Source organism: Capsicum annuum, chromosome 10 (genome assembly GCF_002878395.1).
Source record: "Capsicum annuum cultivar UCD-10X-F1 chromosome 10, UCD10Xv1.1, whole genome shotgun sequence".
Classification (NCBI taxonomy): domain Eukaryota; kingdom Viridiplantae; phylum Streptophyta; class Magnoliopsida; order Solanales; family Solanaceae; genus Capsicum; species Capsicum annuum.
This window is the reverse complement of record NC_061120.1, coordinates 188,797,782-188,869,870: the sequence shown is the minus strand read 5'-3', so window position 1 is coordinate 188,869,870 and position 72,089 is coordinate 188,797,782. Positions and strand designations below refer to the sequence as shown.

Genomic DNA, 72,089 nt, shown 5'->3' with positions numbered 1-72,089 from the left:
TACGGGCACATAATAATAAAATAATCTCAAAATATAATCTCCATAGTTATCCTTCCCAACTCATAACATGCTTTACTTATTTTATTCAGATTAATCTGAAAGAAGTTAAGACATAACCTACCTCAACACAACAACATCCAAGTCTAATGTGCTTCAGCATAGATCCTTTCCTTTATGAACGACCTCATAATTAATTACAATATTCAAATATAGCATCTAAGAATTAAATGAAAGCTAATGATACTAAGATTTCTTATATTTGGCTCGGGTCCAAAACAGACTTAAAAAAGAAAGGAGTAAAATTGAAATTTTATTTTTAGAAATACGTTCTCTAAGGTTATAGGAGTCTATAAAAGGAAACTCATGAAAAAATAGATTAAAAATGAGGTCCAAATCGAAGAAAAAGTATTTTTAAACTTTACCAGAAAAAATCTCAATTTTCTATTTTGAAATCTCCAAAGCTCAAAGGTCCAAAAAATGAAGAAAAACATATAAAAATGGATTTTTATATCAATCTAGCTTTAACACTTCAGCGGTCTGACCTAATTAGCTAGGTCACTTAAGCGGTTTCTTTCACTAAAGCGGTCAAGTGCCCACTTAAGCGGTAGGTGGATGGTCAGCTAAGATCACTAAAGCAGTACTTTACCACTTAAGCAGCCAATGCTAAAGCGGTTTCACCAACAACTTTGCTAAGTTGTAAGTTATCGGCCGACCCCTCAAAATTTATTCGAAATCTCATGAATGCAAATAAATAATGCTACTAGGCTAATTTTAATGTTTTGAGCTCAACAGTAGCGTCATATTTTGTAAAAAAAAAAAAATTTTACTGATTTGACCCCCTCCCCATGACCCCTTTTCACTATTTTTCAAATGATGAATCAAAATATGATGTAAAGGTCTCAAACCCGAACTAACCATGCTATTAACCTAACTTCGACATTCTGGATCGGCTAGAACAGTCCAAATTATCATCTGACACTCATAACAATAAATATTGGTCAAAGTCAACTATATGGCTTCTCAAACCTCTAAAAATCATAAATCCACCCAAAATATTTTCGATCGCATCGGAAACCATGACAATTATCTCCAAACTCTCAAAACAACATGTAGTAACTATGGAGAAGGGTAAAATAGCTCAAACACATAAAAATAAAAATTTACAAATTCAGATTATTACAATTTGATACATGGACTGAGCTCGTACCCAGGTCATGACCAGTGGACAGCCATAAGACCCTTAGCATGTGTGCCCACGGTACTGGTGAGTTTGAAGGTTCCTTGAGTGGACCGAGTTATAGTTTATTGATCATTATATTATGATTTCTTGTGTGAACCAATTAGGTTGATGAGGTGTTCTATGGTTCCTTGAGTGAATCAGGTTATATTATTGTTTCACTATATTTGGATTCTTATCTGGTCCAATTACTTGGCATTATATTTGAATCTTTGTGTGATCCAATTCATTGATTTTGCACGTGAAATGAGTTACTATTTGTTGTTTATGAGAATTGTCGTATTGGATTAAATTAAATATTGTTTACTTGAAGATTATTTATCTATCTACTTGACTTGATTGCATTAAGATAGTATATTGTTTGATTCCATAAGTTTGAGATGATATTCTACCTAATTTGAGTATGAAATATGTATAAAGGTGAATCTGTGAGATGTTCCTAATTTTTGGGCATAGCAATTAAGATGTAAGTAAATCGATTGACTAATAATAACAAGTGGAGTTAAACAAGCTAGAGTTATGATGGATGATATTTAATGTGAAGAGTGACATATAATTAGAGAGGTTAAATACAAATGGTACAAGAAGAATGTTAGTAGTACAAATTGCCTACTGGTAATGAATTGGGTACAACTAAATTAACGAGGATAAGAATGAAACTACTATTAGGTAATATGAGCGAGGAAGACAACATAAGTGGGTGAAAGTGATGTTGTGGATTAAATTGTTATATAAGTTGTCATGCTTTCTTTTTGTGATTTCTATATGATGTTTACGTGATTTAACCCTGATTGATTGATAATACCTATCAATACATGATGTGTTGTAGTGATACTACTTTTGTTATACCTTTTTTGGGGGCATAGCCTGGTTGTAAGATAAGTTGATGTTTCTTAAATTTTATGAATAGTGATATCTAGCAGCTTCAACTCATTTCATTTCTACAGTGAAAATTGTGTCATTTATTTTGTCTTTTACTAGATTAGAAGTTTTTGTAACTATCTAAACCGGGTTCTCAAAAAATATATTTTTATTTTTTGTATTTTGACAATACAAGTTGTAATATTTATTAGGTTTTGAGATTTTTAATAAAATAATTTATAACTTCCACAGTTGTTTTGAAAGGATGGTAAAATTTCTCCTATTTAAATAGATTAAAATAAATATCCACACGATCCGATTAGTTGTATCGTGATATAAGGACGAAGGATCCATGACAATCCCACCACAACCATTGGCGGTCTATCAATATTTTATACAACACATAAAACACAGAGTGGAGATATTCTATAATTTGTAAGCAATATTGCCACACAGTTGGAGGTGCAATGCCATTTTTCTGTCCATTACCTGAAATTCTGATTTGTCTTTTAAACAAAAAACTTTATATTGTTCTATGTGTTCATCTTTAGTTATTTTACTATATTAAAAATGCATGTGTTTATTTTACTATATTAAAAATGGATGTACTCAATTAAGAGGGAGAAAAAAAGAGTTGCACTCAATTTTAGTTTTGTACAATAATTCGATCTTCTATCTCCAATAAAATGGTTACATTAATTAATTGATTTAAACAGCTTTAAGATGGTAGTAATCAATATTTTCTATAAGAAGTGATTTTAAATTTCCACACACTTATTAAGAAAATTATTTAACAATATAAAGTAAGCAAGCTATTTAACTAAATTTCCTAATCTACTCGTAGATATGACAACATTATCTACCTTGTACAATTGAATTTAGAGACATGGTTTAAGCACATGCAAATAAAAATAATCAAATAATAATATTTTTTGCACTAATCTGACTCACTTCTGGTCACACAATTCTAAAACTAGTCGTGTCGCTGTTAACTACGGGTCCTTGAAACCTCAACTCTAGATTTTAGCAAATAAACCAATATATTCCTCGATCATGTCTAAGCATTAAGTCAGATGTCGCCTCTAATGAGTAACATTTGATCTGTCGCACTTGCCACACATCACCGCCTGACTTTAGACTCAAACTGAGGGTCTCGTCATCTTGACCTAGAACCTGATCATAACTCCATCCTCGATTTGTGACTCGACTCGTAATTTCAATTGCAACCCCTAACCCAAAACCCAAATCTATCCTTGCCTTAGGATCTGACAGTCGACCATAATCCATAACACAAGAACCGACTAATAACCCCGACCCAGGACCCAACTCGATCCGAATTCAAGACCTAACTTTTGATAACGGTGTAGGAATTAATCAAGACCTGACTTGCAATCTCATTCTGACTCTATCCCCCCCCCCCCTCCCCTCCCCTTCCACCTAAGATATAGAACCCAACAATCGACTTCAAACCTGTCCTTGACCATGAAATGGATCCCCAAATAAGATCTTAACCCCAACCTTAAACTGAGAACTAATGTGACACCTGATTCACGACCCGGATCCCAACACCGACTTGGGTCCCAAAACTCAACCTTGACCTTAGGCCCAAAATTTGATCCTGACCCCAAAATATTGGAAAATATCAGGAATAGAACTAACCCCAGGAAGTAAAATATTTACAGCAAGATATAAAAATCTATATGTATTAACAACAAAACATAAAATAATAGGAAAAAATAAAATTAATAAAATATAAATAGAAAGACCTTTTGAACAATTTGTAAAAATAATTGATAATAATGATTATAGTTACAAAGAGATAGATATAGAAGAAGATTTAGAAATAATAAATGATAGAATAAGCACAACAAAAAGAATAGCTCATGAAAAACCAGAATCATCAAGCTCATCAAAAAGAACAAGTTATGAAACAACTTCAATAGTTAATTTAAATCAATATTATATAACAGGAACAATAAATGAAAAAGAATATTTAATACCCCTAAACACAGGACAAGAAGAAAATTATATAGCAAAATATCTAGTAAAAATTGAAGAAATAAAATCTAATAGTAATATATGCCCAGACCTACCAAGGAGTCTAATAAACATTAAAGATACGGCAGAAAAGGAAATAATAATAGGAGTCAGAAAAATAAAAATAGAATTTGAAATAAAGGAAGAAATGATAAAAGCAGACATAATATTAGGAATAAAATAGTTAGAACAAGTAAAACCATACAATATAGAACATACACAATTATCTATAACATATAATAACGAAAGATTATTCATAAATCAATTTAAAGAAAAATTAAAAATTAAAAATAAACAACTAGAAACCAGTGAATTAGAAATAAATGCAATAGATGAGAAAGAAACAGATAACTATGAATTACAAAATCAAAAATCAATCTTGGTCATGACCTCAACCTGGGACCCTATTCTCAATTTGTGACCCAACATTCGACCTAACTCTCGACCCGTTCCTATAGTCGTGGTTGGTTCTTTGGTCGAAGTCAGGTTTGATCTTGTTGATTGTACTTATACTTCGAACTTATTGCAGATAAATAATAATGTAGAATACTTCTTGCAAATTGGTTACTAGATTATTGGAGTTCTATCTTATATTGAATATTAAAGGAGGGTATCATTTACTTAGATTATAGATATAGATATAGATTATAGATTATAGAATTATAGATATACACATAGATAGATAGATAGATAGATAGATTACAGATAACGATAAGTGTATTTTTTAGCCAAAAACATAGTGGTAAGAAATTTTTTGTGCAAGAGGTATAACGATAAGAATATTTTTGAGCAAAAACCGAAAAGTAAAACCAACTCATTTGAATAGTATAAGATTATATTTAGCCTTTTTCTCTTTTTTTTTTTTAGAAAAAAGGACAGATAATTCGAGACAGTCGCCGTAACATACAATTTCACTAATCTATCCTTATTACCAAAACAAAAATTAAAAATAAAAAGCTCAGTACATGAGCAAAGTGCATAGATATCATTTTCTTGGGTCAATGGTCAACTCAATTGATTAACCTTGTGGTACAAGTGTTCTTTTTTCTTTTCGAAAGCTTATTATGATGCTAATTAAACCCAAAAAAGAAGAACAATTAGACTGTCATTACCAACAAGTCTTTTGCTTATGAGATACGCTAACATATCTTGAATTTTAAAAATTGAAATCATAATCTCTTTTATGTGCTAATTCTTAAGGAATTGTAATTACTTCTTCCGTCCATCTTTATTTGTCTATATTTAATTTGATATATTCATTAAGAACAATAAATAAAATAGTAATTTTATTATATCACCTCTATTAATTATAAGTCATCTAATATTGTGAAATGAATATTTAATAATAAAAATAAAATAAATACAAAATAATAAATCATCTCTTGATTTTTAAATTAAACTAGTAAAATTAAATAATTATTTTTAACATATTAAATACGTAAACATGCACGAAGAAAGTACTTAGTTGATAAAACAATAAATATATTTAAGAAAATATAAATTTATAATATCAGTATTCAGTATCACAATCTAATAAAAAAATTGTCAGTGAAAGAAAAGTCCAAAATCCATGCGCTTTTTTTTAAAAAGAGATTTTTTTATTATTATATTTTTTATGTCTTTGGACATTGTATGGTTGCATGTTATACCAGGATCTAATTACCTTTAGGCTTAAGTATCGATAACTTTCTAAAATTGTTTCAAAATTTTACTTACACATCTCAACTCAGTTTTATACGTATTGAATACTTAAACTACTCAAAATATGTATCAATCAGACACTATTTTAATAATCAGCTACAAATATAAAATATATGTATCACACTTGCATGACGTGGTAAAAAGGATCAATTAAAAAAGCATATGTGGTAGCAAGGCCGGCTTCAAGGTGAAGCCATCGAAGCAAGCGGTTTAGGCCTCCAATTTTTGGAGGCCTCATTTTTTTTTTTTTAAGCATTATAGGTTTGTAGTTTTCTTTAGATATTTTTCTTTAGAAAATATCAAATATTTCTTAATATTTTCGTCACCACATTTTAATTTCTCTTAAGTTCAAATAAAAATATCACTTTAGAAATTCAAGATTATAGTTGACAAATGACAATCAACATTAAAAAAATTTCTTTTAATACTCTCAAATCTAAAAAGAATATCTAATAAATAAAGGTAACTCAGAAAACCATTCTTTCTATTTATTCTTTTGATTAATGGGGCGAAAAGAATCAAAGCAACAATTACAGTTGAATCAAAGAAATTGAAAGATAAAATGTATTTCGGTCAAATAAAAAGATTTTACTATTTTATGAATGCATATTTTTTTTGATCCTATGTAATTGTCTCAGTTGAAAGAAATTTTTTTAAAAATAAAATTTCAAAAATATTACTTAAGCTTTAAAAAAAATATTTCAAGAAATATCAAATGAACTAAGCATACTATTAATTGAAAAGGAATTTTTTCGGATAAATCAATTATAAAACAGTTTTAGTTATAATTTTACACCTAAAAAAACTATAAATATAAATTTGTAAACAGAAAAATTCAAAGCTTCATTTTAAAATTTCGCTTTAGGCCACCAATTATGTTGAGCCGCCCCATGTGGTAGATGAATTTTAAGAAATTAAAAAGAAATATGAGTCAAAAAAGATACTTGACACTAAATAACAAAACAACTTTTTATTCATTTTTAAAAGTAAACTTTTTAATTTTTTAATTAAATTTTCTTAAGAGATTCCATAGTCGTCTTCTTCGCATTATCTGTAGAATCTCTTTTGTTGTTCCTTTTCTTGAAATGCTCCTAAGCCGCTTCGAGATAATCTCAGAGAATATTCATCAATTCTAATTTACTGAAGTGATTATTCTATCATTCATCAAAATCTTCACTACATTTTATGTCAGTATATAAGAAGACACTAAAACTTTATAACAATAGTTGGAGCATCGAAATTTTAACGAAGTAACAAGAATTTTTCTAATAGTTTCTAACAGCTCTTTGCCGAAAAAAATGAAATCGTCCTGATTATCATTTCTCTCTCTCCTTTTTCAATCACTTATATCAAAATCGAATTCAAACATAAATTCAAAACTAAGAATAAAAAAAATTCAGAAAAAGAAAAAAAGTAGAAAAAATGGAAGAGAAATTAAGTTAAAAAAATATGAGGAAGAAGACGCGGAAAACAAGATGAAGAGGCGGGGTTAGGCATGGGTGTGGGAGCAGAGGTATTTAGGTTGGATTTTAAAAAAAAAAAAAAATTATGTTACTTATAATTTTTTGTGGCCCTCAATGCCATTGTCATCTTTTTATTTATAATTTGGCAAAAAAATCATCTCTAATGCAATCATTTTTAGTGATTACCATACAATGTGCCATGTAGACAAAAAACATTTAGGTGGATCAAATTTTGAATGGTTTAGCCTGTTTAAAATACTATCGATGACTTAACTCTTACCTTTACTACAAGCTAATACGACAGTAAATAAATAAGCGTCTGTTGGAATAATTATTTAGAATGTCCCAATCAATATTTTATATTTTGCTTAAGATGAAGAAGCTGGCTATATTCCTCACTATTAGACAAGTTTAACCACTTTGTATAAAATGTTTGCAAAAAGAGAACATACTACATACATAGCTTCTTCTTCTCTCTCTTTTTCATTTTTTTTTACTATTTAATTAAAAACATCTTTGTCGTTATATTTTTAACTTAAATATTCCTTATACTTCAGCAAAAAAAAACTCATAGATTTGATTTTTACTAACGGTAATTTCAAAATAAGGATAATTGATTTTGCGTTTAAACTGTTAGAAATAGAATTAAAACGAAATTCTCTAGACAATATATATATATATGCACGGCTTGTGCTAGTACGGGCTCAATATATATATTTTTTTAAGAAAAATTACAGAAAGTAGCATATTTAAGACTATAATTATAATAAATAGTAACGTTTTTGTAAAATTACAGTTTATAGCAAGAATAATATTTTTTGGCACATTAACTAGAAAAGCACTCCTACTACTTTACCTTTTCCTATTTTCACTCTACTATTTCACGTCCCCCCAATATAGTAGTATCTTCTATTTTTTTTTCATCTTATTTTTTTTATCATTTTATATTTATATTTTAATTTTTTTTCATTTTTGTCTTTCCACTTTATTTTATCTCTTCTATTTCTCTTTTTTTCGTTTTTTTCTTTTTCATTATTTTTCCTTTCTCATATTTGAAGATAATTATCTTCATGATCTTCAAAATTTTGAAATAAAACATCATTACTGCTTTTTTTTCTCTTTCACTCTCTTATATCTCTAACTTTTTTTCATCTTATTTTTAATTATTTTTTTATTTTAATTTCTTTTTTTTTTTTTCTTTATTTTTTTTTTTTTTCATTTTTTTACTCTTTTATTGCTAACTTTTATTTTGAAAAAACAAATATGTATATCACATACACATATTTAAAAAATATACAAAATACATAGTCATACAAATTTGGATATGTATTTACAGTATAAAACATGCATATGTATCTGCATATGTATTTACAGAAATACATATCTCACTCATATGTATATATTAGTTTAGTGTACGTATTTTGTGCGTGTGAGTGACCCTTAAAATAATTTAATTTTAATATATAGCTATGTTATTCTCATGTTTTTTCATTTTTCTATTACTATATATTCGTTTGTGACGAAATAACAACAAAATGGACCATTTTTCTATTACTATATATTTGTTTGAAGGATAAGCGAGTGAGAATTAAGATATTCATGTCTCCCATTAATGGCGATGCTTTCTGAACCCCAAAAAGAAAAAAGATATCACAAACTTAAGGTGATTGATGTCACTCCTTATATCTTAATACATTGGACATCGGACACTATGAAGATCTCTTTGAAAGTTTAATGCCTAAAATAAGTGTAAGAAACAACAGATAATAACAAAAATAACATATAGCAACAAAACATAAACTATACCAAGACAATACGATAATCGAGATCAGAACAATACAATTATAACAAACATTTTAAACAAAAATTTCTTAAAGCCCGATCGAGCACGCACTCATCTACCACCTGTAAAGTACAATAAACAATACGGTAATCGAGATATTAGAATAATATGATTACACCTAACCTTTACAAAATAATTCCTCAAAGCCCGATCGAGTATTCATCCACCAACTGTAAACTACAATAAAATAATATTACAATCGAGATATCATAACAATATGATCGATATCATAACAATACGATCAAACTTAATCTTAACACACTAATTTGGAAGAATGCTTGGTATAAGAATCAGATTCTATATATAATATATGAAAAAAAAAGAAAGAAAAACTTTACTCTCTCCATCCAATTTATGAGGTACCTTTCGGATTTTAAGATTCGAAAAGTTAAATTCTACCTTTACACAAAAAAATTCTCAAAGTCCGTTCAAACATTCTACCTACCACTTGCATTGTGTAGAAAAAAAAAAATCAGATGATAACATAACAAAAACTATAATAAAATAATATAATCACATTATTAGAACAATACAATTAAACATAACCTTTACAACACAAGCAAATTACAAAATTGTATGCAACATACATACATTAATAACACCCCCCAAAAATACAAATCAAACCTAGATAATATGGTGCAAAAGATTGTGAAACGGACATATAAATCGTATCATGGAGTCAATTGCAAATTAGAATACCACAACTGAGAGTTGGTTACAAAAATAAAGGAGCATATTCATATTAAAATATGAAAGGTAAAAATTAAATAAGTAAAAGATTCAACCCTAAAAAAACTTAGCTAATACCACCTGCAGAAAAACAAAAATAATGCCCGTTACCTTTTATGAAACAAATAACCACAACACATCCTTATTAAAATAGGAAAGGGAAATTAATTTACGTTAATTGAAAAATATTACACTATTTTATACCTAAATTAATTCCACTTCTAATAAATTCTACATTTAAAAAGATTCTGCATTTTAAATATGGAATGAAAATTAAATTAATTAGCCTAGTAAAATTAAATAATGATTTGAGAAAATTAGTGAGAAAATGATTTTGTCTATTGAGAAGACTTTTAATAAAGGGTGGATATTCACATTTTTAATATACTAGAATAGAGTACGTGCGTTGCACGTGTATCATACATTTTATATTTAAAAAAAAAAAAGAAATATGACATATCTCTCCTACAATAAAAAAAAAAAATACAATTATTTATTTTATTTGTATTATAAAATTATTTGATAAGCAACATTAAACAAAAATGTATAAAATCATTCTTAAAAGTTTTTGTAAAATTTATTAATAAAATAATTTTCAATTTTTTTTTCTCAAATGATAAAGATCCAATAATATATTTTGCGTATCATTTCATACTATTTAGTTTTTTTTCTATATTGTGACGACTTGATTAATGACAATGATATTTTAATACATTTTACATACTTTCAATAAATTGAGCAAATATATATATATATAGAAAACTATATCTTTTCTCAGCCTTCGCAGATTAATCATTGTGATTTGTGATATTTCCTTCATTTATTTTTAGCTGACATATTTTATTTTGAAAAAATTAAGTTAGATTCATTTTCAAAACTAAATTAGATTCAATTTATTTAATATTATTTTAAAATTTAAATTTTGATAATCATAAACTCTATGAAAATTTTTATAAAATATATACTTTTTTATAATTTGAGATTTTGTGTCAAATGAAAATATTTAAAGACAAACCCGTTATATATATTTTTCTGACATAATTAATTTTTTTTTAATTTTAATGATATTCGTATATATGTGGGTGTGTCACATAAATTAAGATGGATTGAGATGATAATCATATGATACCCAATAAATATTTTGTATAAATAACATAAATACCAACTCATTTAGAAGTAATTACACTCTCTCCTACTTTTTAAATTACTTTACTCTCTCTTCCTATTAATATGCATAACATAACCGATATATACATAGCATTCTGTGTATATGTTGAGATTTTTGTAATATGTTTAGAGAGTTGAAATTTTTTATAATATTAAAAACATAAGTTGTGTATATGTGTAATTTTTTGAAATATTTTTGGTTAAAGTATATTAAATCATACAAAGAAAACAAAGATAGCCCAAAGTAATTGATTTTTTAGGCCCAATAATTTTACAAACCCAATTCAGACAATAACAAAAATCTATTGGATAATTTTGCTTTTGAAAAGCAAAAAGCTCAATCTTACTTTCCAAAAAGCTCTATCTTGTTAAGTCCCCGGTCCAGAAACATAAAAAACCAGATGAAAGTACACCTACCAAATATTCTAGAAACATTAAATAAAAAAAAAGGAAGTGAAGCATGAAGCAAAATCCAATTGTCTTTCTCAGTTTCAATCCTGATTCTTGTAGATGTATCTACATAACCTTGAGCTGAGACTGGTGCTACCATCTTCAGGGCTGAGTATATGATGTTGATCTAAATTTCTTTCTCTTTGCCATTTCAGTAACAAGCTCATCTAAGAAAGTTAAGTACCAATCTATACTCTTTTTTTTTCCAATCGATAGGCTAGCCATCGTATTTAGAGATTTGAGCTCGATTATTTCTTCTTTCCGTGTTTGAGATGAATGTCACTGTGTTATTTCTGTTATTTGTACTATTCTACTTCTTAATCCTTTTCACCACTAAATTTGCAAGTGAATCTGCCAATAGGTTGTTGATCCTTTACAATTTTACTTCTTGTTCTTTTCAGCGAGCTAGCTGGACTACACACTTTAGAGAAAAAGAGGTGTGATTTTAGTGAGTTAAAACATCAATTTTACAGATCCGTATGTAAAAAAGTGAGATTATATATGTTATACCAGAAATTGAACAGTTGATGCATGTTAGTTTGAGGCTTTTGGCCGAAGGAAAGGTGAATAAGGAAGTTTGGTTTAGATTTTTTTGAAACTCATGTTTTGATTATGATAGATAATTTTAAAGTTTCACATATAATTTGTGTCATGCATGTTAATTTTACCAATTTTTAACGTCTTGAGGTTCGCATGCCAGCTCAAATACATAATTTTAGTTTTTGAATCGAAGCAGGTGCCATGCATGTGTTCTATGTGCATTTCCATGGTATTTGTTATTTCTAATTGTTGGTTGTTTCATTTGAGTTGTTTATGGTGGGACTTTGACATCAAAACAATTAGGAGTAATTTTTCTATCAAAATTGAGATGGTAACTTTCCTTCTTTTCATTCAGATCCCTTATTCGTAATATTGATGAGAATATTCAGAAATTCAAATTACCAAAACTTAGCAAGTGTAAGGGCTTTTAATTATACCTTAATAGGTAATGTGGTATGTTTGGTGATTTATCCATTAATACAGGAAGATGGTGTCGATATCAAGTAGACGATGTTCTTCTTGTGTTGTTCATGGCAAAGGCAATATTGTTTGCTTTATTATATAACTAAGAAAATGCCACCAAGGCCTTGCCACTATCACTTTCTCTCATCCTCTTGACGTTGTTCGTACCAGGTTCCAAGGTAGTGCTATAGCAAAATGAATATGATGTCGTGTTGTTGGTTTGTAGCGGAGCTTGATTTGTTATAAATATTGATTGTAGTTTATGATGGAAAAATCTTTAATGTCCCTGCTTATAGGAATACTCCTCACTCTTTATTTGTCATTGCTCGAAGTGAGGTTTGTTTTTCTGAAACTTTTTGGTTTCTGCAAATATTATTGAAGCTTGTTCAAAAAACAAGTTGTTTTTCAATTCATATAGGTGGTAGCTCTGGTGAAAGACAACTCGTATGCATGATAACGCTCAACTTACATGTCAATTTAGTGCAAGGCGGTCGTCGTCAATATATTTACCCAATTTTTAGAGTCGGGGTCGAATCCACAGGGAATAATGTGAGTGGCGATTAAACTAATTTGAGACTATAGCTACAAGTTGAATTCAAATAGATGATACGAAAAGATAAAATAGGGGTTTTTGATGATCAGCAAATAATTGTTTGTCACTTTAATTTCGATGTTTGTAATCAAAATTTTCTGAAATAACCAGAATTATGTTCACTAGGGCTTACGGTACATGACAGATGCTAAAGGTGACTCAAGATTCTCACGGTGGTTAGGATAACAAGCTATCTTTATCGATGATATGCTCAAATGTCTCTCGACCTATTTAAGCGTCTAATTTCCTAATCCTCTCGGACTTAGGAAATCGCTATTCACTGCCCAAATTTTACCTCAGGTTAATCAACCTTGTTACAATGTTGATTATTAAACTAAGTATTTCCTAGTCCCTGTTGATAATTCACTTCCTACTATATATGATTTCTTTCTCAAGCAAATCAAAGTAGGTATGTCTACTATTTGCAACCAACAGACGTTAATTAAAATCTCAGAATTATCAAGAAATCCTAACACCTATTGAATCTTGAGTGTTTAGCACATCATCATAACCTAACCCTAGATCCCATAATTCAGATTAACGGAGTTTAGCCATTCATGATGCAAAGAATGAAACACATAATTGAATTCATAATTGAGAAGATTAACTTACAGAGATGAATAATAATTAGTGAATCATAGATTAGATCACAAAGGAAAATCCCCAAAATAGTTGTATTGTTCAAATCCAAAAAGATAGAGACAGAAATATTGGAAAATATTCTCCAAGACTCAAAGTATCGAACTCTCTTTAGAATAATGATGATAATGAATGAATGCCCCCAGAAAACCCTAAAACATAGCTTTAAATAGTTCAACCTAAATAAGGAAATAAAATTAAAGTTGCAGCTTTTTCTCAGAAGAGACGACGACATCCGTGACAGCTTATCAGGAGTTTGATGGCTTATCACAGATATCGTTAGCTCCTCTGCAATTTTGGCTTTTGCTGTCTAAGGCTGACGACGACATTGACGCCTTATCACTAACTTGACGGCTTATCATAAACATCGTCATAAAAATATCTTCAACTCTCATTCCATGTTTAAGGATGACGACATTCATGATGACGTATCACACTTTTGACGTCATATCACCAGATGTCGTTACAGGCTTTAACTCATGCTTAAGTCTGACGACAACTGTGCTAGCCTATCACAGGGTTGATGACTTATCACAAATGTCATCAGCCACACTTCTCTTCAGATTCTTCCAGATTTCACTTCTTTGCTTTCATTCTTGTTAGTTCTCTATCCCATCAGCTTAAATTGTAAAATCATACATAAACAAATCAAAAATAACAAAAGTTTCTTAAGACTTCGCAATTATTCTTGGTTAAAGGTCTTAAATATGTTAGCAATTGCTCACACATCAATGCGAATATGTTTTATGAATCTTGAGTCTGTTTAGTTCATATAATAAGTCTATTATATGCAGTCTTACCTTGCATCTTTGTAAGAGGTTGTTTTTACGGCTTGAACTGTGACCTCATTGTCCCATGCAGCAACTTTACTTCTTCATAGGCTACAATGTTGAACAAATAAAATCTATTTTCTATCGGGAAAGATTGCATCTTGTCAAATAATGTCGAGTAAATAGGAGGCTTGAGCAATATCTCTTTGGCATGTCCTATAATCTATAAGTCCTTAGTGGAGTAGTAGGTTAAGAAGAGATATGTAGCATGCACATGGTCAAGATACTAATAAATTTACCACAACCAATATAAGTTTTTTTTGGGTAAGAACAAAGCTAATATAAATTTATACATGAACACTTATGCTCTATCAGGAAAGAACCATAATTTTTGTTGACTAAATGTGCATCTATGAGCTAATGCAGTCAAACACAGTTGCATATGATGAAGGCAGGGATCTTGAGTTAAATAAAGAACTGTTTCTTGGTGATGCTCTTTCTGATCTCCCTTCGGTATGTATGAGATATTTAAGATATTTACAGGCACTTCCAATACAAAATACTGTAGCCTTATTTATCCATTAATACAGGAAGGTGGTGTCGATATCAAATAGACGTTATTCTTCTTGTGCTGTTCATGGCAAAGGGCAGTAGTGTTTGCTTTATTATATAACTGAGGAAAATGTCGCCGCGGCCTCGCCACTGTCACTTTCTCTCATCCTCTTAACATTGTCCGTACCAGGTTCTAAGGTAGTGCTATAGCAAAATGAATATGATGTCATATTGTTGGTTTGTAGCGGAGCTTAATTTGTTGTAAATGTTGATTGTAGTTTATGATGGAAGAATCTCCAATGTCCCTGCTTATAGGAATACTCCTCACGCTTTATTTATCATTGCTCGAAGTGAGGTTTGTTTTTCTGAAGCTTTTCAGTTTCTGCAAATATTATTGAAGCTTGTTCGAAAAAGAAGTTTCTTTTCAATTCATATAAGTGGTAGCTCTGGTAAAAGACAATTCGTATTCAAATATGTTTTATGAATCTTGAGTCTGTTTAGTTCATATAATAAGTCTATTATATGCAGTCTTACCTTGCATCTTTGTAAGAGGTTGTTTTTACGGCTTGAACTGTGATCTCATTGTCACATGCAACAAATTTACTTCTGCATAGGTTACAATGTTGAACAAATAGGATCTATTTTCTATCGGGGAAGATTGCACCTTGTTAAATAATGTCGAGTAAATAGAAGGCTTGAGCAATATCTTTTTGGCATGTCCTATAATCTGTAAGTCCTTAGTGGAGTAGTAGGTTAAGAAGAGATATGTAGAATCTGTAAGTCCTTACTGGAGTATTAGGTTAAGAAGAGATATGTAGCATGCACATGGTCAAGATGCTGATAAATTTACCACAACCAATATAAGTTTTTTTTGGGTAAGAACAAAGCTAATATAAATTTATGCATAAACACTTATGCTCTATAAGGAAAGAACCATAATTTTTGTTGACTAAATGTGCATCTATGAACTAATGCAGTCAAACACAGTTGCATATGATGAAGGCAGGGATCTTGAGTTAAAGAAAGAACTGTTTCTTGGTGATGCTCTTTCTGATCTCCCTTCGGTATGTATGAGATATTTAAGATGTTTGCAGGCACTTCCAATACAAAATAATGTAGCCTTATTTATCCATTAATACGGGAAAGTGGTGTCGATATTAAGTAGACTATGTTCTTCTTGTGCTATTCATGGAAAAAGGCAGTAGTGTTTGCTTTATTATATAACTGGGGAAAATGCCACCGCGGCCTCGCCACTATCACTTTCTTTTATCCTCTTGACGTTGTCCGTACTAGGTTCCAAGGTAGTGGTATAGTAAAATGAATATGATGTCGTGTTGTTGGTTTGTAGCAAAGCTTGATTTGTTGTAAATGTTGATTATAGTTTATGATGGAAGAATCTCCAATGTCCCCGCTTATAGGAATACTCCTCATGCTTTATTTTCCATTGCTTGAAGTAAGGTTTGTTTTTCTAAAACTTTTCGATTTCTGCAAATATTATTGAAGCTTGTTCAAAAAAGAAGTTGCTTTTCAATTCATATAGGTGGTAGCTCTGGTGAAAGACAACTCGTATACGAATATGTTTTATGAATCTTGAGTCTGTTTAGTTCATTTAATAAGTCTATTATACGTAGTCTTACCATGCATCTTTGTAAGAGGTAGTTTTTATGGCTTGAACTGTGATCTCATTGTCCCATGCAACAACTTTACTTCTGCATAGGTTACAATGTTGAACAAATAGAATCTATCTTCTATCGAGGAAGGACACATGGTTTAATGTGGATAGCGACTGCCCAAAGAAAATAAAAGAGTTTGTGGCCAAAGGATTTAAAGAAAATATTTTGCTGTTACTGGTAAGTTTTAGCTCTCTTTTTTGATCTTACTGTTTTAGGGTATAATAGTTGAACTACTTCTGGGTTATCAACTTGCTAATGCTTTGTGATGCTAACCCAATTTAGTTGAATTCTCTATTGGTTATTTTTTTAGGGTGATGTCGATGTTGTATGTAGTGAACCACCTTGCCAAGGAATCGGTGGTTTCAACCAATTTAGGACAAGGAAAATCCAATGCAAGATAGTACTTTTTTAGGTTTGTATTGATGGAGAATGTGGTTGACCTTATCAAATTTTCCAATGGTTTCCTTGGGAGATATGCATTGAGCAGACTTGTAGGAATGAACTACCAAGCACGCATGGGAATGATGGCAGCTGGTGCATATGATCTTCCTCAATTTCGTATGCATGTCTTCATATTTGGTGCTCTTTCGTCTGTGGTAATATTTCTTTTGTATTTTAAGTTATTTAATTGATTTTCAATAATGATCCAATGCACCTATCTACCATCCTCACCTTGCTTAAATCTCGTGTTACTGCAGAAGCTGCCATAATATCCATTATCCACACATAAAGTTATTGTAAGAGGTATTATTCGCACAGAATTTGAGGTAATTTTTTATTATTTTAAAATACCATGAATGCTGTAGCATTTGATATTGACCAAATGTGCATCTATGAGCTAATGCAGTAAACACAGTTGTATATGATGAAGGCAGGGATCTTGAGTTAAAGAAAGAACTGTTTCTTGGTGATGCTCTTTCTGATCTCCCTTCGGTATGTATGAGATATTTAAGATGTTTGCAGGCATTTCCATCACAAACTACTGTAGCCTTATTTCCCCATCTTTTATGTGTATGATTTTCCTTTTAGGTGAAGAACAATGAGGTAAGAAACGAAATGCCTTACACTAATGATCCCAAAACTGATTTCCAGCGTTTTATAATATTGGGGAGGGATAGTGAGTTCACATACTGTGTGTAGGTGTAATATAATTGTGTCAATTAGTTCCATGTTTTTTAATGTGTTGCACCTCATGGTTTAATGTTGTGGTCACCTGAGAAGTGTCTTTAAAAACAATATTTAGTTCTTATTTTGAGAGGTTTCTTGTTGTAACTAATGTTGAGCTTGAAATGTTCACTGCATTAATGAGTTTTGCTAATGCAGTCTGGTCATTGTTGTAGGGGTGTTGGGAAGTGTTTTATATGACCATCATCCTCTTCAGTTGAATGACGATGACCATCAACGTGTATGCCAAATTTCCAAGCGGAAGGTATAAATTTTTTTTGTCATGTCATTGGTGGTACTTAAGTGATGAGCTCCTTGTGGTGCAGAATTCTTGACCTTTTTGATAGTAGGGTGCAAACTTCAGGGACTTGACTGGAGTTCATGTTCGGCCAGATAAAAAAGTTGAATGGGACCCAGATGTGGAGAGAGTATTGCTACCTTCAGGAAAGCCTTTGGTATATTTTCTTAATTAATGTGTAATGGAATGACATAGTTATTGTGTTATTTGGTTTTTGGATCTTATGATGCTTAAAATCAACAGGTCCCTGACTATGCCATGAGCTTCGTTGGTGGTAGTTCCTCAAAGTAATGATATATCTCTTTTTTTTTTTATTTGATATCCATTTTGCATTTTTACCTGCCTTTCCATCTTGCTAAATAATATTTTTAATTGTGTGACATGTTATATATGTAGACCGTTTGGTCATTTGTGGTGGGATGAAACTGTCCCAATAGTTGTCATCTTTTTATCTTTGCCGTCTTATTCAATCCATAGAATTAGCTTATATCATCTTAAAACCTTGTATTTTATTCTTATACTCCTTCTAGACCATAATACATCCACTATGAGATAGAGTTCTCACTATTTGTGAAAATGCAAGGCTCCAAGGTTTTCCGCACTATTACAAGTTAGTAGGTCCAATAAAAGAAAGGTATAGCATCGACTAACATCTAACTGTTGGTTGAAGATCTGATTTTTGTGTAATTTCATTTGTTAAAATCTCTGCTTTGCTCTATATTTTTACCTATAAGGCTGATGAATGATGACTGAAGAACATAACAAAGTTTCAACTTGCCAGCTCAAATATTATTTGATTGCTGCAGGTTCCCAAACATATGGGCATTGCGATTAGTACGTGAATTATTACAAAAGTGGTCAGCAAGTTATCTCTAAAGGTGCATACTTCTTAGGAAAAATGGTTTGGGCAAAAGCTATAGGGAAAAGTGACTTTGATGGTTTTAATATAGACGTGTTTGGCAATGGGGAAGATGCTCATGAAGTGTAGACAATAGCTAGGACGTTAAATTTGAATGTCAACTTCATGAAAGGCAGAGACCATGCCAATGATTCTCTTCATAGGTATGAACCCTTCAGTTGAATCCCTTTTAATGCAAAAATGCTAGTATATGAAAATACTTAAAGCTGCTTTAAAAGGTCTAAGTTTGGATAGAACATAGGGGCCACCGATACTTTACACACGCATACATAGTCTATTTCTTCGATGCTATCTACATGATTATAGTAATAAAAATACTAATATTAATACTAATAAACATGTGCAAAATTGTGGAGGGGAACCAATAATCTGTTTTCTACTGAAATCATAAGGAAAAAACTAAAATCAAGTGACTACAGGCTTGTTTGAATTCAATTCTCAGTAACACGCTGATTCTAAATTAGTTCTCGTTTGATTTAAGATCTTTCAAAGTGCAAGTGTGTTCCTATCAACACTGTGTATTTTCTGAACCTGCAAAAAAGAATAATTGACGTGAGTTATAGTATATTTGAAAGTGTATAAAAAAATTTGTAACATGCATTTTCATGTATTGTAACTAACCTAATATCTCTTTATAGACGATGTTTTTGGTGTATGTCCCTTTTCTTCTCTTAGGCTATTCCGTCATGACCAAAATCTTTTGTTGCCTTTTGTGAACAATTTAGAACTGATGAAGATGTCAAATATATCTGAAAAAAATATTAAGTATGTATGAGTAGATAAATAATAGTAAATTGTTGAATTTACGACAATGGTAATTACTTGATGAAAGTTAAAGGAATTACCTACTATTGTTTCTTCGGTATGTAATTTTTCATCTTCGAATGAAATAAACTTCTTAGAAAAAAGAAAATGTAGAAAAAGGGCCGTGACATTCTTGAACTATAGTGGATGTTAAGAATCCAAGTTCAATGTCCTTATTAATGGATTGAAAATTAGGATTGACCCCAATAATGCAACCATTTATGATATAGCAAACTTTGAATTACTGTAAAGAATGTCCAAACATTTCAATATGTTCATTGAAAGTGTACCATTAATTTTTGTACCCTGAAAAAAAAAATATAATATGAAATTGATAGATATAAGAGTAAAACAGAAAGTGAGAAATATGTATTTGTTGATGTGTGTGAAGCTATCATGAGGTTACTTTTAGTTACTAGTAAATAGCTACAGAACGACCAACTACTAAAGGCAAAAAGAATAACATGTATTTGTTTCATTAAATCTGACGTTATTTTGTTCCGCTTTTTAAGTGGGATAAATTAATTCAAGAGTAATAAAAAGAATAACGTGTATTTGTTTCATTAAATCTGACATTATTTTATTCCGCTTTTCAAGTGGGATAAATTAATTCAAGAGTAATATAATTAGGATTTTAGTTACCAGGAAACAGCTACATATAATGAGAGAATATAGAACAACCAACTACTAAAGGCAAAAAAAATAAATTGCTTAGGTTTATTAAATACGCGAGGTATGAAAGAATAATATTACCTCCTCATCAACTAATATCACCATTTTTTGAGAACCACCTCCATTCTTAAACGAATTCGTTGGGCCGCTTCCGATGACCAAGATTTTGATCATCAGATATAATCCCTTGGCTTCAAAGTGTTGATACTCACAACTTTGGTGATAGGATCCATTAAATAATCTTTAAGAAAATAAAAGTTAGAACGATATGAACGTAAAATTTTCATAATAGAGGTAAATTTGTGAGATGAGAAGAATGATACCTGAATATGTGAACCTTTTTGGTAGGCGGGTAGATAAAGGAATTAGTTATGAGCAACAGAAATTATAATATATTCTATTAAAACAACACATACTAAAACGACACCGAGAACAATAACAACGTAGAATTCATAATCTATTGAATTAGAATTTCACATTAAGCTACACACTAAACTAAATTAAACTAAGCAATTTAAGTTGGCATAGCAAGTAATATTGTGTTTAAATTAACAATGTAAAAAGGAAGAGATGATATAAAGATAAAAAACTTGGAAATAAAATTGTTGAAACTGTGATGAGACGAAAAACAATGAAAGATGGCAGTTGTTTATTATGATGAACAATGAAAAAAGCTCGCGCAGTTGTTTATGACAATGAACAATGAAAAAAGGTTAAGCGTCTATATAGAAGGCTGGAAAAGTGGTATGTTGTTTGATTGAAAGAAACCAAGTAAAAATCAAACAGGATTAAAAAATCTATAGCTAAATTTGGAAAGGATTTAATTGTAAACCAAGTAGGATTTTTAATACCCTAAATCTAGAAAGGCAAATTTAAAAAAAAAAAAAAAGGTGGAAAAAAAAAAAAAGCGTGGAAGGCAAATTTTACAAAAAAAAAAAAGGTGGATTTAACTGTAAACCAAGTAGGAATCAAAGTAGCTAAATTTGGTAAGGAAAATTTAAAAAAAAAGGGTGTTTGCAAAAAAAAAAATGTGGAAGGAAAATTTTACAAAAAAAGGGTGGATTTAATTGCAAACCAACTAGGAACCAAAGTAGCTAAATTTGGTAAGGAAAATTTTACAAAAAAAAAATGGATGTTTGCAGAAAAATTTAGTATATTTATTTTATAGAATTTAATTAGAGGGAAAAGGGTAAAAGACGATTTTGTCTAAAGCAAAATATTTTAGTGAGGGACAAAAAGTTCAATTCACTTTTCAAAGGCCTTTCAGGCTTTTAATATATTATGGATATAGATAGAGATTATAGATATAGATTAGAGATATAGAAAGTCCTTAACCGACAAAACTTTGAACACAAGTTTGATATATATTAGGATTCAGATAAGAAAAGATTTGATAACTTAAATATTTGAACACGTAAATCATGTTTGTGTGTAATGAAAGAAAAAATAATTGTTCTTCCAGTTTATTTTAGGAGTTTTCTTTTTAATTCTTTCTTTTTCTAAATTTTTTACCATATATTTTGGCGGTCTACATGAATTCTCCTATTATTTTCTTCAGTTACATATGAAAAAAAATACATTAATTCTCTTTTTCATATATTTAGGATTTTTACCATATATTGTAGGACTCCTTAAATATTAATTTTTCTAATATTTCTTACCATATTAAATTATAATTGAAGAAAATATCTGAAAAGACAGTTAATAATTGAAGAAAATATTTTAAAAGATAATTTTGTCTATTACAATATTTTTTAATAAAGGGCAAAAAGTTCAAATCACTTTTCTAAGGGTCTTCACACTTTTAATCTATTATAGATTATAGATTATAGATAAACATATAGGACACAAAATCTCTATAACAAAAAGAACAACTATATACATATAGATAATCAAAAAATATATGATACATATCTTAAACAGTAAAAAAATACAAATAAATACATGTGTTATCATCTAGAATGACATAGACCAGTCCGAAGACAAATCCAACACCAAAAATATATACAAAATAAAAATACAAATACATGCACATGCCCTCAAAAAAATTATAATACATTTGTGACATAATATATCTGCCTAATTGCGCTTGAACTACATATTTCCTCTTTTTCATGTAGAAACCACAAATATTCTTATGACAAAAAATCGTATACTGCTCCTTTAATAAGATTGCCTTAATACGTTCTTCAATATCATTGACTGTGTGGCATTTCATATGTGGTGCAAACCTTGAAAGTATTTTTTCCATGAATATATGATCACGCAACACCTATAGAACAATATAATGACATAAATCTATATTGCATGTACTTTTTAAAAAAACACAATACAAAATATATATGTAAGACCCCGCAAAATTCTAAGCTTAACTCAGTCTGTTAAAGCTTGAAAAAAGGTCTCAGACTTAAAAATTTCAGCTAAGTGTTTATACTTAGAAGTATTTTAGCCTTCATAAGTTGGAGATCCTATTCTACGATCCATATGACCTTAAACTATCAATTTTTAGGTTTATTCATGATCAGGAATGTCAGTAGGTCACTTGGGGTGAGTTTTGGATTTTTCGGACCTCGTTTGAACCATGTTCAGGTGACCAAAATAGTGGGACGATACAATCTCAACGCATCGCGTCGATAGATAATTTCCCCCAGCTTCCAGTGCAATTCCAATGAACCCATGCAAACTCGACGCGATGTGTTGGTCATCGCGTTGATGCCATCGACGTGGTGTGTCGATCTGTGTGTCACTGGGCACGCTTTCAATCATTAAAACCCGACGTCCAGAGGGGTATTTGAGTTATTTTTCCACCTGTATTCAGCCCCAAAAACACGAGACTAATTCATTCTTAGGGCTAAAACACTCATTATTCTCAAAATTACTCAAGAAACAAAGGGCTTCCAATTCAAGATTCAAGCTTCAAGAAATTCTCCACAACTTTCAGAGAATTAACAACCAAGGTATGTTAGGTGTTAATCCAAGGGTTTCCTTCCACCCTTAGAGTTCAAGAACCTCTTTTAAAACTTCAAGTTTATTGAATTCATGAATTCCATGTTCGGCTTGAATATATTCATGATTATGATGTTAATTGGATTTCTAATTCATGATTTACTATAAGATTCATGTAAATTTATTGAACATGTGTGTAGTATTATGTGAATTCTAGTTAAAGTCCTTGAATTTGTAAGTTCGAATTGGAAATCATGATGCCTACATGATGATTAGTATTATGTGCATAGATTATGTTCCCTAAGTGTTTGATAAATTGCTCATTTGGATTAAATGGGGAAATCATGCCATTCTAGCATATGTACAAGCTTATATCTTACAAGTGTTTTATAAAATGTCTCTATGAATGAGTTTTGAACATTGTAATGCTTTTCAAGATCATGCTATGCTTTACTTTTCATGTTATCGAATCCTGAAGGTATCTAATACCCGACAATTTAGCTGTTTACCTAGAATTATAGTAACTTTAGAATAGTCTCAGTAATGTCACGTACAATAGCATTCAGTCAGTATAGAACTCAGTATATCCAGTCAGCAAATAAAACTCAGAACACTCAATCAGTTACAGTACTCAGTGGACTCAGTCTAGTTCAGTCAGTTAACACTATCAGTAATAGTTTAGTCTAGCCTAGAATAGTTTAGAAATCAGCTCAGTGTCGATTCAGTTGGGAGTAAGATTCAGCACTGAGTGAACCCAAGGATGGGGACTCACCTGCCAGTAGAGGGTGTGATCCTTAGAAGCAGTCCCGGCATTCCAGAACTACGTAGCCAGCATAGGTTGAGACATCAACCTGTCAGTTGAGGGTTAATAAGGTGTCCTACCTGCTAGTTGAGGGTACCACCATTCTCGTTCAGAGCACCTTCCAGATGAGGGTGACTCAGCACTTGTCTTTACCCGTGGCACGATACTGATACCCTTCTAGCTGGGGCTACATGTTAGACCCCAATCAATTTAGAGAAGGGCATGTCGGTTAGATGATTACCTCCCACAGTTTCAGTCTCAGTATAAAACTCTGTTCAGCTCTACAGAATAAGGACTGTCAGACATAGTTACCTAGCTCAGTATAAAACTCAGTTTAGTTCTACAAAATCAAGACTGTCATAAGTAGTCACCCAGCTATCAATCATTAAGTTATCGAAACTTAGTATCCAGTGTTACTATGATCTCAGACACAACGTATGTAGATATGTGCACAGTATTCCATAAACTATGTTTTATTAGTTTTCGTTATACATGTACTCTTATTTAGTTGTATTCATGTTATTTAGTCAGTTATTGTTCATGCATATAAAACCTTACATATCATCCTACCTCACTTAGCATACCAATATATTCAAAGTACTGCCGCATACGTTTTCTTTTGTGCTATGATGTTTTATATCATAGGTTCAGATGTACGGGCCCCTAACCAAACTTAGCAGCCCAGACTATAAACGCAGACCTAGTGGTGAGTCCTCATAGTTCGAGGATAAAGTTATCATATCATTTTATTATTTAAGTATTCCATTTATTTTAGTAGTCAGAGTTAGTTGGGGACTTGTCCCATCAACTACATATTCAGACAGATAGAGGCTTTCAGACTAGACTTTCAGATAGTATTTAGTTGTACAAATTATTATTACAGTTGATATTCTTTATCAGTATTTCAGGTTTTGAACCTTATGGTATTTCAGCCTATTATTCTGTATTTATTATCGTATTATTACTCAGTGCTCACAGCAGATATCAGTCATGGATTAGTCTGTGGTCCTTTAGGGTCGTAAGCACCATGTGGCATCGGGAGTGCAGACTCGGGGCATTACAGACTTGGTATCAGAGCCTAAGGTTCAACAGAGTCCTAGGAAGTCTGAAAGCTGCGTCTAGTAGAGTCTAGTGCATGGGTGTAAAGCACGCCACACTTATGGACAAGAGGCTATGAGGTGTTTTTAGGAAAAGTTTTCCTTCTTTCAGTATTCATATCATGCGAGTGAGCATGAGCTCAAGTTACACTCTCAGTCTAATCCTTTTCTTACTTTTGTTTACAGAACATACCTCTCAAAAAGAATAATGGAAGGAGAACAGGAAATTAGCCAACACCTTCGTCCGTTCAGGCAGATCCCTTGGATAAGCATGTCTTCCATGCAAAATTCAGAGTAGCTTTCACCACTCTAGCTCATTTTATGGCAGCCCAAAATGAATGCCCAACTACCGCTCTGACCAATCCAGTAGCCAACACTACTGCAGCTAGAATTCGGGACTTCACCCAAATGAACCCTCCAGCCTTTACCGGGTTTAAATCAGATGAGGACCCACATAAATTCCTTGATAAGGTGCAGAAAGTTACAAATATTATAGGGGTGACAGCTATTGAGAATGTTGAGTTGGCCGCATATCAATTACAGGATGTGGCTCACTCATGATACAAGTAGTGGAAGGCAGAGAGGGCCGTAGATGCAGGGCCTATAGAATGGAAGGAGTTTGCCACTGTTTTTCTAGATAGGTGCTTCCCACTGGAGTTGAAGAAAGCAAAGGTTTTGGAGTTTATTAATCTGAAGTAGGATAATATGACAGTGAAAGAGTATTATCTCAAGTTTACTCAACTATCCAGATACGCTCCTCATGTAGTAAAAGATAGCAGATCTAAGATGAGTAGGTTTGTGTTTGGAGTTTCTAACAGTGTGGTCAAAGAGTGTAGGACCGCAATGCTGATTAAGGAGATGAATATATCCAGGCTCATGGTCCATGCTCAACAGATAGAGGAGGCTAAGAATAGGGAAAAGGAGAGGGAGAACAAGAGAGCTAGAACAGGTAGCTTCAACTTCGCTCAGCCTAAGTTAGAAAGTGGAATTATTCTCAGTTCCACCCAAAATCCTTAATTCCAGCTTCGTCCTCAATCAGTTCTCTAGTGCCAAAATTTAGAGACGACAATAGAGATAGGGCACCAGGCCCTAAACCTCAGGGTAGTGTTAGCAGTACCCGAACATAACCTCTTTGCCTGAAATATGGCAGAAACCACCAGAGTATCTGTAGGGATGGCAGTGATGTATGTTTTGGATGTGGCAAGCCAGGCCATAGGGTTAGAGATTGTCCTTAGTCAGGTTCTCAAGGTCAGTATAATCATCCTTCAGCTCAGTCCGATCGTCCAAATCAGTAGGGTGCCGCTTCCAGTGCCACCAGTAGGCAGCGCCCAAACAGACTCTATGCACTCCAGTCCTGACAGAATTAGGAAAGTTCTCCTGATATGGTCACTGGTATGTTACAAATTTATCATTTATACGTTTATGCTTTGTTAGATACAGGAGCTTCTCTGTCTTTAATGACTCCTTACATAGCAGTCGACTTCGAAGTCAGTCCTAAAATCCTAGCAGAGCCCTTCTCAGTCTCTACCTCATTGGGTAAATTTATCATAGCCCGACGATTATACAGGAACTATCCAGTTATGATATCTCAAAAAGTCACTTTAGCAGACTTAGTAGAATTAGAGATGACAGATTTTGATGTCATTCTCTGCATGGATTGGATTCATTCATGCTATGCTTCAGTTGACTGCAGAAATTGAATTGTCCATTTTTCAGTTTTTGAATGAACCTGTCTTTGAATGGAGGGATAGTACTTCAGCACTTAGGGGTCAGCTTATTTTTTACCTTAGGGCGAGAAGAATGATATCTAAAGGATGTGTGTATCATCTCGTTTGATTTCAAGACTCTAGTTCAGAGACCTCTAATCTTGAGTCAGTATCAGTAGTATATGAATTTCCTGATGTGTTTCCTGAAGATCTTCCTAGGTCCCTCTCGAAACAGAAATTGACTTCGAAATAGACCTTCTTCTAGATACTCAGCCTATCTCTATTCCGCTATATAAAATGACTCTAGCAGAACTTAAAGAATTAAAAGAACTGTTAAAGGATCTCCTATAAAGGGGATTCATTAAAACCAGTGTATCCCTTTGGGGTGCACCAGTTCTATTCGTGCGTAAGAAAGATGGTTCTCTCAGGATATGTATAGACTATCATCAGCTAAATAAAGTTACGGTTAAGAACAAGTATCTACTTCCCAGAATCAATGACTTGTTTGACCAACTTCAGGGTGCCAGTTACTTCTCTAAGATAGACCTCATATCAGGCTATATCATCAGCTCAGGGTCAGAGAATGTGGCATTTCAAAAATAGCTTTCAGAACTCGGTATGACTACTTTGAATTCTTAGTCATGTCATTTGGTATTACCAATGCTCCAAAAGCCTTCATGGACTTGATAAACCACATGTTCAAGTAGTACTTAGACATGTTCATCATAGTCTTCATTGATGACATTTTTTTCTACTCCCGCAGTGAACATGAACATGCAGACCATCTCAGAATAGTGTTACAAACCCTTAAAGCCCATCAGTTGTTTGCCAAATTCAGTAAGTGCGAATTTTGGCTAAGGTCAGTAGCTTTCCTTGGCCATATAGTTTTTGATGATGGCATTAGAGTGGATCCTCAAAAGACCAAAGCAGTGAAAAACTGGCCGAGGCCTATCTCTCCGTCGGATATCAAGAGTTTCTTAGGTTTGGTTGGCTAGTACAGATGGTTTGTTGAGGAATTCTCATCTATTTCATCCCCTATATCCAGATTGACTCAGAAGAAAGTCAAATTCCAGTGGTCAGATTTTTGTGAGAAGAGTTTTCAGGAGTTAAAGACTCGACTCACTACAGTCCTAGTTTTGACTCTACCATAAGGTTCGGATGGGTTTGTGGTATATTGTGATGCTTCCAGAGTTGATTTGGGGTGTGTTTTGATACAGAGAGGTAAGATCATAGCCTATGCCTCTAGAAACCTTATATTCTATGAAAAGAATTACTCCACTCATGATCTTAAGTTAGCAGCTATGGTGTTTGCCTTAAAGATTTGGAGGCATTATTTGTATGGGGTATATGTTGATAGGTTCACAGACCACAAGTGCCTGTAGTATATATTTTCTTAGAAAGATCTGAACCTACGTCAAATGAGGTGATTAGAGTTATTGAAGGACTACGACATGAGCGTCCTGTATCACTCGGGCAAGGCCAATATAGTGGTTGATGCTCTCAGTAGGATGTCTATGGGTAATGTTGCTCATGTGGAGGATAATAAAAAGAAGTTAGTTCAGGAAGTTAGTCGATTCATCAGAGGGAAGTGTGTGGGTGCAGAATAGTTTAGAATCATCTTTGGTTTTCAAAGTAAAGAAAAAGCAGGATAGAGATCCCAGTTTAATCAAGTTGAAAGAGTCTGTCAGTTTTCAGAAAGTAGAGGTTTTCTCCTAAGGGGAGATGGTGTGTTGCGTTGCCAGGGTCGATTATGCGTGCCAGGTGTAGATGACTTGAGGTAATAAATCCTTGCAGAAATGCATGTTGTGCATTACTCTATTCATCCAGGGGATACTAAGATGTACCGCAATTTACGGGAGGTCTATTTGTGGAATGGGATGAAGAGAGACATTGCAGAGTTTGTGGCTAAGTGCTCTACATGTCAGCAGATTAAGATTGAGCACCAGAAACCTAGTGGTTCCATACAAGAGTTCAGTATTCCCACGTGGAAGTGGGATAAAGTGAACATGGACTTTGTGCCGGGTTTGCCCCTTACTCGTCATCAGCATGATTCAATTTGGGTCATTATAGATATGATGACCAAATCAGCTCATTTCTTACCAGTTTATACCTCTTATTCAGTGGAGGATTATTCCAAGCTCTATGTTAGAGAGTTGGTCAGATTACATGGAGTTTCGTTGTCCATCATCTCAGATAGAGGTACGCAGTTCACCTTTTACTTTTGGAAAGCCTTCCAAAAGAGTCTTGGTACCCAAGCTCACCTCAGAACAACCTTTCACCCTCAGATAGATAGTCAAGCAGAGAGAACCATTTAGACTTTGGAAGATATGTTAAGAGCGCGTACCATTGACTTTAAGGAGAGTTGGGATGACCACTTTTTCTTGATTGAATTCACATAAAACAACAATTATCATTCCAGCATTCAGATGGCTCTATTTGAGGTGCTCTATGAGAGGAGATATAGATCTCCCATTGGTTGGTTTGAAGTGGGTGAGGCCACAGTGGTAGGGCCTGACTTAGTATTTGATACCTTAGAAAAGGTTCAGTTGATCAGGGAAAGTCTTAATACAGCTTAGAGATGACAGAAGTCGTATGCAGACGTGCGAAGGAAGGATCTTGCATTTGAGATTGGTGATTATGTGTATTTAAATATCTCTTATATGAAGGGAGTGAAGAGGTTTGGCAAGAAGGGGAAACTCAGTCCCCAATATATTGGTCCTTATCGATTTCTCAGCCATTTTGAAAAGGTAGCTTACAAGCTTGAGTTGCCTTTAGACTTAGCTTCAGTACATCTAGTATTTCATGTCTCCTTGATAAAGAAATGCATAGATGACCCAGTAGTTGTAGTCCCTATAGAGGGTATAGATGTTCAGAACAACCTCTCTTATGAAGAGATCCCAGTCGAAATTCTCGATCATCAGGTTTGCATACTGAGAAACAAAGAAATTTTTCTAGTCAAAGTTCTTTGGTGAAATTAGTCCATTGAAGGATCTACTTGGGAACCAGATGCAGATATGCGGACCAAGTATCCTCACCTCTTCTCCACAAACTCAGACTCAGCTCAAGGTAATAGTCTTCCTTAGATTTGCTCAGTTCCATGTTCAGTTATAGTTATAATTTGGTATTCATTACCGTTGCATATCATCTTCATGATAGTCATGCATTCATGAATCAGTTCAACTATGCACTTATACATCAGATATGGATGTTCAGTTTGAAAACTCAACTTATCAGTAGTTTCAGTCAGGTATTCCATGCATTAGATATGTATGTTCAATATGTATGCTCAGTCTATCAGTGTTTCTCAGTTTAGTCAGCCTCATTCAAGGATGAATATTCCCAAGGGGGAGATATTGTAAGACCCCGTAAAATTCTAAGTTTAACTTAGTATGTTAAAGCTTGAAAAGAGGTCCCAGACTTAGAAATTTCAGCTAAGTGTTTATACTTAGAAGTATTTTAGCCTTCATAAGTTGGCGATCCTATTCTACGACCCATATGACCTAAAAGTATCAATTTTTAGGTTTATTCATGATCAGGAATATCAGTAGGTCACTTCGGGTGAGTTTCAAATTTTTTGAACCTCGTTTAAACTATGTTCAGGAGACCAAAATAGTGGGTCAACACGATCTTGACGCGTTACGTCACCCATCGCATCGACAGATAATTTTTCCCCAGTTTTCAGTGTAATTTCAGTAAACCTACACGAACTCGATGCGGCGCATTAGTCATCGCGTTGTGCCATTGATGCGGTGCGTCGATCTGTGCGTCACTAGACATGCTTTTAGTCATTAAAAGACCGCGTCCAAAGGGGTATTTGGGTTATTTTTTCACCCGTATTTAGCCCCAAAAACACGAGATTAAGTCATTCTTAGGGCTAAAACACTCATTATTCTCAAAATTACTCAAGAAAAAAAACCCTAGGGCTTCCAATTCAAGATTCAAGCTTCAAGAAATTCTCCACAACTTTCAGAGAATTAACAACCAGAGAAATTCCACCCTTGGAGTTCAAGAACCTCTTTTAAAACTTCAAGTTTATTGAATTCATGAATTCCATGTTGGGCTTGAATGTATTCATGATTATGATGTTAATTGGGTTTCTAATTCATGATTTATTATAAGATTCATGTAAGTTTATTAGACATGTGTGTAGTATTATGTGAATTCATGTTAAAGCCCTTGAATTTGTAAGTTGAGATTGGAAATCATGACGCCTACATGTTGATTAGTATTATGTGCATAGGTTATGTTCCCCAAGTGTTTGATAAATTGCTCATCTGGATTAAATGGGGAAATCATGCCATGCTAGCATATGTACAAGCTTATATCTTACAAGTGTTTGATAAAATATCTCTATGAATGAGTTATGAACATTGTAATGCTTTTCAAGGTCATGCTATGCTTTATTTTTCATATTATCGAGTCCTGGAGGTATCTAATACCCAACAATCTAGCTATTTACCAAGAATTACAATAGCTTTAGAACAGTCTTAGTAATATCACGTACAGTAGCATTCAGTCAGTATAAAACTCAGTATATCCAGTCAGCAAATAGAACTCAGAACACTCAATCAGTTACAGTACTCAGTGAACTTAGTGTAGTTCAGTCAGTTAACACGATTAGTAACAGTTCAGTCTAGCCTAAAACAGCTTAGAAATCAGCTCAGTGTCTATTCAGTTGGGAGTAGGATTCAGTATCGAGTGAACCCAAGGATGGGGACTCACCTTCCAGTAGAGGGTGTGATCCTTAAAAGCAGTTCTGGCATTCCAGAACTACATAACCAGTGTAGGTTGAGACATCAACCTACTAGTTGAGGGTTGATAAGGTGTCCTACCTGCCAGTTGAGGGTACACCATTCTCGTTCGGAGCACCTGCCAGATGAGGGTGACTCTACACTTGTCTTTACTTGTGGCACGATACTGACACCCTTCCAGCTGGGGTTACAGGTTAGACCCCAATCAGTTCAAATAGGGGCATGTCGGTTAGATAATGACCTTCCACAGTTTCAGTTTCAGTCTTAGTATAGAACTCAGTTCAGTTCTACAAAATCAGGATTGTCAGACACAGTCACCTAGCTAAGTATAAAACTCAGTTCAGTTCTACAGAATTCGAACTGTCAGAAATAGTCACCCAGCTATCAGGAATATAGTTATCAATAAACTCAGCTTTCAGTCATTCAATTATCAGAACTCAGTATCCAGTGTTACTATAATCTCAGACACAACGTATGTAGATATGTATTGCATAAATAGTGTTTCATCAGTTTTCATTATACATTTACCCTCATTCAGTTGTATTCATATTATTCAGTCAGTTATTATTCATGCATATGAACCCTTGCATATCAGCCTACCTCACTTAGCATATCAGTACATTCAAAGTACTGACACATACCTTTTCTTTTGCGCTATGATGTTGTATATCATAGGTTCAAATGCACGGGTTCCTGACCAAACTTAGTAGCCAAGACTATTAGCAGCAGACATAATAGTGAGTCCTCATAGTTCGAGGACAAAGTTATCATATGATTTCATTATTTCAGTATTTAGTTTATTTCAATAGTCGGAGTTAGTTGGGGATTTATTCCATCAACTCCATATTCAAACAGATAGAGGGTTTCAGACTAGCCTTTCAGACAGTATTCAGTTGTATAAATTATTATTACAGTTGAGATTCTTTATTAGTATTTCAGGTCTTGAATCTTATGGTATTTCAGCCTATTTTTCTGTATTTACTACCGTATTGTTACTCAGTGCTCACAGCAGATATCAGTCATGGGTTAGCTTGTGGTCCTTTGGGATCATAAGCACCATGTGGCGTCCGGGCTGCTGACCGGGTGTTAAATATAGTTTGCATATGTTTTCTTTTATATAATACATATTACATTACAAAAAAATACATATAACTCTGCATATGTATTTACAGAATACATGTCTGATCCATATGTATATTACTATACAAAAAAATACCAATATGACTCTGATATGTATTTGCGAATATACATATCATATTCATATTAAATAGTAACAAACATAACTATACTATATATCTTTATATGTATTTGCGAAATACAAAGATGACTCACATAAAATAAGAATATACATATAGATCAGGTATGTATTTTGTAAATAAATATGCTGAACTATATGTATTTTGTACGGTGTTGGATTTGTCTTTGAACTGTTCTATGTCATTTTAGAGGGCAACATATGTACTTATTTATATTTTTTTACTATTTAAGATATGTATCGTGTATCTTTTGATTACCTATATGTATATGTATTTAGCTGTCCTTTTTGTATATACAAATGGATATTCATATGTATTTTGTACAGTGTTAGATTTGTCTTTGAATTATTCTATATCATTTTAAAGGGTAACATATATACGTATTTGTATTTTTTACTGTTTAAAATATGTATCATCTATTTTTTGATTACCTATATGTATATGTATATAGTTGTCTTTTTTGTTACAGAGATTTTGTGTCTTATATGCTTATATATATATATATATATATATATATATATATATATATATATATATATAAATACATATGGAGATCTCTATGGCAATTTATTTTATATATTTTTTGAATATGTGTATGTGGTATAGATATTTGTCTTTTAAAAATAAAAGATAGAGATATAAGAGTAAAAAATAGAAAAAGACAAAAAAAAAACAGAAAAAAAGAAGTGAAAAGGGGGAAAAAAGAAAGACAAATAGAATTTAGAAATAAAAGTGTAAAAATAAAAGCGAAAAAAATAAAAATAAACAATAGAAAAAAAGAAAAAGAAAATGAAAATAGGAAAAGAAAAAAATATGACAAAGGAAAAAAAATAAGAAAACAAGAAAGAAAAAACGAAAAAGGAAAAAAAAACAAGAGAAATAAAACAGAAAAAATAAAGTTGAAAAATAAAAAGAAATAAAAATAAAAAGGTAAAATGATAAAAAGAAGATGAAAAAAAAACAAATAAGAAAAAAAAAGTTAGAGATATAAGAGAGTGAAAGAGAGAAAAAAAACAGTAATGATGATTTATTTTGAAGTTTTGAAGATGATGAAGATAATAGTCTTTCATATTTGAGTTTGATTTGAAAAATGAATCTACTAATTGAAATAAGAGTAATTTATGAAAAAGGAATCTACTACAGTAATGAAAAAGGAATCTACTACAGTAATTTATTGAAAGGGAATTTGTTGCATCCTTATTTAACTCAATTGATTTAAGTAAAAGAAGGACAATAAATCTTGTCGTTATGTATTTTAGTAGCAACACTTTTATATAATACAAAATACAACTTGCTATTTTTCGTAATTATGAAACAGTTGCTACAAAAGTTCTAATTATAATTATAAGTTTGCTACTTATAAAAAAAATTCTTTCTTTTTTTTATTTCAACTTATGTGACGTAAATAGAATTTAGATAATTAATCATTAAAATAATTTAAGTTTTTAATTATTGTGATTTATAATATTTTTTCTTCTTTTTTAATTTAAGTGACAATGATATAATTTCGAGAGTCAGCCAAATATTTTATATTTTAAAATTTTTAAAATTGTTAATTATGTGATTTATAATATTTTTTACATAATTTTCAATAAGATGTGAATAATTTAAGTTTTTAATTATTGTGATTTATAATATTTTTTCTTCTTTTTTAATTTAAGTGACAATGATATAATTTCGAGAGTCAGCCAAATATTTTATATTTTAAAATTTTTAAAATTGTTAATTATGTGATTTATAATATTTTTTACATAATTTTCAATAAGATGTGAATACTTTCTTCGGCCCAATTTATGCTGCACAGACAAAATTTTGGCAATCAATCAATTTTTTAAATATTTTTCTTAATTATTTTTATTTACAGTACTTTTTATTTCATTTTCAAATAATATATATTATTTTATATCTTGCTCTGTTCGTCCCAATTTATATGACACTAATATAAGTTTGATAGTCAATCAAATTTTTTATGTTGATATATCATCTTGTTATTCTTAATTTTCTAATACATAAATGACTTATAATAAGGGTGATATAGTAAAATCATCGTTTGAAGGACGACAATTTAATTTAAAACATCAAGAGTGAATTTCGCATTTTATGTCTCTTTTATCTTTTAATTAAATATTATTTATTTTCTTAATACCTATATGACTCATAATAATTAATTAAGAGCGATTATGTTACTCCTATAAAAATTAACATAATTTTATCATATCCAATAGTAATCATAGATAACTTACCGGAGTAATATATTAATTAAATACGTGATGTTATATTTTGCATATAAAAATATGATATTATTAAACATTATTGGATATTGCATTATGTTTATCTCTCACAACAATAAAATTTTATTATATATTTTTTATTTATTTCTTTTTTACTCGATACATATTGACCCAACACAAATCTTAAGAAAATATTCATGAGGAAGTTATTTTATTAAATTAAATTTATTAATTTTATACTTTAAAAAATTAAAGTTAAGTTTAAATATTAGTATTTCTATATAAGAAAAAAATAATTTTAAAATTTAAATTTACTAAAATAAATAAGTAAAAATATTAATTTTGAATATAAAAGTCAATTAAAATAATAAAATTGATTTACTTTAAATATTTATTTGCAATTAATTAAGATAAAATTATTATATTATTAATTTATGTAAATTTAAGATGCTATATTTTGCATATACAAAATATGATATTATTAAACATTATTGGATAGTGCATTATGTTTATCTCTCACAATAATAAAATTTTATTATATATTTTTCTTTATTTCTTTTTTACTTGATACATATTGACCCAACACAAATATTAAGAAAATATTCATCATGGATTTATTTTATTAAATTAAATTTTGTACTTTAAAAATTTAAAGTTAAGTTTAAATATTAGTATTTCCATTTAAGAAAAAAATAATTTTAAAATTTAAATTTAATGAAATAAATAAGTAAAAAAATTAATTTTAAATTTAAAAGTCAATTAAAATAATAAAATTAATTTACTTTAAATATTTAATTGCAGTTAATTAAAATAAAATTATTATATTATTAAATTACTTAAATAATTTAAATTAAATCTTTGGAAAGTAGAGTGCAATCTTGTAAATAAATAGAATAAAGTGGACTTTTTTTTAATGGCAAGGTCTATAATTAAATGAAAGATTGTGGGCATTTTTTTTAAAGTTACACATGCACCTCACTTTAATTAGTTCAAACATTATACTAAATAGGATATTTGTTTAAATAATAAAGATGAATATAATAATTAAATTTAATATCTTTTGAGTATGTAAAGATGGAGAATTTATTTATTAAACCTAATCCTTATCAAAAATACTTTTAAAATTCGATCGATATTCATCTACCATCTATAAATTGCAACAAAACAATATAATAACAGAGACATCAAATTAATATAATTAAATCTAATATTTACACACAAAAATTTTCTCAAAGTCGTCTGACACTCATCTATCACCTATAAACAATAACAAAGTAATACGATAATAGAGATATCAAAATAATACAACTAAACCTAACATTCACATAAAAAAATTCGTCAAAGCCGACCAACATCTATCTATCACCTGTAAACTGCAACACAATAATATGATAAAAGTGATATCAAAATAATACAATTAAACTTAAATTTTACACACAAAAATTTCTCAAAGCCGATGGAGATTCATCTACGAACTGTAAACTACCACAAAATAACAAACCAATAGAGACAGTGGCGGAGCTAAAATTTTTAGCAAGGGGGTTCACAAGTGAACATACGATATAACCAAAGGAGGTTCGACATCTACTATATATATATAAAAATAATTTTAACCATATATAGAATATAATTTTTCACCGAAAGGGATTCAGATAAATCCCTAACTTATATGTAGCTCCGCCCCTGAATAGAGATATTACGATAATACAATTAAACCTAACATTAACCTAGAAAAAATTTTCAAAGTTGACCCATATTCATCTAGCATTTGTAAATTAAAATAAAACAATAAGATAATAAAGTTATCAAAACAATACAATTAAACCTAACCTTTACACATGAAATTCTTTAAAGTCAACCGGCATTCATCTATGACCTGTAAACCATAAAAGAAAAATATAATATTGATCACAAAATTTCGATCGTGATCCAACTAATTTTTATTTGAACGAAAATTTTGATCCTAAAGAATGATTTAGAATGAAAACAAAGATATATATATATACACACACATGTTGAATTCTATTATGCTGATAAAAACAGTGAAGAAGTTGGAGGTTAGAAAATCAAGCATCCACCAATCTAGATATGCAATCGAATCAAGTTAGATGAACTCCAATCATATTCTCCAATAGACAAACCGGTTTGTTCTCTAATTTAACGTACATCTCAATATTTATAGAAGTATTTTCTTAGTAGAGTCCTATTTTAGGAATATTTTTTTAATTGAACAGTAGAAAGAAAAATATTAATTAATTCTCCTACCATATATTTTAGGATCCCATATATTTTAGGAAGTCTAGTTAATATAATAAAAAATAATTAAATAATAAATTTTTAAAAATAGTGAAAAGACAGTTTTGTCTAAAGAAGAGTCTTTTAGTGAAGGGAAAAAAGTTTAAATCACTTTTCTAAGGGTCTTCAGACTTTTAATATATTATAGATTAATAAAGTACAACTAATATAGCACAAATAACAAATTCTTTAAGCAGATTTTTTTGTAAAAAGACTAAATTGCCCTCAACTTTTATTTTAATGTTTGCAAGCAGACGTGTTGAAGTTCACACTTCTAATATAGATATATATATGATAAAAAACATAAAATTTATATTGTGTAATACTCCTATATATTTTATGCATGTCCTTAAAATATCGACTAGTGAAACAAATAAAGGGATATTGAAAAAAACTATTTGTTTTGTGATTGTATTTTGAGATAAGGCATAAAATTATTATTGAAGTTGTCTCAAATTTGTTAAAAGGCACTTTAAGTTTACGGATATCCTATTACACCATTATTCTTATTCAGAGTTGATGTATCATCCCCTTATAAGCCTATGTGGCACATAAGTGTATTACACTCACTATTGGCAAGTGAGATAAGCAAAAACATATTTTTTTTTTATTTCAATATTTATTTAATTACAAATATTTAGTTTTCACAATTACATATTGGTCATATTCAATAATCTGTTTGATGTCTGCTTTATTAAGAAGAAAATTAGACATCAATTTTTTTTATGGAAGGAGTATAAAGTACATTTTTTGAAACTAATATCCTTCCAGAAGTAAAACTCAACTCAACATCTCCTATTCGAAGCACTTGAGTCGTGTGAGAATCTTCAAGTATGATGATTTGGGGCTCCTCAAATGGAGTATATTTTTTAAATCAATCTTTGTCATAGCAGACATGACGGTTTGCACCAGAGCCAACCCTCCATCCGTTAACATTCTACTCCATGTTTATGTCTGTATCACCACCATAAATGATTTTTTGATAACATTTGCCTGAGGTGTAGGCCTGCATTTTTGAAATTTGCAAAATCGAGCAATATGCCCACTCTTGCCACAGATAAAGAACGACCCTTTTTCTTGAACATGTTGATTTTTTGCTTGGTTATTTTCACTATTGTTGTCCTTGGGATGTCTACAACTATTTTTCTTGCATTTTTTCTTCTTAGATTTCAAAGAAGTATTTTTGTCAGTTTCAGGGGCAACATTATTTGAAGTAGTTAAATTTACCTTCGTTGTGATGTTGTTCTCTTCTATTTGCAAAAGTGCATCTTCGCCCTTACCTCCTCTTCCATACGTATTCTCATTATCAAAGTCTCAAGAGAAGTTTTTTTTTTCTTGTGGTGCATAGTTTTTTTAAATTCCTTTCAAGAAGGAAGAAGTTTATTTATTATGCCACAAACAATAAGGTTCTCTCCAATTTTAACTTCTTTATATCTGAGCTCTCCAACAATCATTATGAAGTCCTGAGCTTGGTCCACCACTGATTTGTTGTCCACCATTTGGAAAAGAAAAAATCTGCTAGCGACATACTTTTTCGCTCCAGTCTCCCCAATGTCATACTTACTCTACAATGCTTTCCAAATTTTCTTTGTACTAGAGTAAGTTCTATTATAATAATCATAAAATTATGAGATAAAGTAAAAAATAATGGCACTCGTATGAGTCACCATCAAATTTTTCAGCTTTCTATTGAAGAAAAATAAGCTCTTCATCATTCATGGTAAAGTTATCTGCTTTATTTGAATTCTTCTCAGTTAACACATAAGAGACATTGAGAAGACTTAAGTAGAAAAACACTTTACCCTTTCATCCTTTGAAATGAATATCGTTAAACTAGAATGATTTGTTCAGATCTCTCATCTTGACATTCGTGGATTTTTCAATTGTTGGGCTTGAATCTCCTTAAAATTGTTGGCGAAATTACAACAATATTACAACTCAAAAATTACAAGAAAATGAAGAAAATACAATAATCTTCTTTTTGGTTGACGCGCGATCTCACCCTCTTTAAGGAGATTCAAGCCCACCGCAACAAAAGTTTTCACTGGTCCAACAGTAATCTTCTTAACTTGTCTCCTCTAGGCTGCAACAGCCTTCTTACAAAGAACAACTCAACAACTTTGGACAAGAGTTGAGTTCAAAGCTTCACAAAAAGAACACATCCCTTCAACTAATAATTTTTTTTGTTTTACTAACTTTTGTGAACTCTATATTATTTTATACTTAAAAAAACAGGCAAGACCATCACCATTTATAGGTTCCATACAATGAATAAGAAGAATTAGTGGATAATAAAGAGGAAGAATCAATGGCTATATGGTACAAGAATTACAAGAGTAATGAAGAGAATAAAAATAGAAGTTACAAGAGTTACAAAAAACTTATATCTGGATTCTACTATCACTAACTATTGTGTTTAAAGACATAAATGAATCGGAGTTGGATGCTGTAAAAAACAGCCATGCAACGTGTGAATGATGCCATATTAAGGCATCACAGCCATGCAGTGTGAATGATGCCATATTAAGGCATTAAAATTTGAGGTATAATGCTGCCAAAATGTTGAACGTATAGAGTAATGGCGTAGAAGGCAAAGAGTGCTGCCACTACCTCAAACCATCACTTCTGAATTATCTCACACAACTGGAATTCAGTATACTGGATTGTTCTATACAGAAATTGAATCACATCTCTAAAGGGTCATTTGATTTGGTGAAACAAGTTACCTTGGGATTGAATAATATTTAACTTTGATTAGCCATTAATTTGATAGCGATTTTTATTTTTCAATTTTGATTTTGATTTGGTAATACCATGAATCAACATACTGAGGGCCCGTTTGGGATTGCTGTTGTAAAACTGCTTATTTGAGAAGCACTTTTATAAAATGGTTTTTCAAAAAAGTGCTTTTAAAAAAAACAGTTTGTGTTTGGTAAATTCATTCGAAAAGTGCTTTTGATAATCAAATTATGTTTCGATAATCTTTTTTAAGAAGTACTTTTTTTGAGACAATTGTTATCATTAATAATAGTAAAATAACTTATATATTCTTTAGTCATCATCATCAATGATATTTTCAAATTTATTTAAAGAAAATGAGTGAAAATAAAATAAAAATATATAAATCATAAAGAATTATGATTTAAATATGAAATGTAAAATTTTAAAAATCAAACGTTAATCAAACTTGTAAGATATGTTTATCTCTCTCTCTCTCTCTATGTGTGTGTGTGTGATAGGGATAATTCTGTTATAAAAAACTAATTTTCTGCTTCTGCCTTTTTTGAGAAGCAAAAATTTTCTGCTTCTTCCCAGAAGCAGAAAAACTGCTTCTGCTTATTTTTAAAAGCACTTTTGAAAGTTTACCAAATACTCTTCTTTTAAAAAAAGTATTTTTACTTTAAAATAAGTACTTATTTTGGGAATAAATAATCCCAAACATGCTATGAATATTGAACAAGGAAAGAGAAAAAAGAAAAGGAGAAAAACTAAAGTTAATAAAATAAGAAAATCATAAATGAAAATAAAAATTAAAAATTAAATAAATTTTACACGTGTTTATTAATAATTGGTGTGTGTTTGCGCTTTCTTTTTTATTATTGAGATTGTCTAAAAAATGAGATATTTATATCATTTTAAAATTATTTAAGGAAATATTAAAATCGTAAATTTTAAATGTCTTTTTAAAAATTTGAAATAACTATAATAATATTTTTATGCTTTTTTCTCTAGTATTTTTCTGAAAAGGCCAACAAGTGAAATGATTTCAATTGGGAAGAATGTAGCTACAAAAATCCAAAAATGAAAAACAAAAATCAATTTCTTTCTGGTGGGATGTCAAAAATCTCCGGCCTGCAAAAGAAAAGAGTTGGATATTTTTCATGAAAGATATTCATGTAATCATATCACAGAAACCAAAATGCAATTCCAGAATCCAATAATCACATAAAAAAGGAAGAGAAAAATATACAAACAGCACAAAAACCCAAACCCCTCTCCTCCTCTCCTCCTTCTTCTGCTTCCTCTCCGTCCCGTTCCGATCTTTCACAGTTAGCCGACAAGTTTCACGCCTAACAATATATACATCATACACCTCATTTTCTCCATTAATTTAATTTCTTCAGGAGCATTCATACTAATTATTATGTCTAACATGGCCAAGTGAAATAAAATTGAAAAGAGTATTTATATACTCCTCCGTGCAGATTTACTTGTGCTAAATTTTTTTTTCATATAAATTACACTTAAGATGATTTATTTATTATTCAATACTCTTTATTAAACATCAATTAACGAAAGTAATATAATAAAGTCACTATATTAATATTTTTTTATAGGTCAAATGTTACAAGGAAATTCGAACGGAGAGTATATAATATGTGTCAAGTACTCCTTGTAGTCCAATTATTTTTCAAATCTACCATACTTCTAGCAAAAGTTTTAATGCACACCAAGGTTGCTGCACTTTATGCTTTCCCATAAAAATTGCTCCACCAATTAGAAAATTCAAAAAAAATACAAAAAGCTTCCGAGCCGTTACCGTACACTGCCCCCCCCCCCCCCCCCCCCGCAAAGTACCCTTATATCTTCCCCACCATAGTTTCCCATCCCCAAATATCACTCAAACATTCACATTTGAGGGATTTGTGTTTCATTTTGCTAAATTTATAGCTTCAACTCAAACTGTACATATATATCTATTATATATTTATGTACAGTGTAAATGGGGAACTGTTGTAGATCTCCGGCAGCTGTAGCAAGAGAAGATGTGAAGTCATCAAACTATTCCGGCCACGATCACTTGCGTAAAGAGAAGTCCATAAACAAGCAAAAGCAGCAGATCAATGTGTTAACTGACAAGAAAAATGAGAATGTTGAAGAGAAATATATAATTGATAGAGAATTAGGAAGAGGCGAATTTGGCGTGACTTATCTTTGCATCGATCGAAAAAATAGAGATTTATTAGCTTGCAAGTCGATTTCAAAGCGGAAGTTGAGGACAGCGGTTGATGTAGAGGATGTACGAAGAGAAGTAGCGATAATGAAGCATTTGCCTATGGATTCGAGTATTGTGAGTTTGAAGGAGGCGTGTGAGGATGATAATGCTGTGCATTTGGTTATGGAGTTGTGTGAGGGTGGTGAGTTGTTTGATAGGATCGTGGCGCGGGGCCATTATACTGAGAGAGCTGCTGTTGCTGTTACGCGGACGATTATGGAGGTGGTGGAAGTTTGTCATAAGCATGGAGTGATCCATAGAGATTTAAAGCCCGAGAACTTTTTGTATGCGAATAAGAAGGAGAATTCGCCTTTGAAAGCTATTGATTTCGGTTTATCAATTTTCTTCAAGCCAGGTTAGTAGGATGTGTACTTCATTAGTGTGAAATTGCGAAATTTTGTTGTTTGAATTGTCATACCTTTTGTTCTAGATTTTATTTTCTGATGTAATGTTAATAAATATGGCCTAGAAAGTGTTATTAATATGATCTGTGGTGCGAAGAAGAACTCCCGGGATTCAATTTCTTGTTGATAATTTCTCGGGGAAGTTGCTTTTTCGAAGTGAGGATAGAAGATAGAATCCATTATTTTGAAAATGAACAAAGGATGTTGGTTAACTTGACCAAATTGCAACTAACACTTTTGGCTGCATAGTCGGGAGCTCTGTTTGTATGATGGTCATACTTGGTGTCTTCTAAGTCTATGATGAATGTTGTACTAACTAAGAGACTCATGGTTAGTTGAATAGGTTAAGACTAAAACCATAGCAGAGAATTTGTACAATTTTGCTTGGGAATGATAATAAGGTTATCTATTGAGCATTGATGCTATGTGCCAAAGTGCAGATGAGTTCAGATATTTGTGCTGGGGAAAGGTGTGTATTTTCCATAAGCATAGATGGTTCTATATGACTTTGGTTCTTGTTAATGTATTGACATTACCATGAAGGTTCACTCTATGGGACCTAGTTTAACAATCCATGACATACTTGTAAAAAGCAAAACTCTATGATAAACTTGTATTACCTTGTTCTGTATTATTTGTTTATTTTATTTTCGATAGGGCCTCTGTCCTATTTTACATCACACACTTCCCTTTTTAGTCGGTGCAAAAAAAAAAAATGATACGTTTCTCTTTCCATAAACTACTTAATCTTAGAAAACCCATTTTACCCTTATAGACTTGACTTGTTGAGACTGTCACCACCACTCATTTAAAAAGAAAAGACATGTGCAACTGTCGCGGTCAATAATTTAAAAGGATACGTTTGTTACTTTTCATATATTCGGTTAAGTCTTAGTTTCTTAAACTTTGTGCCCAATAAAGGGGATATTCCTAGTAATCAAATGAAGGACTAATTGTTGGCCGGAATTGGTTATCACAAAGATAGAGGGTTGTTCTTCTTCAATTGTTATGAGGTCCTTGTAACGCTTAAGATTAATTGTATCACATCACAAGATTTGGGCGTGCAGTGGGATGAAACATAAGGCTTGCAGGGATAATTCATATTTGTGCATTAGAAATTGGAGTTCTCTGTGATTTCTCCTGTTCTATTTTTGTTGATTGAATTGTGTTAGTTGCAAAAAAGCTTAGAAAATCCTTTCTTAGAAAGCTTATTAACTTCCAACTTGTGAGAAGTGCTTGAATTAAGCTATATCGAAAAGTTGCATACAAATTGTTTTTCAATATTCTTTGCTGCTTAATTGATTGGCTGCTTGATGCAAGGGCCATACAGAAGAATCAAAATCTTGCCAACTTGCACCTATTAATTCTTTTCTGATAGCGAGCCTTAGGCGTAAGTCAACTTCAAATGCTAACTCAATAGTTGAAAATCACGCAAGACCATATGAGGAGACAACGACCTATTTCCTTGACCAATGTGGAACGACTTAACGCTCCCTTGCACGCCCAAGATTGTAAATCTAAACGTTTGTAAATCTAGAGCGTGGAAAACATAACACGAAGCACAACAATTGGTGTCCACCAAGAATAGGAACAGGTCTAGCTCTGATACCATGATAAGCGATGGACCTTGGGCGTAACTCAATCCCAAAGGTTTTTTTTTTTTTTTTGATGAAGTAAGTTGTTGTATTGAAAAGCATCAAGAAGATGCATAAAGCTTTACAAAGAAAGGTTAAAACTCCTTACACTGCAAAAGAAACTAATAGAAGATGGGAGTTTAAAACCATGAGCAAAAACTCAAGACTACTAAGCCATTGAGAAGGAGCTAACAAAATCTTAAAGGGGGAAGCATCATTAACTTTCACTATTTATTTTTTATACCATCATATATGGTGATGCGTGAGGCTTATTCTTCCTAGTGCTGCCAAAGTCATTATAAAAGCCTAAGCATTGTATCTTTAACCAAATTACTATAAAGGTACTATTGTCTAAGAGCAGTATTGGAAAACTATTGTTTGCTTCAGTTTTACCACTCAAAGCTTTGAATAATGCAAAGAAGTTATTGATGTGTATGACTAACTTTATTGTATGGTTGCATCACTTGAATTTGACGCCTCTGATGCTTGGGTTATTGTGAACAATACTTGTCTAATGCATTTAGTGACATTTTTTTCAGATGGGATAAACCAGTGTTTTGAAAAGCGAGAGGCGAAAAAAAGGGACAAGGGCTCGCTTCACAGAAGCGAGAAGCGTGAAGCGAAGTGCATGCTTTTTTCCATTAAAGCGCTATTTAGTACAAAATTTAAAAATATTAAACATGCATAAATAAATAATCAAGAGCTCAATAAATAACATAATCTTTCAATACTCAAATTAAAAAGAGAATAGATAGTCATAACAAGTATTCAAAGCAAACTACTAAAATACTAAAAATCAGTCTTGCGTCTTAATCAACCAACACAAATAGAGAAACCAACAATCAGAGAAAAGTTTAGAACTTTTATTCTACATCCTATTCCTCAACAAGGATATACTGATAAACAAAATTCAGATTACATTCAGCAAAAAGTTTAGAACTTCTATTCTCAAAAAGTTTAGAACTTCTATTCTAAAAATATATACTGATAAAAAGAATTCAGATTACATACAGCAAAAAAAAAAAGTAAAAAGAAGAAAACAAAGCTGAAAGTAAGATTACATACAACCAAAAAAAAAGTAAAAAGAAAAAAACAAAGTTGGAAGTCAGATTACATACAGTAAAAAAAAAAAGTAAAACAGAAATGGAAAACAGAGAAGAAGAAGAGAAAAAAAAAGAGATGAAAAAGAGTAATAGAGAAGAAGGAAAAAAAAATCTAGCAAACTCTAATAGGAGAAGAAGAAGAGGAGAAATAGAGAAGAAGAAGTCGCATACCTTCAGCAGTTGTTCCAAAAAAGTTAAGCAGCAGCAATGCAGTCGTATAGTCACTTAAGGGTTTTAACTAAAATAAATTAAATAAAGCAATAAAACCCTAAAAAAAAAACATTAAATAAGCACTTCAGCGAGCTTTTCTGCGCTTTTTTTGCTTCAGCACTTCTCGCTTTTGGAACTAAAGCGAGAGCTTTTTTCTCGCCTCAACGCTTCAAGTGTAAAAAGTGACCCACTGTCGCTTCGCTTCGCTTCACGCTTAAAGCGAGCGCTTCAGCGCTTTTCACAACACTGGGATAAACTATAGTGACCCTGAAATCCTGTTAGATCTAAGCTTTTACAATGTACTAATGGATATTTAAAAATATCGGGTTGCATGCCAAAGGTGACTACAGAGTATTACAATGCTACTTGGATGTGATAACAAGTGTACAAAGTATATTGGGAGTATTTAGCACTAGGCCTAACCAAGCTAGAAACTACACAGCAAACTAAATTTTCAGACGGGAGCTCACAGCCAGTGAATCCACATCCGTCGGAATACCGTTCATGAAGGTTGCCGTACCCTCGGAGTAGCTAGGCAATGTTATATTCAAGGATCCAAGATGACTGCCGTACCTCACTGATCAGCTAGTAAATGATATACTGGAGTAGGAACTTACAAGACTAGCCATTTTCCCAACTAGTTAGGCAATGATACACTGGAGTAGAAACTCACGGGAGTTGCCATCCTCCTGGCCAGTTAGGCAATGATACACCAGAGTAGGAACTCACGGGACTGGCCTTCCTCTCGACCGGTTAGGCCAACCACTGCTTTAAACTCAGTTTCAATCTCATAAGTTCTTGGCTTTTAGATGAAATTATTCAATATTTCAAAATTGCATGTGGCGACTTACATTATACTTTCAACATGAATTATTTTCATAAAAATTGTTTCAATGATGGCATGTCATTTTCATGATCAAATATATTATATGAATGATTTAAAAATGTTAGTGCGTCCCACAAACCTTGTTTGATCCTTTTAAGAACATAAGAAATTTTACTATGGAAATATTTTAGCAATTTATGCAATTCAACATGTATTTCAAGAAATGGAGCAAACTATGTGAACTTGTCTTGTCCCACATGCGCATATAATCTCAGTCAAAACATTTAAGTTCGATTGTGGCTGAGGATGAACGTTGCAGCATTCAGGACTCATCAGGTTGGTTATAAAACCTCTTAAGATAGCTCAAAGCTCATAACAAAAGTAAAGACTACATGCAGCCCTTTAAACAACTAACCTTAGCTCCAAGTGTTCACTTGGCGACCAAACGCCTAAACACAATAATACGGCATAGTAAACTCATGATCATCAATAATAACTCATAATAATCTAAATTAATTGAAATAAGTGTGTTACATTTATTCTCAATTTTGACAATCTTCATGATCCCATGTCATAAACTAGGGTTCATGAAATCAACCTTCCAACCATTAGAGTTCAAAGTAAATGCTATAATACTTTTAACTTCTCATAATAACGCCTAAACACAATAAAACGGCATAGTAAACTCATGATCATCAATAATAACTGATAATAATACAAATTAATTGAAATATGTGTTTTACATTTATTCTCAATTTTGACAATCTTCATGATCCTATGTCATAAACTTGGGTTCATGAAATCAACCTTCCAACCATTACAGTTCAAAGTAAATGCTATAATACTTTAAACTACTCATAATAAATGAGCTTGAGTTGTTGGACTTACCTTCTTGATGCTTTTTTTCTTAACTATTCAAAGTTTGGGATTTTTGGTGTTTTGAACAAATTGAAAGATTTTTAGGAATTTCAAAGATTGATTGATGTTAATAGCGTTTATAGGATGCAGTTAACTCAAGCACCCAAGGGTGTAGCCTACAATGAAATTGGGTTGAGCAGCATGAGGTCTCAGGTTCAATTCCCAACGGAGACAAACACTAGGTGATTTCTTCCTATTTGTTCTAATCTTAGTGGACATAGTTACTTGGTGGGAGGTGGCAGGTATCTCGTGGAATTAGCCGAGATGCGTGCAAGCTGGCCCGGACGCCAAAAAAAAAAAAAAAGAAGAAGAAGGATGTAATTAACTCAAAGCATCCACAAAAGCTCACCTTGATTAGTAGACAACATCCAAGCTCAATCTCCACCTTTAGCTCCAAACCCAACTCAATTTCTACAAAAATGATGTTGTCCGAAGCTGCTATTATATAGGCCCAATTGCTCGCATGAGTTGTACCTCACATTGTTCAATTTATACCTTAACTGATAAATTCCAGTAAAGGATTGTCCAAATGACAAATTGTTTGCAGTGTTGGAAACTCGACTCAAAGAGCTTTATGTTGACATATTATCTAGAGCCTATCTCGTTATATATTGAGAGGAGCAATTGTTTGAGGGTAGACCTTGTCAGTTTAGTGCATTGTGTGGTTTCCAACTTGGCTTGGCCCTACGGCTCTCCTTAGAACCTAAATCACTTGCAATATACTTTGTAAACTTATTATCATGTCCAAGTAGTATTGTACTTAGTCTATAACTTCATTTGGCACGCAACACAATATTTTAGATATTCGTTACCTCGCTTTGAAGTCTTAGAATCTAAGCAAATTTTCAGGGTCGCTACACAAACATTTGCAAAGATTATGAAAGGAAAGACGTCATTGTTCTTTATCCGTAGTCTAGTTTTTTTCTCTGATTATGGATGAACTACTATGAATAAATGACCTATGGGATATCATGGAGCAATTGGCAATGACATGATTTGCCATATAATGAGTCCTATGCTTGCACAATTGGTGATGACATGAATTGCCATATTGTGTGCCCTATGCATCATAGACACATATGCATGTGATACATGCAAGTATTGATGAAGAAATTTACTTTTTTTGGGGTGGGTGGGAAATGGGGCTGTTGTTGTTGATATATGTGACAGATATTGTTTCCAACAGCACAAACCATTGCAAAGAGTTACTAAACAGATACTTGGTCATTGCAGGCATGACTTTAGCTTGCAAAGAGTAGCACAATCCTTTTGGAAGATAGTAATTTGTCTCGTCTCTTAAGGAGTTTTCTAAAAGATTCCAGTTTCTTTTTTCCTTTTCTTTGTTTATCTTTTTAACATTCTCTTTGGTATTCCTATTTTTGCTTTATATTTGGGTGGGAAGGGTCTAGATTTCTAGCTAAATTTTAGGATTCAACTTTTTTTTTTCTCCCTCAAATACAGAAGATGTAACTTTGTAATGGACATCTTTCTTATTACTTCTGAAGCATGGTTTAGGCCTTTCAGATTTCTTGCCGGATTTCTGTCTCTCTGTGTAAAACATCCTTTGACATAGTCTTTTATGGCCCGTTTGGGCATGAATTTTTCTTTGTTTTCAAAACAAGATTTGGGTACACGTTACAATGATTTTTTGGTTGTTTTTACCATTTTTTCAATTGATTTTTTTTTTCCATTTACAGAACTCCAATCTTTTCTCAAGTGAAATACATGTCTAAACATAAAAACTGAACTTTCAAATATCATCTTTGAACTTGAACTTCAAATATTGTTCAATTCATGTCCAAACGCCTACTTAGTTTCCTCCTGTAGCAAAACTATCTTTGATGAGGTAGATATTTGAGTTGATTCTCTTCCTCAGTTTATCAAAGTGACTGTTGTGGTTGCACCCATTGTTTGGTCTTAATATTCAAGTTGTTTTTTCTACCAAAACTATGGCTATTGTAAGCTTTTTTCATCAAACTATGGCTATTGTAAGCTTTTTTCATCAAACATTTTGGTTGAGTTATTTCTGTAACATGTTAATTGTGTTTAAAAAAAGCTGTGGTTTTCAGGTGAGAAGTTTTCTGAAATAGTTGGAAGCCCTTATTATATGGCTCCAGAGGTGCTCAAGCGGAACTATGGACCAGAAATAGATATATGGAGTGCAGGAGTCATTTTATATATTTTGTTATGTGGGGTTCCTCCATTTTGGGCCGGTAACTTCGCTTTCTATAATCCGTCTCATCTACTCACTCTTACATACCATCTCTCTCATTTAATTTGAGGCACTCCTTTGTTGCAGAATCTGAACAAGGAGTTGCACAGGCCATCTTACGAGGGGCAATAGATTTCAAGCGTGAGCCCTGGCCAAGTATTTCAGACAGTGCTAAGAATCTTGTACGTCAAATGTTGGAGCCAGATCCAAAGCTACGACTAACTGCAAAACAAGTACTTGGTACGTTGGGTTTTACACTTTCTGTTTAAGCTCAAAGTGCTTGTTATGATCTTTTAGCATACCCTTGCCTCAATACAGTACACTGCTTTCTCTTCATCTTTTTTGAATCAGTCAGGTAAACATGCATGCACTTAAAATACTAGGCACAATACATAAAGATGCCCTTTAACTTGGCCTCATCTATGACCTTTAACTTTGGGTGTGGACATGTAGGCACTTAAACTTGTATAAAGTTGAACAAGTAGACACATATGTCCTATGTGGCGTTCTACATGTCCACTTCATGTCCTACATGGCGTACTACGTGTATTATGCCACATAGGATGTGTGTCTACTTGTTCAACTTTATACAAGTTTAAGTGCCTGTGCACACCCAAAGTTGGAGGTCATAGATGTGATTGGAGGTCAAGTTAAAGGACAGGTTTATGTATTATGCCAAAATATTACCTGGGTACTTTCCAAAATATCACATTTTGACCATCTACTAAGCCAGCTGGAGGGTTCAGTAAGTGCGGTATGAGATCTCAGCAAACGTTGAAATCAAACAATGGCAGAAACGGGCAAATTACCATGTGATGATTGTCCTATACCTTTCTTACATTTTTCTGACAATCTAAAGTTAATATCTAAACTAGTATGTGGTTCACTCAGATGCTTGAGAGATGCTGTTGTTACCTTGTTTGCTTGCTTATTCTTGTACATCATTATGTTAGCCTTTCTGAAGCTTAATGCGTAATGTTGAAGAAACTTAAGTTATGTGTGCAACCTCAAGCAACTTGGGACGAAGAGGGATGAGGAAGGAAAGGGGGGGGGGGGGGGGGGACTAATGAACATTTAGGGAATTTTTAATTTGGGACAAGCTAAGATTGAATAAGATAATTAATGGAGAAATGCAAATGCAAAGAAATAAATAGCATGTCATATATGTCTTGTAAACTACTTTAGTTGGGGATTCCTGAGTTGTTTAGTGTGATGGAACTTTTGACTTCTATAAATTTTCTTATAAAAAGATTGAATATCTAAATTGGCATTTGTACTTGCACCGGATTTTAAAGTCGGCATCACCTCTACTTATCGGAGTAAGTATTAATAAATGCGTCTTTGAACAGTGATCATGCCTTTATGGAGGTGGTGTAGCTGATGTGGCTGAATTCAGCGTGCAATTCAGCCACATCAACTGCACTGCCTCCATATAGGCAAGAAGGTCAACTGTCTAAGGCGTTTATTAATGCTTATTCTGTTTAATAGAAGTATTAAAATAGGAAAACCGAGACTAGGGGCTTTAAAATCAAGTACATGTGTCTGTTTCGGTATTCTGCCTATCAAGAAAGAAAGAAAACCTTTTTCAGTTTTATGACAGCTGAAGTTTACAAAAAATGGACACTGCTGAATTTGATGAATTGAAATAAGATTTGGAAAATTGGCAGATAATCTCCATTTTGAAGCTTGAAGGTGGTTTTCTTGTATTTTCTGTAATATGTATTCTGTCTTGTAGAACATCCTTGGCTTCAAAATGCTAAGAAGGCTCCAAATGTTCCTCTTGGAGATATGGTCAAGTCAAGACTTAAGCAGTTCGCAATGATGAATAGGTTTAAGAGGAAAGCTCTGAGGGTTAGTTTAATATTCGTACAATATTTTTGTACTAAACACCCTTGCTCTTAGGAACACTAAAAGGTGCTCTATCAAATGCAGGTAATTGCTGATTTCTTGTCAAATGAAGAAGTTGAAGACCTCAAAGAAATGTTTAGCAAGATAGATACCGATAACGATGGTATTGTTTCTGTAGAAGAACTAAAAGCTGGACTTCAAAAAGTCAATTCACAGCTGGCTGATTCTGAAATCAAGATGCTTATTGAAGCTGTGAGTACACCTGCCTGTTCTTTGATAAAAAACTTTTTAGCTTTGATGTCTCAGTTTTTCCCTGGGTTAACTAGGAGTAATACATAAGCTTGCTTGTGGTATTTAAAGGCTGATAATATCTGCAATCCTTATCATCTCACATGTTAATGTTATGAACTTTGTCCATAACGTATGTATGTTGCCTCTTGGACTAGAATAGTTGTTTTAGACTTAAATTTGTGTGGCCCAACCTTGTTGCTCTAGGATAAATTGATCTTGCTGGGACCTATGCTGGTGGGAGATAGCAGGCACCCTGTGGAATTAGTATAGGTGCATGCAAGCTGGCCCAGACACCATGATTATTAAAGAAAAAGATATTGACCCTGCTGAAATATTTATTATATGTTTCCTCTCATAGAGAATCAGCAGAGAAAAAGATGAACAGTTTAAAACCACGGAAGCATGGAGAGTTCATTTTATCAGTTAAAAGAGGGGGAAAGAAACTACTAGGAAAGGACGGACGAGGAAAGAGAAAAGGCAGAAAAGAACTATTCAATCTTCCTTTTTGATTTCGGATTTTTGGGGAAAGTTGTAGTTGTCGTCTTATCTATAGTTTGCGAGTTTATCTCTTAAACGAATAAAAGTTGACTTATATCACCAGGGTAATGGATGACTATCTCTGTTCTTTATGGGTTAGTTGATTTCCCCTCATGATTTCCTAAATTGACCTTGTTTCTATTTAGAGATCGACAAATAGATTCTACTTTTGATGTATGCTTCGCAGCCTCAGTGATTTTAATGTTACTCTTCTGTGCTGAGGTCTTAATACTTAGAAACTGGTGCAGATAATTATGCTTTCCTCTTATAGTTCATTGCTAGCATTATCCTTGAAATGCAGTTAATGGTTGAAATACTTCATATAAAACACGTAAAAACTTTATCCTCTATCCCTTGATAAGAATTAGTGAAAATAATAATGAAGGACGGACAGCAAAAACAATTTAAAAAATAAGCGACAATGCCACAGATATTAATAAGTTGGGTCCATTTTTAACAGATTGACACTAACGGGAAAGGGACTCTGGACTATGGGGAATTTATTGCCATCTCACTCCATCTTCAAAGGATGTCAAATGACGAACATCTGCACAGAGCTTTTTCCTTCTTCGACAAGGATGGCAATGGTTATATCGAACCAGATGAACTTCGGGATGCACTGATGGAGGATGGCTCAGATGACTGTACCAATGTTGCTAATGACATTTTCCAGGAAGTCGATACAGACAAGGTAAACAGACCAGCACACAAATCCTGTATGACTAAACATGAATACAGAGTAGTGATGATTTCTTTTCATCTTCACTTTTTTGCAGGATGGGCGCATAAGCTATGATGAATTTGCAGCCATGATGAAAACTGGGACAGATTGGAGAAAGGCTTCTCGACATTACTCAAGAGGGAGATTTAATAGTCTGAGTGTGAAGCTAATGAAGGACGGGTCACTTAACTTGGGGAACGAGTGAGAAGTTCAGAGAGGCAGAAGTAGTAAGTACTGTATCCAACGTGCATTATATCATACTTTGATATTGTTACGGTGTTCGGCTTAGATTGTTGGCGTTCCAGGATCAAGAAGAGGTGACTTTCATCTGGTTAACCTCTTCAAATTGTTAGTTTGAGTAAACCAATTAGTTTATCGGTGATGGTAACGCACAATGTATGATTCTTTCCTCTTCTCTGAACAATTGTTCTTGTTCAGAAAACTCAAAAACTACGTAGTAGAGCATAGTCTTTGTGAAAGAAGTAGGGGTGGGCATGGTACGGTACGGTACGGTATTTTAAACTTCGGTACGGTAACTTTGATTTTCGGTATATAAAAGAATAATACCATTACCATACCAAATTAGTTCGGCATGGTTCGGTATTTTTAAATTCGGTTTCGGTATTTTACGGTATGGTAATTCGGTAATCATACTTTATTTGATTTCTAAAATTACATATATTCATCTAAAAAAACTATAACTTTAAATTTTAAAAACATCTCAATCATGTTAGGCTAACAACTATCTTTGTTAATCAATTACACAAAAATAACATTTCAATCACAATTGAATAGTCTGAGATGCAAACTCTGAACAACTGTACCAAAACTTAAGCATAGTACTCTTAAATAATAAGCTTCTCAAAAAATTTATTTCTGAATAAAAGCTACTTTTGTGTTCAATTGGATAATGGATGATATATAAATATATTTAATAATGTTAAATATAATATATATATGGGTTTTATATGTTATTAAAAAACTTCGGTGCGGTATACGGCATTTCGGTATTTATTGCATAAATACCAAATACCATATCAAATATCAAAATAATTTAAAATTCCTACCAAATACCATAACATCCATACTGCGGTATAAAAAATTTCGATTTCAATCTGGTATTCAGTATATACCATATCATGCCCACCCCTACCCCTAGAAAGAAGTAACCCTATCATATTTTGTGCCCATAAGAAACTAATTCTTGGAGTATGGAGAGTAGGCAGGTTTAAATTCTAATGCTCATACTCTCAAATGAAGTCCTCTAGAAATAATCTCTCTATCTCCACGGGATAGTTGTAAGGTCTGCGTGCATCTATCTTCCCCAGACTCCACTCGTTGGATTTCACTATGTTGTTGTATTCTCTCAATTGAAGCAGATCTGCTTCAATATTATTTGCTACCAGGAGTAACGTTCAATGGAAGTTTCGATGCCGATTCGGCTCCCCTCCATTTCCACTCTCTCCATTTTGTCCAAGTTCCTATCTTGAATAATAACATCTGACATAGTTCAAATTGAATGACTAAAATTTAATTATTCTAAGTAAATCTCTAACTATTGTTTAGATAATAGCTACATTATATATTTAGTTTAAAAAAATATTGTGATCCCACAATTTTAACATATCCATAAATAAAGCAATAAAAAGTTCTCTTCCTACTTGTTTTTCCTACGCAAGAATTTCATCTTTTAGTTTTTTTGTGAATTAACCTTTTTATTGCATTCAATTTTGAACGATGCCATGTATCATTCAATCAAGGTATGACCTTGGGTGAAAATGGAGAGGAGCTGGATTCCTTTGATTAGTTGATGTATAGTAATTGCAGAAGTAATATGAAGGGACTGGATCAATTCTTTAATCATGACTTTTCTCTCTCTATATATAAGAAGAAATGTTATAAAAAAAAAAAGTCGAACGAATAGGTATATGACGAGCTAAGATAAACTGGAAGAAAAACTCAAACGTACATATAACCGATAAATAATATTACTAGACCAGAATTTACCCTAATTACAACAAGTATAACCAGACCTAGAAAAGTTAACAACTAAAATTATCTGACCCTAGATAAGTGAAGGTTGCTCGGATGGTAAGCACCCTCCACTTCAACTTTGAGATAATGATTTTGAGTCACCAAGAAAGCGAAAAGGTGGGAGCTCATTTAACAGTTGGCCAGTTAAATTTGCCACAAGTTGATAAAAATGGATCTTATACTTGAGGGTATATGCTCAAAATAGTCTCTTAATTAAATAAGTCCAAAGTTCACTTTTAGTATTCGATACAATAATTATTCAATCTTCTATTCTGTATAACATAATACATCAATTGGCTCACAACTTATGAAGTACATATTTTGGTTATGTGGGATTGTAAAATGATGTTCAAATACCATACTCGATCTGCTAAATTTTATGCAACAACAAAAAAAAATTATGCTAATTATAATACATGAACGATAGCAACCAAGCGAATCCCTATTATTTATTTACTAGAAAACATGCTCGTGCTTTTTTCGCTCCATATCATGCAAGTTTTCAAAATACAAAATAAGCATTACATACTACGCATTTCATTAAAAGGTACTATGAAGAAATAAGTACAAAGGTACTAGTACTAATAATAAGAATGAGAATTATTCTCATAGCACACTTAATTTGGGGTCTGCATAGTAGAAAGTCTACTATGCAATACACAAGACAAAAAAAAAAGTCTACTATACAATATAGGGTGGAGAAACCTTTGCCGTTCTACCATTAATCCTTCAATGAGTGCTTTTTTTTTTTTAATCTTGTTATAAGAATTTAGTATCTGAAACTTTTTGAACCGACTAATAAAAAGAAAAAGAATCATCAAGCAGAGGTGCGTTAAGTCAATCTTTTATAGTTGAATACTGTTGGGATTGTTTTGGTGATTGAATGAAACATGCTAGTTGAAATGGTCCACTGAACTGAGGTGTAGAGTCAAGATAACACAAGTTCGTCACTAGAAGATGAAGACAAGACAAGAATGCTTGAGATCAGGACTTGATAAAATCATAATGATTATCACATGTGAAAAAGAAGTTGTGTTTGAGTAAACACTTGAAGATAAGTTAAAGAAAGTGTTTCACTCAAATGAGGAGATTTAATTGAAGAAAGACTTTGGCTTAACAACAAACTTTGATGAGTTGAAGAGTCCAACGAAAGATAGAAGATTGACGACATAAAAGACTCTTTGAAGAGTTATTGTTAAATAGAGCAAGTGACACAGATAGTCACTCATGCACCTACAAAGATAGTAACCATCGACAAATTATCTCTGCAGTCCCAAAGCTTGAAGGAGTCATAGTTGAACTTGTTACTATTACTTAGAGTTAAGGAGTCCTAGACTTTAGCTGTACTGTTTATCTACTTCTAGTCTCTGTAAAATGAGTTAGGATTATTGTCTTCAAGTTGGAGAACTCGAAGACTTGGGGAACACACACCTTGGGAAGGTTTGTATTTTGTAGAAGTAGGAATTAGAAGTTTATAATTCCTAGTTTACAAGAGTCTTGTAATTTGTTGATTGTTGAGGCTCAAGTAATTTAGTGGAGTTGAGGCTAAATCTTGTAGAGGTACATGTCGTATTTTTTTTACACCTCTTTGAGTCGGGTGTTTTTCACGTGAAAATTTACTATGTTATTTACTTACTATTTAGCTAGTTTGAAACACGTTAGTCAACCCGTTTCATCGATAGGCAACAACTAGGCTAAAATAAGGTAATCAGTAAGGCACGTACTCTAACAAGTGGTATCAGAGAGAGGTTTCCTTTAAAAAGGTTAGCACCTAAGACAAAGATCACTATGATGAATTCTGCACCACCTACTGCTCATAGTGAAGGTCAATCCACTACTAGACCCCCACTGTTTGATGGTTCTCACTTTATTTGGTGGAAAGCTAGGATGAAAATATTTCTTTGAGGTGAAGACTACGAGTTGTGGGACAGGATCACTGATGGTCCAACTATTCCAATAAAACTAGTTGATGGTGAACATGTCAAGAAAGTGAGAAATGAATTTACTGCTGATGATTTGACCGTTTAAGGAAGAATGTGAAGGATAAAAATATTTTAGTGTGTGGACTAGGTCCAACTGAGTATAAAAGAGTGTCAAATTGTACCACTGCCAAGAAAATCTGGGATGCCTTGGTCAATGCACATGAGGGCACCACCCAAGTAAGAAAATTCAGAATTGCTCTTCCCTTTATTGAATATGAGACCTTTAAAATGAAGGAGAATGAATCTCTTCATGAGATGATGACAAAACCTACCACTTTAACAAATGAATTAACTTTCTTGGGTAAAGTCATCCCTCTTGAAGAACTGATATAAGAAAAGCTAGGAAAGGCACAAAACAACCAAGCTAAGTTACAAAACAAGAAGAAGAACACAACAATATTGTAACAACAACTCACGGATTCCCTAGAAACGAGAACAAACTAGTACAAACAATTACAAGAATAAAAGGAAGAAATGATAGAAAGTTAGACCTTGGTTGATATAATCTTAAGAACCCAAGAACATGTGATACTCTAGGACCCTTAACACTACACGCAATGGTTAACCTAACTTCTATGTTGACACAAGAGGGACTTTACCTCCTCTAAACACCAACGTCTCAAGCCATGAATGCAACACTAGTGATTCCACACTAGTACCACCCTAATTTCGGGTTGCCTCCTAAAGAGAAGAGAGGACTTATCTTTCAAAGTGTTATACAACTAACAAATATCATCAAAGTCTAAGACAAAAATGACCTATAATGTTATATTTATACTAGGTTACAACTAGAATACAAAATGACCAAAAGGCCCTTTAATGAAAAGCCTCAAAATATCGCCCATGGAGTGTAGTGTAGGTTCCGTTTTGGTGTGTGTTTTAGGCCCTCTTTTGCATTTTTCTTGCACACTCCAAGCCTCGGGTTCATTACACTTTCACACGTCCATCCTCATGGTCGTACTTGTATTATCCTCTCCTTCTTGAAAAGGATTCAACCTCGAATCCATACCTTACAAAATCAAGAGAAAGCAAACAAGCACACATCCTCATGACATGAGGGGTTAGGGTTAGCAAAAATATAACACATCAACATGCCATTTCGAGGCGGAACAAACTTAAAGTATAGCCACGGGTCCTTTGTTTTAATCATGAAAATATTAGTACAAATGCTACAAAGAAGGTGGCTCGGGCAAACATCAAGACAAAAGGAAAATAGGCCAAGAGTAATCCTTTCCCACCCTAAGATGGTACCGGGATCAAATAGGTGGAGTAACCAAGGACTTAGGCCTCGACCACTCTCACTTTCCCCTAAGGTGTCGTCTTCAAAATTAGGCATACCCTCTATATCCCTGTGGAAAATATCATAAGCACAAAGCGATAAAGAAAGGTGTCACACGAGTCAACTCCAACTATGATCTCCTTATGCATGTACTCACTAATTTCAAGTCCAACAACACTAGTAGACTTAACATAGGAAACACATAAAGAAGAAGTAGATGGAATTTCTAAGCAAGCAACAGTTTCTCTTTCAAGAGAGTAGTCCCTACATAGACATAAACTATCATGGGCAGCAAAGGGATCACAAGCAAAACCATCTTTACCAAGACAATCACAATTCGGGCTTCCTAAACTATCAAGCACGTCAAGGTCATTTCCACCCGATTGATCATTGTCCACAACCTTACTAGTTGTTGGAAACTCATATACCAACGTAGACCCACCTTGGTTTTCACAAGGGTCAACTAGTGTATGAATACTCTCGTCACTTAGTAATGGAACCTTAGTCAAGTTATGAGTGCTAGCACTAGATGGACACAAATCATTCTCACGAGGAGAATCAATTTCTTCATCTAAAGGATCAACTAGTGCTTGCGTACCTATAATAAGAGTTTGGTCCTCATGTGGCCTAACAATACCGAGAGTATCACAAAAAGGAGACTCGAGCACCTTTACCTTAGGCAAATTCGCAACTACCCCTACTTGGCTCCTACTAGCCACAACACAACATTCTAAGTTCATAGGAGTATAGGGGATAACATTTTTACCTCGTAGCTCACATGAGCTACGACCTTCTTCTTGATGTGTGTTCGGGCATCCCACTTTCTCCCTTTGACCTACCATACGATCCAACCTTTCATTTGCCATAGCTAGGTCTCGGGACATAGTGTCAAGGTAGGCCAAAATGACATTGGTGGCATTGTTGTCCATGGGTTGAGAGGTTGAAGCCACGGGTTACCTTGTAATTGTACCTAAAAAAAAGAAAAGAAAAGAACAAGCCTACAAAGCAAAACACAAGTTAGTTCAAAACAACCTCACCACACTCACACACTTAATCGTCTTACACTTGGATTCACAAATGTTGCTAGTTGGCTCGTAGTTTGTGATGAATCGAGGGGTGAGTCTACTCCTTGGTCGGAATGGATTCTTTGTTTGAAGACTCAAGAAAAGTAGTGTCCGAACTTGAACCAAGAAGTACTATGATTTTAAAAATGATAAAAGCATAAAAGAAACGTAGACACGAGCAATGGATTCAAAGGAATAATTGACAATCTAGTAGGAGTTTACTAGTTTATTAATTAGTACTAGGATCAATTAAACGAAACGAAGGATCAACAAATAACAAACAAAGACATCTAAAATTTGATCTTAAAAATTATCGGTGAACAGTAAAACGTGACGTGGCAGCCACGTATTGATTGCGGTTGTTATCAAATTTTATTTTCCAATTCAAGTATTGATCCAATTGTAATTTGGAATTGGTGGGAATTGGTTAAGGAGGGAAAACAAGTCTTGAAGTTCTCTTTCAAATTCAAAAAGCAAGACTTGACTTTTCTCCTCAAGACAAGGTCCTTAAATCATGGAAAAGTTGTTGAGAAGTGATTGATAGGTCTTTAGTGGTTGGGGGTCTTTCAAAACTAACAAGTTTCTACACCTTTTCCTTCACATTTTTGGATCAAATAAGCACTTTATTTTTTTAGAAAGGTATGAAGTTAGTGATGAACATCAAGAACAACAACAACATTCACCAAGAATAACAATAACAATTCCCTTTTCATGGCCCACTCTAAACCCACAACAATATTGTCTCACACGGCCAAGACTACCATATCTTTAACAAAATTGGTCTTAGGACACCAATTTTATAACAACATCACACGGCCAAACTAAGAACAACAACAATATTCACATTACAAGCTCAAATCTAAGATATAGACTCAATGTGTTAGTGAGGAACAATACTAACACTTAGAGACAACAAAGACAAGTAAAAATATTGGTCAATACACAACAAGAACATAATTTTCGGTCAAGAACACAAATTGGACAAATTGCTATTTTTCTAGATTTTCAGGTTTTTCATCATTTTTTTAAGTAACAAGCCCAAGATTGATCTTGTAGGAACAAGATCAAGCCACGGTTTGATACCAAATGGTACAAGAAAAGCTAAGAAATGCACAAAACAACCAAGCTAAGTTACAAAACAAGAAGAAGAACACAACAGTATTGTAACAACAACTCACGGATTCCCTAGAATCGAGAACAAACTAGTACAAATGATTACAAGAATAAAAGGAACAAAGGATAGATAGTTAGACCTTGGTTGATATAATCTTAAGAACCCAAGAACATGTGATACTCTAGGACCCTTAACACTACACGCAATGGTTAACCTAACTCCTATGTTGACACAAGAGGGACTTTACCTCCTCTAAACACCAACGTCTCAAGCCATGAATACAACACTAGTGATTCCACACTAGTATCACCCTAATTTCAGGTTGCCTCCTAAAGAGAAGAGAGGACTTGTCTTTCAAAGTGTTATACAACTTACAAATATCATCAAAGTCTAAGACAAAAATGACCTACAATGTTCTATTTATACTAGGTTACAACTAGAATACAAAATGACCAAAAGGCCCTTTAACGAAAAGCCTCAAAATATCGCCCATGAAGTGTAGTGTAGGTTCCGTTTTGGTGTGTGTTTTAGGCCCTCTTTTGCATTTTTCTTGCACACTCCAAGCCTCGGGTTCATTACACTTTCACACGTCCATCCTCGTGGTCGTACTTGTATCAAGAACAAATTGAAAAGGTGATGAGGGTATTGCCTAAGTTTAAATGGGATATCAAAGTTACTGCCATTAAGGAAGCAAAGGATCTTACTAATATAACTTTGGATGAACTAGTGAAAAATTTCAACACTTATGAAATGCAAATTTACTACTAGAAAACTGTAAATTACATGAGAATTTTACCTAAGAAATAATATCGTAGGAAATACATGTGGATTTACCTACGAAAATATTAAATTCCTCAACATTAAAATATATTACCTGTGAACTATATATTTGCAACAAATTCCGCAAGTAAATTTGACACCATATTGCGCAAATTTTGTACTTGCGACATTACTTGGAAAATATATCGGCGGATATTTTATCTCTAGGTAAATCCGCAGGTATATGGACAAATATATATATTTTTTAAATCCGTAGAAAAATTCTCAGGTAATTTATCCTATGGATTTACTTAGAGATATTTTGGTGGAAATTTATGTAATAGATTTTATTACCTACAAAATTATTGGAAGATTTTGTGTTGCGAATTTTGCTGGGGATTTATTCTTGGGATTTACTTGCGAAATTATTACTTGCAACATTACCTGGGGAAATATATCGGTGGGTATTTTATCTCTAGGTAAATCCGCAGGTATATGGACAAATATATATTTTTTAAATCCGTAAAAAAATCTCCAGATAATTTATCCTATGGGTTTACTTAGAGGTATTTTGGTGAAAATTTGTGTAATGAATTTAATTACTTAGGAAATTATTTCAGAATTTTGTGCTGCGAATTTAGCTGAGGATTTATTCTTGGGGATTTACCTGCAAAATTATTACTTGCGACATTACTTGGGGAAATATATCGGCAGGCATTTTATCTCTAGGTAAATCCACAGGTATATGGACAAATATATATATTTTTTAAATCCATAAAAAAATCTCCAGGTAATTTATCCTACGGATTTACTTAGAGATATTTTGGTGGAAATTTATGTAATGGATTTTATTACCTAGGAAATTATTTGGGGATTTTGTGCGGCGAATTTTGTGTGGGATTTATTCTTGGGGATTTACCTGCGAAATTATTACTTGCGACATTACCTGGGGAAATGTATCGGCGAATATTTTATCTCTAGGTAAATCCGCAGGTATATGGACAAATATATATATATTTTAAATCCATAGAAAAATTTTCAGGTAATTTATCCTATGAATTTTACGTAGAGATATTTTGGTAGAAATTTATGTAATGGATTTTATTACCTGAGAAATTATTTGGAAATTTTGTTCTGCGAATTTTGTTGGGAATTTATTCTTGGGGATTTACCTGTGAAATTATTACTTGGAAAATTATTGAGGGATTGTGTTGCTACAAATTTAGCTGAAATTATTTCTTGGGGATTTACCTACGAAATTATTACTTGAATAAATTATTGGGGGATTGTGTTGATACAAATTTAGCTGAAATTATTTCTTGGGGATTTACGTAGAATTTTTGTGACTTGAAAAATTTAAATAGGAAAGGATAAACTTGAAGAATAAAAAATATAAAATAAAAATAAATTAGACATTAAATCGGTGGACATGTATTATCAAACAAAAGATGCTCAAGAAATTAAAATTAGTTTATTGACATAGATGGTATCACAGATGTATTATCAGCAATTTTAAATTTTATATTCATAATTTATAGGTGTCTATTTCGAATTATTGTTATCGTTGATTTTAAAGTAATATATTATGTGCTATATTTTTATTTACACAATTTATTCATAACTAATATGATAATAATTATATTATTTATTTTACTATTATTATTATTGCATTAATCCGCAACCTTAGTCAATTTATTTTTTCCAATTTATTTATTTTCTAGCCTGATTTTGCCAATTTATAATAATTTTAGTTTAATTTTATCCAATTTATTACAATCCTAGCCCTAATTGTATCCAATTGAACTCAATTTCATTTATATCAAGTCTTAATATCCGCTGGTTTTTTTTTGTCAAAGATTATGCCAACTAATTAAAAAATAATTTATATTTATATTAATTTATATAGTTACTATATTTATTAAATCATTTCCGCAAGTATACTTGCCCATAATTTACAAACATTGTCTATTATTATTATTATTGTTGTTGTTGTTGTTATTATTATTACGGCTTTCCTATATTTATTAAATAGTAGTCTACTCAATTATTAAAAATAATAATTTTGTTTATTTTTAAATATTAATTTTATATAGTTAATATATTTATTACATATCATCTTAATTCAATTCAATTTTCCTAATTTATTTAAATTCTAGCCATTTTATACTCAATTTGTGTCAATTGAGTTTAATTTGACTCAAACGAAATCTTCAATTTAATTTTTTTAACTCAATATTTAATCCCAATTTGACTCATCTTCTCAATTCTAATCTCAACCGTTCATCATATTTGATCAACAATCAATATTAAATCAATTTTCACTATTTTTTTTTTTTAAATTAGATAGCTTCAGACTATTTTTCTTGAACCGAGGGTCTATTGAAAACAACCTATTTACCTCAACGGTAAGGTTTGCGTATACTGTACCCTCTACAGACCTCAATTTGTGGGACTAAATTGGATTAGTTGTTGTATTCATTTTCTCGAAATCTCATAGAGAAAACAATCAAAAGATGTCACCTTGATTTTATTATTATTATTTATTATTATTATTATTATAATATTTATGCTTAATTTATTTCAAACTTATTATCGGTAAGTTTTATATAATATTTTCTATGTGACATACGTAATTTATTATAAGAATAACATTTTTTATAATAATTTTTAATTTATTATTACTATGAATTTATTATTATATTTAAATTATCTTCTCAATTTTATTTAAATTCTATTCAACCTTATATCTAATTGATGTCAATTTTAACCTTTTTATTGAAATTAGTTTGGTTCATTTTTAAACCAATTTTCAATTTTAATCATAGCCGTCGATCTCATGAGATTGATGACTCAGATTAAATCTTGTTTTTCATATAAAAAAAATATCCAAATACCAAAACTTTATTTTTTATTTTTTATAAAATATTTTTTCAATACTATTTGTGATTTGGCGGTAAATTCTGGGAAATTTACATTCCGACTGTTGTAGTGTTGACACCCAATTTTGACCTCCGGTGCTCCTTTTACCAAAATTATTAATTTTGAATATTGATATATTTTACGTATTATTTTAATATCAAATAAATACCGACGTGTCGCAGTCATGCTTTCTAAATAGACAATTTATTTTTATCAAGCAATTTTATATTTTATGTAATTTAAATATAATATTTTGTTAATATTTATTAAATTATTTTCACAAATATGCACATTCGCAATTTACAAATACATTATATTATTTTGATTATTATTGATTTATTTCAAGTTTTATTGTCAACGATTTTATATAACATTTTTTTAACATAACATTGATTTTACATGCATAATTTATTTTAATAGCTACATCTTATTATTTTTCTCATTTTTATTATTACGTCTGTAGTACATTTATTAAAATAGCAGTCCTAATTCAATTCAATTTCCCAATCTATTTGATTCTTAGTCATTTTTTATATCCAATTAATGTCAATTCTAACCTAATTTTTTATTAATTTTTCATCCCTTTCTCAATTTTAACCACAATCGTTGATCTTATGCGATCGACGATTGAGATTAAATCTTATTGTTCATACATATAACACCCTAATACCTAAAACCCTAAGGGGTCGTTTGATAGAGTGTATAAGATAATACTGAATAGGGTGTATTAGTAATGCTGGGATTAGTAGTGCTGAGATTAGTAATACTGGGATTAGTAATGCTGGGATTATTTTTTATACAATGTTTGGTTTGATGTATTGAAAATAATATGTATTGTTATATTTTAAAAAGAATATTATTTGTTTACAAAAAAACCCTTGACATACAATAACTTTGTATATTTACTTTGCAAAGCTTTATTATTCTTTTTTTTTTTTTAAAAAAAACCAACAATATAACTATAGTAATAACTTATTTTGGAATTTTAAGATTTAATCATTCACTTACAAAAAAAACAATTTGTTATCTTTTCTTTATTTTTCTGTTGTTCGCACTTTGTGGTGTTCTTAAGTCAGCGGGGATACGTGTAACTTTTGAATGGGACAATTGCATCGTTGTTAACATAAAATTGTGTTCTGTAAAGTGTTAAATTTAAGATTTTTTTTTAATTTGTGATACATTCCATTTACAAAATTAAAGCTATATGCAACCATGCAATTTGTTTCGGGCTTTGACAAATAAGTATTTTCTAAGTTAATGGAGTATTTTTTAATGATTAAAATTATTTAGAGGAATATTATCATATTGAAAATTGAAAAGAAATAACTCATATTGAATAAAGTAAAAAAAATTTAAAAAACATTTAAAAGAATTTAAGGGCATTTTTGTCTTTCTTAATATTTATCCATGGATTATAATCCATGAATTACTCATCCAACCAAATTGGATGTATTAGTTATACTCCCTATAATACCATATAAGGTACATTGCTCCTTATTTACTACCAAACATTGTATTAATTTATCCCACATTTTAGTACATGAATTAGAAAAAATAAACCCTCCTACCATACGACTCCTAAATCATTTTCGTGCCTTTGCAAAAATGAGCCGCACCTTTTCACTCCCTTCTCTCTTCTGTCTCTCTAAGGTTAACCACAAGCGAACACCACGCTCTGGTGAGCCGTGTCGCCGGCAAGTCCGCTGCCCCTCATTTCTTCCTCTTCTCGTTCCCTCCATCGCGCCACCAGCCGCCGCTGCACAATAGTCATGCAGCCGGCGAGCAAACCAGTGCCATCGCCGCCGCCGCCTCTCATCATCTCCTCTATCTGCTACCAGCACCGGCAACCAGCCCAACGATCAGCCGGCGAGAAATGCATTCAGTTAAGCCCAACGATCCTTTTTGGGTGCTATTGAGAAGGTTAGAGTAGTTCTTGCTAATTTTGCTTTAAAATTAATTAATTCTTGAGGAGTTATCCCTACAGATCTTAAGACTATTCATCTTAGACTCTTTCCTACAACGTTTCAGTATAATTGTTTTTTTTCCTTTCCTCGAATTAGAGATTAATGTTAAATTCTAAGATCTGCTTTAGGTTTCACCTCTTCAATTACACCGAGGCTTTATTACCTATTGTCCGTTTCCAATTTGTGGAAAAGCTTAGAAAATAACCTGCTTTTCCCAGAATCACTTAGATAGTTTAATACCATCATCTGAGTTAGATGGCTGGCCTTATAAAATGAATACTTATATTTATTTCATGGAAGTATCAATGCTAAAAATAAGTTACATGAGCTGGCCTTGTAAAATGAGTTTGAAATGCTTCACCTTTGACGATTAGGGTAAGAGAAGTATATCTACGCACATGACTATTCTCTAAAAAGGAACTAAAAGTTTGTTTTGGCTTTTATGGATGATGAGCAGTACCATTAAAAGATTGACACTCAAGCGCAAAGCTTCCCGAGTAGAACTTAAATAAGCTTTACAGTTTAAATTGGTTGTCCAGAGATAATATTAAATGTGCAACTGTATTTTAATTTAGCAATTCAGTCAAAATATCTTTCTATTTGTTATGGCTTTTTTTATTGATACGAGTCAAAGGGCCATCATAGTTTTTGATGACATCATTCGAGGCCCATACTTGAAGATTCAAGCTTTGGTCATACTTAGGGTACAAGGACATGCATGGAGGACTCAATTTTAAATTACAATAGAGCAAAACCATGTTTGGAAGATTGCTTGGGACTTGTGTTGATGCCTACCAAAGGGTTCCAAGAGGTTTCACATTTTGAAGCTTGAAGAAGAAGGGACCCACGAAGCATTAGTGGGGTGGCCTTGGAGTGTAAACACTCATTAAGGGTGTTTTAGTCTTTTTATGCCATTTCTTTACACTCCATAGGAGCCCTTTTTCATTTACGGTATTTTGATATTTTATGTAATAAGCTATAAATAGACTCTTTAGGCTTATTTTCTCATTAGTTGATTATTGATATTTGAAAGACTTCTTCTTCTCTCTTTGAGAGTGTAGTGTAGGGCTTTGAAAAGCCAAGTAGAGTAGGGCTTGGAAAAGCCATTATTGATCTTTGCTTAGAAACGGTGGTTGTAAGGCGGAGTTGATTCCCTTAGTGGTCACCGTAAGAATTTGGTGTTGTAATTGCGGATCTTAAGGTTCTTATCATTTGATACACGATTTGGTTCATTTTCTCGTAATCTCGTATGTCAAGCTATCTATCTTACTTTATTGCATTTGTTTGTTCTCTTTTTTCTCTTAGTCTTCATCTCTTTAGGTCATTCTTTTATCATTTGGTATCAAAGCAAGGTTTGATTTTGTTCCAACAAAATCAATCTTGGGATTGTTATCTTGAAGAAAAAAAGTGAAAAAGAAAAAAAAAGAAAAAATTTATTGTTCACGTTTTTAGAGTTTTTTATTTTTTGATACTTGATTTTTGTTTGTTTTGTGTGTTTCTAGTGTTAGATCCTTGTTCCCTAACACTATTAGAGTCTAGAAATTGAAAATCCCAACAAAAAGAAGTGTCAAAATAAAAAATCCCCCCCAAAAAATACTAAACCCGTTTTTGAACGTAGGTCAAATTTTGAGTTTTTTATTATTTTTTTTTTTGTGTTTTTAGTGTTAGATTTGAGTTCTCTAACACTATAGGAGTCTAGGGTTTGAATTTGTGCTAAATTGAAGGTGATTTGAGCCATCCGCCATTGTTGATCTTGAGTTTGAAGAAACTTGAAGGTGAGATCTCATTGTGGAAGGTTGTTGTTGACGTTTTTGGAGATGAAAACATGATATTTGTGGTTGGATTGTCAACGTGAGCTTGGATCTTCAAGAAAAATCAAATTCCGAGTTCATTTGCTTAAGGGTCAACTTTGGTTCAAACTTTGAATGTTCTTGGTGTTCTTCATGTTCTTCATGTATTGTTGAACAAGAACATTCAAAAAGTGTTGTTTGATCTAAAAAGGAGGAGAAAGAGAGTGTACTACTTGTTTGTCTCAAAGAATATTCCAAGCATATTCCAAGTCTTTCAAAGGAAGAAAAGAATTCAAAAGGCATCAAAAGGAATGTTCTCAAAGAAGAGGACAAGGGAAAGTACAAGGGGGGACCATCACAAATTCAAACTCTTTTGAGCTAGAAAAAAAGGTCCATTCTTTGTGTTTTCTTCATCAAAACTGATCCTACCTTCCTCCTAAGTTGAAGATTGATTGAATACAAGTTGAATACAAGAAATTTTTTTTAAAACATCAACCAACCAAAGGCTGCCACATCATCACTTCACCCAAAAAGCTTAAGCTCAAATTTCAGATTCTAAGTTTCATTTCCTTGTTTCTTTAGTTTCATTTCTTGATTCTAGAACTAATTAACAACTAGTAATCACCTACTTAGTTGCAAATTAGTTGCTTGAGTCCGTTTTCTTCCTGTTTTTATTCTTTGTGTGCTTTTCTCGTTTTGACTCGTTGAACTTCTTTGTTTCAAGTTCATAAGTAGATTTTGTATTGTGTCTTGAGTTGATCAAACAAGAATCTATTTCGGCCACTAAGTAGTGATTGACACCTTATTGACTACCGAAGTATAAGCAACTTTTAATATTCGCTGCTTCACTTGTGAGGATCACAAAGGTGAGAGTATATACGAGTGTTGGTGAGGACCTTTTACTACTAATCTTGTTTGTTCATTTTGTAGGTACAAGGTGATATAAGGGGAACATATCTTGGTAGCCTTGGACTATTGTGACTACAACATGGGAGACTATGATTGTAGTGAGGAATTTTATGACTACGATGATGTTAGAGATTATGGGGACTATGAATATAGCCATGATCAAGACATAAGCAGAATTGAGAGTTATGGTTTTGAGGGAAAAAATGAGGTAAATGAAGTTCCTAGTGCTTATGGTGGATATGGAGATGATGTAGGGCTTTATGATGGTTCTTATGATGAAGTTAGGGCATGTGAGAAGTCTTACACTTCCCACTCTGAACCTAGAATTTGTGTAAGGTCTTTTCTTCGCAAAGCGTATGAGAGCCTTGGTGAGAGTGCACATGTGGAGCATGAAGATTTATATTCTTCACGTTGTAGCACATCTTATCAAGGTCGAAGTGGCATGAATGGGTATACTAGCTATAGTGTAGGTTATCCCATAAGAAGAAGAGAGAATACATCTCCAAGGCCGAGGGGTACTCATATGCCCATAGGTTTTCCTAAACTCTACAATGTTGATCCTAGAAGAAGTGTTCACTCCAGAAAGGTAAGCATTTATGGGGTACCGGGCTGCCTCCTCATGCTAGATAATTGGCGCCATCAGAACTACATTATCCCAATGATTGACTATTTGAGGTTGTTTTGAGAACCTTTACTTGTTCCATATTACTTGTACTTGTATAAGGTTATCGAGAGAGTGAGAATTGTCTTCACCCAATTTGAATACTATGAGGAGGTATGGTGCGATATCTTTCCCTTGACACCAGGTCATGTATGCTTGGGTGCCGATTGGTTTTCACAACATAGATTTCCAAATGTGCTAAATTGGCCTAAGGTTGTAGTGGACAGTTGGGGAAATTATCTCTTTACCTCAATTCTTCCCAAACTGCAAGGATATGTGATCACTTAATCCGTCCCGAATATGAGATACAAAAGATTGAGAGGAGTAAGGGTGTGCAAGGTGGAAATCCAAGAGTGGAAAAAGGAGAAGTTGTGTGGAATGAAGTGAGGGGGTTTTCACCAAACCGTGCTAACTATGTTTGTCCTTCTATTTCTAAGGACATTTGTGTAGGTACTAATATGACAAGTGGAGAAGCACAAGTCCAAGGAGAAGTTGCTGCCGAACATGTGGGAAACCTTTACACCACGGCAAAGAAGAATTTACTCAAGAACTTTAAGGTAAAATAGCTAACTCTTACACTTTTGTGCATGTGAATAATAATTATGTGGCTAGTAGCCCATTAAGTGTGAGTAGTAGCTTACCTATTTGTGATTCTATTGATTCTTTGCCTCTTGTTGGAGATGTACTTGTTGTGAGTGTGGATACACTAGTTAATCTTATTGATGTCCGAATTGACTCTTTTTATAAAATCAATTTAAGTCCACTTAGTGTTGAAGCCATTGTGTTGAATCATAATACATCATCTATTGATTCTTTGCCCCTTGATGATGATGTACATATTGTGAATATGGATACACTAGTTGATCCTATTGATGAACGAATTGACTCTTCTTATAAGATCAATTTATGTCCACCTAGTGTTGAAGCAAATGTGTTGAATGATAGTACATCATCTTGTGGGAATTGTGTTGATCAACTTATGTGCGAAATTTGTCCACCACTTGAGGATGTGTGTGATGTATTTAATAGATCTCAAGTGAGTGATGATGTTGAAAATGTTGATCAAATAAATAGTAGTGATCCCTTTAGCATGACCTCTAGTGAATGTTCTACTAGCGGTTTTGCTCATAAGGATCGTGTGTTTGAAACTTCTTTGGAACTTGATAATTATCCTTTAGAGAGTGAACTTGCATGTTCTAAATCTTTCCCTAGGGTAGATCTTCCTCTCTTTAGGTATAAAATCTTGTTCAAAGATGGTTCAATCACTCTTAATGAACCTATGATGGGAATGATATTGAAGGTATAGCTTGTCTTGAAGGCTATAGCCTATATACTAACCCACTATGGTGTGACAACATACCTCCTAAAGATGGAAATCTCTTCTTGAAAGATGAGAGTACTGTTAAGGGTAAGGAATGTGTAGTCTTAGAAAGGAATGATCAATTGGGTAATGATATCTTTGATTTGCTTGAATATTTGAGAAACCCAACAAGTGATTATTCCTTGAAAATTGATTGTGGTTGTGATCCTTTGTATGATTCCCCACCCATGTTTGATGACTATGAGGATGAATTGCTTGCTTCTTGTGAAGACTTAAGTAATAATCCATTTGATTTTGCTTGTGGTGTGTATCTACTTGAGGGTTCTTCCATGAAAAGAGAAAGTGTCCATTGCTTGGAAATTACTTCTTCTTCTACTTTGTGTGACCTTATTGTTGAGAGTACTCATGGTGATGATTTTGAAACTAGTAGTGAGTACATACATGAGGACACCTTAGTTGAAGTTGACTTGAGTGATACCTTTCTCTACTCTCTATTTCTTTTGATGATATATATGCTATTGTAGAGAGTGTGTATTTTAGATTGGGTAAAGCCTGTGGGGAAAAAGAGTGTTGTCTAGATCCATGTCTATGGCCACTCTTTCCATTTAACTCGGGTGCCAAATATAGATATTATGATATTGACACACCCAAATTGTTGCTTGGTCTATATGATAAGCAAAGTGACATTCTTGAAAACTCAAGGGTAAATGTGTCATTGTCTTCTTGGGGTAATGTTACTAAATGTGCATCCTTGCTTGGCACACTTGTGCTTAAGTTGCATGATTCCTAACTTGTGGATGCCAAGTTGATACTTTACTTGAAAGGAAGAGGTCATATGTGCTTTAGTGCCTTAAATCCATCCTTGTGTGCTTTATGTGTTATATCTTATGGGCCAAATTGCATTCTTATAGATGACAATGCCTTGGATGATGCCTT

At 32.5% G+C, this 72,089-nt stretch overlaps 1 protein-coding gene and 1 long non-coding RNA gene across 2 annotated transcripts; both read left to right on the top strand.

The window, feature by feature from the left end:
* Positions 1–41,949: 41,949 nt before the first annotated feature.
* LOC107873402 (calcium-dependent protein kinase 13) lies at positions 41,950–53,968 on the top strand. Its single transcript, XM_016720249.2, has 7 exons — positions 41,950–43,008; positions 49,818–49,961; positions 50,048–50,200; positions 51,696–51,811; positions 51,893–52,060; positions 53,097–53,327; positions 53,413–53,968. The coding sequence occupies exons 1-7, from the start codon at positions 42,381–42,383 to the stop codon at positions 53,560–53,562; spliced, it is 1,590 nt and encodes a 529-aa protein (XP_016575735.1). The 5' UTR covers positions 41,950–42,380; the 3' UTR covers positions 53,563–53,968.
* An 11,379-nt stretch (positions 53,969–65,347) lies between these two features.
* LOC124888165 lies at positions 65,348–67,715 on the top strand. Its single transcript, XR_007046293.1, has 2 exons — positions 65,348–66,428; positions 67,176–67,715. It is a non-coding gene; the product is annotated as an uncharacterized LOC124888165 (long non-coding RNA).
* The last annotated feature ends 4,374 nt before the right edge of the window (positions 67,716–72,089 follow it).

What these genes read in the sequence shown, in the direction of transcription:
- LOC107873402 (XM_016720249.2), top strand. Translation starts at nt 42,381, where the DNA reads ATGGGGAACTGTTGTAGATCTCCGGCAGCTGTAGCAAGAGAAGATGTG. An exon ending in AACTGCAAAACAAGTACTTG is followed by an intron (nt 50,201 to 51,695) that starts GTACGTTGGGTT and finishes TCTGTCTTGTAG; the next exon opens with AACATCCTTGGCTTCAAAAT. An exon ending in TTAAGAGGAAAGCTCTGAGG is followed by an intron (nt 51,812 to 51,892) that starts GTTAGTTTAATA and finishes TATCAAATGCAG; the next exon opens with GTAATTGCTGATTTCTTGTC.